This window comes from Rhinoderma darwinii, chromosome 13 (genome assembly GCF_050947455.1).
Source record: "Rhinoderma darwinii isolate aRhiDar2 chromosome 13, aRhiDar2.hap1, whole genome shotgun sequence".
In the NCBI taxonomy this organism is placed as follows: Eukaryota; Metazoa; Chordata; class Amphibia; order Anura; family Rhinodermatidae; genus Rhinoderma; species Rhinoderma darwinii.
The window spans coordinates 18,627,434-18,699,522 of record NC_134699.1 but is presented as its reverse complement, the minus strand read 5'-3'; the positions used below and the strand labels follow the sequence as shown (position 1 = coordinate 18,699,522).

General features: G+C 43.5%; 3 protein-coding genes and 1 long non-coding RNA gene across 5 annotated transcripts in view; 2 read left to right on the top strand and 2 right to left on the bottom strand.

The window, feature by feature from the left end:
- NAGS (N-acetylglutamate synthase) overlaps window positions 1–2,798 on the top strand; it is a 15,697-nt gene extending 12,899 nt beyond the window's left edge. The window contains exons 5-7 of the mRNA XM_075845986.1: window positions 669–840; window positions 1,133–1,315; window positions 2,435–2,798. Of these exons, the coding sequence (XP_075702101.1) occupies window positions 669–840; window positions 1,133–1,315; window positions 2,435–2,579 (500 nt within the window). The 3' untranslated portion in view covers window positions 2,580–2,798. The remainder of the gene's footprint in view (window positions 1–668; window positions 841–1,132; window positions 1,316–2,434) is intronic.
- A 670-nt stretch (window positions 2,799–3,468) lies between these two features.
- On the bottom strand, window positions 3,469–9,253 carry TMEM101 (transmembrane protein 101). The gene is made up of 4 exons (XM_075845987.1): window positions 9,040–9,253; window positions 8,294–8,474; window positions 7,990–8,136; window positions 3,469–6,591 (listed from the first exon to the last, which is right to left on the bottom strand). The coding sequence occupies exons 1-4, from the start codon at window positions 9,168–9,170 to the stop codon at window positions 6,283–6,285; spliced, it is 768 nt and encodes a 255-aa protein (XP_075702102.1). The 5' UTR covers window positions 9,171–9,253; the 3' UTR covers window positions 3,469–6,282.
- A 10,141-nt stretch (window positions 9,254–19,394) lies between these two features.
- Window positions 19,395–67,818, bottom strand: ITGA3 (integrin subunit alpha 3). 2 transcript variants are annotated; one of them, XM_075846285.1, is made up of 26 exons: window positions 67,149–67,818; window positions 53,532–53,659; window positions 50,923–51,002; window positions 48,145–48,388; window positions 47,971–48,054; window positions 44,378–44,582; window positions 43,625–43,818; window positions 43,458–43,546; window positions 41,673–41,803; window positions 38,938–39,024; window positions 36,724–36,791; window positions 35,677–35,813; window positions 34,536–34,682; window positions 33,811–33,908; window positions 27,504–27,669; window positions 27,357–27,422; window positions 27,188–27,267; window positions 26,343–26,420; window positions 24,712–24,814; window positions 24,443–24,619; window positions 23,264–23,356; window positions 22,886–22,999; window positions 22,418–22,516; window positions 22,189–22,314; window positions 20,860–21,009; window positions 20,231–20,321 (listed from the first exon to the last, which is right to left on the bottom strand). In XM_075846285.1, exons 1-25 carry the CDS (start codon window positions 67,316–67,318, stop codon window positions 20,899–20,901), a joined length of 3,075 nt encoding a protein of 1,024 aa, XP_075702400.1. In that variant the 5' UTR covers window positions 67,319–67,818; the 3' UTR covers window positions 20,231–20,321; window positions 20,860–20,898. The 2 variants fall into 2 exon arrangements, with proteins under 2 accessions (XP_075702399.1, XP_075702400.1); XM_075846284.1 differs by lacking the exon at window positions 20,860–21,009 and having other exon boundaries at window positions 19,395–20,321.
- LOC142666299 (uncharacterized) lies at window positions 26,019–27,788 on the top strand. Its single transcript, XR_012851657.1, has 3 exons — window positions 26,019–27,100; window positions 27,196–27,282; window positions 27,377–27,788. It is a non-coding gene; the product is annotated as an uncharacterized LOC142666299 (long non-coding RNA).
- Window positions 67,819–72,089: the final 4,271 nt, after the last annotated feature.

Genomic DNA, 72,089 nt, shown 5'->3' with positions numbered 1-72,089 from the left:
CGGAATTTAATATATGGATTATGGAAACGAAATTGGGGATAGCAACGAGTACTCTTGACCTAAAGGGGTTGTCCAGGATTAGAAGAACTTGGCTGCTTTTTTCCATAAACGGCGCCACACATGTTCACAGGTTCGGTGTGGTATTGCACCTCAGTCCCATTCACTTCCGTGGAGCTGAGCTGCAATACCAGACACAACCCAAAGACAGGTGTGGCACTGTTTTTGGAAGAAAGCAGCCATGTTCTTCTAATCCTGAACAACCCCTTTAAATAAATATGTAAGCAAGGTGCCCACTAATCTTAGTCCCAATTTGCCTTCCCCAGTGACCGACCCCCCCCCCCCCCCCAAATGTATGGTATGGGATTTAATAAAATAATATCCCCCTTCGACACCTTCACAGGGTCCATAGATTTCAATATCTGTGGGCTGTTGTTTATGGGAAGGGAATGACGTGATGGATGTGCTGAATAATGATCATGTTACCCCCGCCCGCCCTAAAGCGCCACCTTCATGTGCCCACCAAACGTACATAATAAGGTATAAGAGGCAGGATGGAAATTGTGTGATGTTTAGGGTGAGATATTTGGAACAGCGGCACTGGAGACTAGAACCAGATGACAAACTCACTCAAACATCTGTCTTGACCCCTCACCTTGTGTCCTGCATAGGTTCTGGGACCCTTTTTAAGAACGCAGAACGAATGCTGAGGTTTGATTCCCTGCAGGACGTAGACAGCGATCGCCTCATCTCCCTGGTGAACAGATCTTTCCAGAAAAAGCTGAAGGAAAATTATATCAGCAACGTGGCGAAGAGACTGCACTCTGTGTATCTATCGGAAGGGTAAAGCAATCTGTCCTGCTATAGAGACACCTTATCTAATGGTCATTATGGGGTTTCCAGCATTAGAAAAAAAGGGTATCCCCCCCCGAAACAGCGCCACCCTTTTATCCTTGGCTGTATCTGGTATTGCATCTCAGCATTTTTGTCGTGAATGAGGTTGATCGATAGCCATGGACAAGAGCGGCGATGTTTCAGAAAAAAAAAAAAGCAACCCCGTTTTGTCATCTCCAAATATTCAATGACGGACAGGATGTCGCGGCCGCAATGAGTAACCCTATAAATGTTCCTACAGGTATAATGCAGCTGCTATCATAACCACAGAGCCGGTGCTGGGAGGAACCCCTTATCTGGACAAGTTCGTGGTCAGTTCTGGGAGACAAGGGCAGGGATCCGGCCAGATGCTGTGGGAATGTGTGAGACAAGACCTGCAGACGCTGTTCTGGAGATCACGAGCTACTAATCCTATTAATTCCTGGTAAGAAGAGATCAGGCAGGAAAAGCACCATAGATCGATAATAGGTGGCACCCTTCATCTGTCCATAGTGTAAACAGAATGTCATTTTCTTAGAATATGCAGATGTTGCAAAGCGGAATTTGCTTTTTGGCAAAACTTATTGTGTTTTCTGTGGCTCATAAGTCTACAGGTAAAGCTAATGAATAAGCACTGTGTGCAACAGTTAAAGAACAAACACAGCTCTGCTTCATCTGTATGTTAAATTGTACACCCATCTTTGAGTAACTGTGAATACATTACATATCGTGTACAAATTCTGCGTTACATCCTGTGTTATACTCCAGAGCTGAACTCACTATTCTGCTGGTGGAGCCACTGTGCACATGCATTGCTTATCTTGTAGTGATCCTGAGTTATACTCCAGAGCTGCACTCACAATCCTGCTGGCTTCAGAGCTGAAATGTCCCAGCATTCATTGATGGCTCTATATCCGCACAGACATTGTTATGGTGATTTGCATTCTGGGACATGTAGTTTACAGTAATCTGATATAGGAAAATGTAAATGCCCATCCTGCATTATAGGAGCTCAGCTAACCTTTTAGTGGGCGTGTCTGACAACATCCTCGGTGACGGTTTCCAATAACAGAATTGTGAATGCAGCTCTGGAGCATAATACAGGCTGTAAATCAGGATCAGTACAAGACAAGTATTTGAATCAGATGTAAAGTGATGTTCAAAAGGGAACGTAAGCAGCAAAGCAAAAGTTTTTGTAAGGTATATAGTAGGGAAACGCATTGCAGAGACAATTTGGAAAAAGGGTAGAGTATGGGGTAGGTATGGGGAAACCAAACTCCCTGCAGCTGCTCTACACAGCGCTGGCAGCAGAATACAGGCCTGTATTCTGTCAAAGAGAAGAAGGGTGATGTGTTATGGTCAGTTCCATGTATCCATACTAAAAGAGTTGTATAAGGTTAGAAAAACATGGCTGCTTTCTTACAGAAACAGCGCCACATTTGTCCATAGGCTGTGTCAGGTATTGCAACTTCATTAAAGTGTATAAGATGGTGCCATATTTTAGTATAGACCTCATAGTCCTTACTCTTCCTATTCACTAATACACATGCTTATATTGATACAGGTATTTTAAGAACAGCGACGGCAGCTTTTCAAACAAGCAGTGGATATTTTTCTGGTTGGGTCTGGCAGATATCAGAGATTCATATGAACTGGTGAACCATGCAAAGAGTCTGCCCGATTCATTCTGCAAAAGCCTCATCACATGACAGAGACTGACGGCACCTGCTGGACAATCACCAGTACTACAACACACTGCCATACAGATGTATAGCTCGAATCCTAATGTACTGTATACACATGAGATTAAACAGGAGTCGGCGGGTAACAGATTTATGTTATTACAACTATGTATTTAAAGACTTATTGCTTCTCCATCTGATCTCGAGAATAATACGGTGCTGTAATAAATGGTCATCCCTTTAAAATGTCTTCTGTGACACGTAACAAATGCTGCAGTGTATACACTAATCTTACCTTCATATAACCCATTTATAGGGGCTGCAAGATTGTACAGATGGTCTTTTTTTTTTTTTTTTTTCCCCCCCATCAACAGCGCCACCCTTATCCATGGCTGTGTCTGGTATTGCAACTCTGCACCCTTCACTTAATTGGAGAGAAGTTGCAATACCAGACTAATTGAACTTAAAGAAGGCCACCCATCTCCCCTCCACACATCATACTTCCAGGGGTCAAGCAGATAAAGATCTAAGGTGCTGCTTGCAGAGAAAGATCAGTAGTGACCCCAAATTCCCCCATGTTAGTTCTGTAGGGGAACCTAAAACAGACTTTTAAATGGGGTGTCTCAACAGGGCCACCCCCTTTTTAAACAGATGTCGGCCCGCCCATAAGTTGATCACTGTGGGTAGCCACATTTCCTCTCCAGTGGCCACTGCAGGGGAAGCGCAGTATTACAGTCTAGTCATTCATATTAAAGGATGACAATATGCCCTATAGACAAAATAAACAGTTTAAGAACTGCGTTTCCTGAAACCAGCCCATGTAAAAGGGGGGTCTATAAGGAGATAATTCCTTTTAAGACAGTGGTGAAACCATACAGTCAATCATAAATAATTAACGCTGATATGTATCAATGAAAAAAAAAAAGATAATTTATTCCATTTTCCTACAAAGACTTGTGACATTATAAGAACAAACATATGAATGTACATACACATTCCCAGACTAAAAGGCACAAAAGGCATGCTAAACTGGGGCCCAATGACTGGTTACCCTGGATGTTCTCCGCTGAGACTGAAGGCTATAGAGAAGGTACAGTCAGTGTATGACATGTATAGTGGAGTCACTTTAATACATTACTTATCTTGTACTGGTCCGGAGTTACAGCCTGTATTATCTTCCAGAGCTGCACTCGCAATTCTGCGTGCTTCAGAGCATAAACCTCCCAGCATCCCTTTCTTGTTCAATGTCTGCACAGGAATTCTTCTGGTGACTTGCATTCTGGGAAGTGTAGTCTTTGCACCAGGCACTGTACAGTAACGTGAAGTAGTAAAAACTACCGTAAATGTCCCCCTGTATTATAGGAGCTTAGCTAAGCTGTAGGGGGTGTGTCTGACAACAAGCTTGGTGTCAACTTCCAATAGCAACCAGCAGAATTGTGAATGCAGCTCTGCGTTATACTTTAAGCATTAGTGCAACATAAGTCATGTATATACAAAGTGACTCAACAGGTTGTTTGTATTTCATATAAATCTAAACTATGAAATGATGTTCACAGGTGAATGTACAATGTAACGCAACTTTCCAGGTGCCAAAGCTATAAAACGTGAGTCGTGAAGTGCAAGGACTGACTAATCTGAGACTTTCCCCATAGACTCTGCTGTTGCCTAATAATGGACGTCAGTAGACTATGGTGAATGGCGCAGTTGTATGTAGCGTCCTTTACATGTCTCTACCCCCCCCCCCCCCCCTGCTCCTTACAGCCGGGATTATGGCAGGAGACAGGCGCTGGATCGGGAGGGTCATTTCCTATTGCAGTGCATGCTGGTTCTCCAGTCTAATACACTTTGTGTAATGTAGTATAAACACAATACTGTAGTCTAGTCCTATATATGACTTTTATAGGGTGTTGACATCTATAAATACACAATGAATGACATAGCACAAGACGACCCTTAGGCCTGATTCACATATCGTTTTTTCCTTCCGTCACAGACCTTTGATGGACGATGGCGATGTATCCCATTGTATAAACTTACAGTAGGATATGTTGCCCGAGCTCCCTGGGCGGAGTGCTACTTTAAGTGCTGTGCCTGGTGACACTCCTGACGTCACTGTGCATAGATGGACAGTGACGTTAGGAACTTAGAGATGCTGGACCCCCGTCCAGTGCATCAGGTAGCGCTCGGCCTGGGGATTCCAGTCATATATTGACAATGACTTTAGGGGCTCCTCCAGCCCCTGACATCACTACCCATATATAGACAGTGATGTCAGGTGCTTCCCCAGGCCGAGGACTTCGACCCTGGGGAAACAGCCCAACATGTACATGTAACGTATACCTCTGCCAGGTGCCATCCGTCACATAAAGGCTCCATGTTTTTTTTTTTTTTTTTAAAGTATACTTTTTTTGCGTAATCGCTCAGGATGGAATAGCTTAGTCTACTATGTTATTCCATCCTACAAAAAGAGGTATATCGACAAATACCAGCCCAACGCGACACTCTTTTGGCCTCTGTTGGGCTAATGAAGCCCTATAGACACTTTTAAAGGGAACCTGTCACCAGCATTTTAGCTATAAAGCCAGCAATACCTGGTGAAAAATCATTGTCATCTAAGCTATAAATATGTTCTAAGTAAGCTCTGTAGCTTTAGTATTCCATTTTTCAGTGGTCCCACGCCGTATGCAAATGAGCAGAAAAGAGTCAAATCTTCATCTGAAAAGAGTCAGGTTTTCATTCCTCCAGTGTCTCAGAGTGGACTCCACCTCCTTCTTTTTGATTGACCGCTCCTTAGCCAGTCAGGGCCGGACAGGTGGTGGCAGTGGGCGTGGTTAAGAAGCTGCATCCCAGAGGGAAAAATAATTACCATAAAAGGCGGGAAAAGTTTAAACGACGATATTTACCGACAGAGGAGGACTTCAGGAAAGAAGAGAACAGGAACGAACTCTGGACAGCTGCGGCCATTGAGCGGTCAGGCGAGTTTAACAGGTAAGATGTTGATGACAGGATCGCAGTGTGGACCGTGCCTTATAGGTGAGGGATGCAGATAAGTTGACACATAATAGACAGAACCAATCAATAACGATCACAGTGCTGCATTGCGTGACTATATCACATACAGAACTAGAACACGGGGATCCTGCAGCTTATGAACCAGTTTATAAGTCACTTTCCATTAAAGTGAATGAGAGATACGGAGACAGCCCAGAGTTTTCTCGACTATCCGTATCGCACGTGCAGAATCAGCGGTGAATGGTAACATCCAAATATTCTATTCCCTTTAAATATCTTTTTGCAGTGGTTCTCATGTCTTGGGGGAAATTGTCTTTCAAAATGGGTGTGGCCTAAGTATAGTGGGAGTGGCTTGTTAGGATTAACTGCGATACATCTATAATAATTCAAGAGTGTCTATAGCACCAAACCTGCTACATTGATATCTCTGCCCCTTAGTGTTCATATAGGTCTCTATGATGGAAGATATAAGAGAGCAGTGCAAGTGGCCCCAGGATTGTTCTAGGGATGTCCACATAGGCTTCCTGCATGTAATGTGGTATATGGGCATGATGTGATGTCCATGAAACCATGCTAGGCACGGAGGCCCCTGCCAGATGTTGTTATACCAATCTAGAGCGTAAACCTATCGGTCTGAGAATGGTTATCCGGAGTTCTGATGGTTGAGGGGACAAGAAACCCTTGAGCACCATTTTTTTTTTTTTTTTAGTGGTCCTGATCAGCCATCGGTGGCTAGAATGACTGCTGCCCCAAAAATGCCAACGTTCTGTCCGATCATACGCATCTGATTCCAGAACTCCACTCGCCGGTTATTGTGCCAGTAGCCCAGGTTTCCATCTACAAGGAGTAGGGAAAATGGCAGGAGGACCGCAAGAACTTGGGCTGAGAAGCGAACATAGTAGCCTGAGAGGAAGGATAACGCCAGCACTCCATACAGGACAAACAGGATCTGCAGAACTGGTTCTCCTCCTGGAAGGAAGTCCAAATGCGACAGGCGGTCCTCCTTACTGTGCTGTAGGGTGTACGCCTGGTGAGGGATAGAGACACAGGATAGATCCTCGAGTCACCGACATTAATATATGACAGGAAACATGACATGATATGGATATACAGTATATACACGACATACAGTGCCCGGGTGCGCCAACAGGCTACTCTGTTCCAGCCTAGGTATTTAGATACAGGGCGGTGGGAAAATGAAGTGAATCTAGAACTCTCGGTTATATTACATTGTCATACAAGTCTGATCAGTGGAGAGCGCTCGACCCCCAATGATCAGACTTTTATGATGTCTGAGCGACATATAAAAAAAAAAATCACTTTTAAGGCAAGAGCGCAGTCAAGGTGCTGTGTTTGTGGTTTATATAAAAAAGGAACAGGCACTTGGGAGTCTGCAAAGGAAACACTCAATCAGCTGCATAAGCAGCAGGATTATATCAACTGCAGACCCAGGGGCTTAAAGGGTTATTCCCATCACACAAAGCGATTTCATATCCCGGCTGGCGTGGGCACCTGCACTCTTGGCAATACCTGAATTTTCAGCTTTTGACTGTAGTATCACATTGAAGGGTTAATATACGCCATCACTTTGTGATCGGTGGGGTTCTGACTGCTGCGAACCCCACAGATGCCTAGAATGAAGGGGCAGCAGCCCTGGTTTAGGAATGCTGCCCCTTACTTAGGAATAAAGAGATACTCCGGTCAAAAGCTGAAAATACAGGTATCGCCCAAAGTGAAGGTGCCCATCCAAGCACCAAAGTCTCACCTATGAGCGTCTTTTTCTGTCTGCATGCTCAGACAGCGGTTGTCATGACCCGCCGGAAATGACTCCCTGTGGGTGAAGACTTCACCGTGAACCATTCCCAGCAGGTCACGACCACCGCTGCTTGGAACGAATACGCAGACTACAGGATCGGCCAGACAGAAGACACCTGTGGTCCCACAGAGCTGGGAGAATCATGCAAGGGAGACTTTCGGGCTGGGATTGGTCACATGAAGGGGGGGCCCGCCAGACAGCTAGGTCCCTTAGTCTCCTGTTGGACTATAGAAAGAAGAAATGACGGAGCTTGTACACGGCTCACCAAGGATAGATGACAAATGCCAACAAAAGCTAAAGGGACACAACACTTGTACCCCATTTGTTCGAGTGACCGGTGGGGCCTCAGCACATTGTGGTGCCCAAGTGATCAGAACTCTGGCAGTTGCTTATCTAATAATGAACGAAAGGATCGGACATGTTGAAATTCAACAGCCTGACCCTTCTCTCCCCCCCCCCCCCCGACATCTGCCATTGGGAGAAAGTTTGGACGCCACCAAACACATTAGATGTTCGGCCGGTACTGCAGAAACCAGCACTTGCAGCGGTTACACATCTAATGTGTATATGTTCAGTGCCCGGGATAAAGCAGGGTGCCCTGTTACTTACCAGGCAGATGAGGTAGATGCCCAGGAACACCTGACCGGTGGACTGCAAGGAGCGGCTGCGAGGCTTCTGCCGGTAAACCTCCCCTGCACCGCTGGCCAAGATTAAGAACCCTCCAATGACGGCAATGATACGAGAATACATGCGGACCTGAAACACACAGACAAGTCATATAAATACAATGTCACTAACATGGGAGAAAGATATTCTTATAATACACGTCAAGGCAGAGTCTACTCCATCTGCGTAAACTCTGCATAATGACATCAGAACGTGATTACTATATAGTGTCAATAATATCGCTCACCTTCAGCCAGTCACCATAGTGGACTTGTCCCCCAACATGTGCTGCGTAGGTGCTGATGGCCAGCTGCAGGGCAGAACCCAGTGCAAACCAACGCCGCTTTACCCCAAAGGACATAAAACTGGCGCAGAGCACAGCCACGCCCAGGTCGAAGTATAAGAACGGCACAGGGATGTCCGGCTTCCTAAGAAAACATTACAAGGGTTAATGAGTGACACTTATACACCATATATATATACGGAAAATAATTGCACACAACTCAAAAAAAGCACCAGACTCCTGGTGATCATGATCGGGGGTTCTCTCGGCCAATCAGATGTGAGGAGGACTCGGGCATCTTAGTGGTCACCATTTAATAGGAGCGACGTGTATATATAGAAATCTGAACGCTCTTTTATAGATGTATAACCTCGGTGATCAGCTATGGGGAAGCCGCATATACGACCATAGAGGTCTCATGCAGCGGCCACTACAGGTCAAGCGTAGTATTACATAGCGGCAATTCAAATGAATGTAATACATGGACAAGTCGGGTCCTCCAGGGCAAGAGTCAAAGTTTGTTTGGGGGGGCTCCGAGCAGGTAACCACCCTCCATGACATCCATACGCCCTAATAGGACATATGGAAAGAGGGAGGGGTCTTCAAGTGACAACCCATTTAAAGGGCAATCGTTCAAATTCTGGTAACATACATGACAACAAGCAGTGAAGTATCCAGTACACTGTATATATAATTGACACTCACTGTACCTTTTGGCCTCTGCTCGCTCCGCATATAACATAAGTTGACTGAAGCAAAACCAGAACGGGCAGCGGGTGAGAAGCAGCACCCCAAACCGGGTCACCAGCTGCAGAAGCTTCTTACGACCACTCACAGCCATTCTCCCCTCACACCCGGCTACTGACAACTAGCGCCGCGCCTCACTTCCGCTGGACAACTCACTTCTGCCAACCAAACCATTCATTTTCCTGCCGAGCAACCAAGTCAGCAACGTCATATCCGCCATCCAGCCTTAACTTCCGGGTCAGCGAAGCACTTCCGTCCTACACTCCGCAGAGACGTTTGCCAAGCACTTCTGCCAACCAGCTGTAAAGGGCTCTTCCGGTAGCTGCAAACCCACGCTACTCCAGTCACAGGGACGCTGAATGTACAGTTTGTCTCTATATGCTATGCAAACTGACTGGCTGTAGTGTGCTTCAAGGAGATTACTGGCAGGAAATTTAGAGAATGAATCCATGCCCCCATCACTAATGTGTCCAGGGCCGCCATCAGGAATTTCAGGGCCCCCTACAGCTACATTTTCTGGGCCCCCCTACCGTGGCACCGCCTGTTAACGGTACTCCGTCCAGTACTATATCATGGTACCCAGGGCCGCCATCAGGGGGGGTATTAGGGGTACTGATGTGAGAGGCCCGGCCAAACCTAATTGAAAGGGGGGCCCGGCAAACTGCCGCGACTTGCCTTTGGTAGAAAAAAAACAGGCCCCTGCAATGGGGCCCGTTTTTTTCACCAAAAGAATGTCATGAGCTGCGGGCCCCCCTTTCAATTAGGTTTGGCCGGGCTTCTCACATCAGTACCCCTAATACCCCCCCTGATGGCGGCCCTGGGTAGCATGGGGGCCGTCAAACACCGCCGCCCGTGCGACCGATCACGCGCACCACGCAAACTCCCGCGCATGCGCACCGGCGACCACCTGGAAGCGCGCACCGAATTTTGAGGCAGATTTTGACCTGCCCACACTATCTTGCCGCGTTTTTTGCCTGCGGCGATTGAGGACAGCAGACAGAAAACGCAGCGAAAAATGCATTTTCTGCCTCCCATTGATTTAGATGGCAGGTCAGAGGCAGAACCGCGGCAAGAAAGGACGTGCTGCTTTTTCTTTTTTCCGCGACTGGCTCCCATTGATTTCAGATTAAATCAATGGGAGGCGGTTTTGGAAGTTTTTTGGTGCTGATTCTGACGCAGTGTCCGAGTCAATATCAAGGCCCAAAAACGTTGAACTGGGCCTTATTGTTAGGGCTTATTCAGACGAACGTGTAATACGTCCGTGAAACGTGTGTGATTTTCACGCGCCTCGCACGGACCTATGTTAGTCTATGCGGTCGTGCAGACTGTCAGTGATTTTCACGCAGCGCGAGTCCGCTGCGTAAAACTCACGACATGTCCGATATTTGTGCATTGTTCGCGCATCACGCACCCATTGAAGTCAATGGGTGGGTGAAAATCACGCCCAGCACTTCCGCAGCCGTATAAACTATGAATGAAAACAGAAAAGCACCACGTGCTACAAACATACAAACAGAGTGTCATAATGATGGCGGCTGCGCGAAAATCACGCAGCCGCGCATCATACGCTGCTGACACACGGAGCTGTTATGGACCTTTTGCAAGCGCAAAACGCCACGTTTTTGCGCGCGCAAAAAGCACACGCTTGTGTAAATCCGGCCTTAGGGTAGGAACACACTAGGCATGAACACTGCGGATTTTATGCAACACATTTTATTGTGGAAAATCCGCAGCGTATCACAGTCGCAGCAGAGTGGATGAGATTAGAACAAATCTCCTTCACACGCTGTAAAAAAAAATGGACCTGCAGTGTGACTTTTTGGCTTTTTAAGTCGCATGTCAATGTATTCTGTGGAATCGCTGCTCCTCTGTTGCAGAAATGCTGCGGTTCTGCCGCAAAAATCACAAATGAGAAAAAAAAAAAAAGCCACTTTTTTAAATTTATAAAAAAGTTTAGACTTGCCCCGGCCGTAGTCCTGGTGACGCGATCCTCTATTCTTAGCGTAGCCCCGCCTCCTGTCATGACGTTTCATCCCATGTGACTGCTGCAGCGGTCACATGGTCTACAGCGTCATCCCAGGAGGCGGGGCTACGTTCAGAAGAGAGAGATGCGTCACCTAAACTACGGCCGGGGCAAGTCTAAACGTTTTTTTCCCTGCAGGATTCCCGCAGCGGACACGCCTCACGAAACCTGCGCCACTATTTGGTGCGGTTTTTCTGGCGGAATTCCCTGCGGCTCCCGGGATAAGCTGTGTAGTTTTACTCAGCATATCCGCCTAGTGTGTCCCTTATGATGTCGCTCCTGGAGCTGCTGCCGCTCTCTAAATAGGCAGTTGGTCCAGTAGAATTTGGAATTAATTTTTTTTGTGAACCAGCTTAAAAAAATACAAAACTTTTGTGTTAGGGCCTGTTCACATCACCGTTCGCTTCCGCTCCGGGGTTCCGTCTGAGGTTTCTGTCGGGTGAACCCCGCAACGGAAAGTGAAAGTGATAGCACAGCTTCCGTTTCCATCACCATTAGCGCAGTCGACTGCGCTATTAATTCCGTCCGAAAACCAGCCGGAATTGACCAGCTGGGATGACGCTGTAGACCATGTGACCGCTGCATCAGTCACATGGGATGAAACGTCATGACAGGAGGCCGGGCTGCGCTAAGAATAGAGGATCGCGTCACCAGGACTACGGCCGGGGCAAGTCTAAACTTTATCAATTTAAAAAAGTACCTTTTTTTTCTTCTCTTGTGTGCTTTTTGCGGCAGAACCGCAGCATTTCCACAACAGAGGAGCAGCGATTCCACAGAATACATTGACATGCGACTTAAAAAGCCAAAGCCACACGGCAGGTACATTATTTTTGCAGCGTGTGGATGAGATTTGTTCATATCTGACCCACTCTGCTGCGACTGTGATACGCTGCGGATTTTCCACAATAAAATGTGTTGCATAAAATCTGCAGTGTTCATGCCTAGTGTGTTCCTACCCTAAGGCCGGATTTACACAAGCGTGTGCTTTTTGCACGCGCAAAAAACGTGGCGTTTTGCGCATGCAAAAGGTCCATAACAGCTCCGTGTGTCAGCAGCGTATGATGCGCGGCTGCGTGGTTTTCGCGCAGCCGCCATCATTATGACACTCTGTTTGTATCACGTGGTGCTTTTCTGTTTTCATTCATAGCTTATACGGCTGCGGAAGCGCTGGGCGTGATTTTCACACACCCATTGACTTCAATGGGTGCGTGATGCGCGAACAATGCACAAATATCGGACATGTCGTGAGTTTTACGCAGCGGACACACGGACACACGCTGCGTGAAAATCACTGACAGTCTGCACGACCCCATAGAGTAACATAGATCCGTGCGAGGCGCGTGAAAATCACGCACGTTGCACGGACGTATTACACGTTCATCTGAATAAGCCCTAACAATAAGGCCCAGTTCACAGAGTTTTTGGGCCTTGATATTGACTCGGACACTGCGTCAGAATCAGCACCAAAAAACTTCCAAAACCGCCTCCCATTGATTTAATCTGAAATCAATGGGAGCCAGTCGCGGAAAAAAGAAAAAGCAGCACGTCCTTTCTTGTCGCGGTTCTGCCTCTGACCTCCCATCTAAATCAATGGGAGGCAGAAAATGCATTTTTCGCTGCGTTTTTTGTCTGCTGTCCTCAATCGCCGCGAGCAAAAAACGCAGCAAAAAAACGCAGCAAGATAGTGTGCGCAGGTCAAAATCTGCCTCAAAATTCTTTAAGGAATTTTGAGGCAGATTTTTTTTTGCCTGCAAAATACTGTGTGAACAGGGCCATACATAAACAGCACTTTGAGATAATTTACTCACTGTCAGAAGAGCTGCTCCCACTCCAGTCCTCTTCCGGCGATGTCTTCCAGGGGAGGTCTTCGGTCCAGACGTCCAGTCCTTCACCTCCAGCCAGGCTCCAGGTAAGTTTTGTCCATGTGTGTCCGCGGCTGCGCGCGCTTCGTTCGCGGGTGCGCGCGCGGCCGGTCGCGGGTGCGCGCGCTTCGTTTGCGGGTGCGCGCGCGGTCGATCGCGGGTGCGCGCGCGGTCGATCGCGGGTGCGCGCGCGGTCGATCGCGGGTGCGCGCGCGGGCGGTCTCCAGTGCGGGCGTTCGTGGATGCGCTCGCGAGTGCGCACGCGCGGCAGTTTCATTGTGCGCGCGATCGGGTGCGCGCGCGGGCGGACGGTTTGACGGCCCCCCATGACGAGGGGAGGGGGCCCGCAGCAGCAGCAGCAGCAGCAGCTCACGACATTCTTATGGTGAAAAAAACGGGCCCCATTGCAGGGGCCCGTTTTTTCCTACCAAAAGAATGTCGAGGCAGTTGCCGGGCCCCCCTTTCAATTAGTTTTGGCCGGGCCCCTCACACCACTACCCCTAATACCCCCCTGATGGCGGCCCTGAATGTGTCCATACCTTCCGAAATAGAAATAATAGGTACAAACATAGTGCATTTTGCACCAGTTTTCGCTCCTCAGTACAGCCCTCAATGCTAAAGACCCACAATTCCCTGTAAGGAATCGTACACGTGTTATGGATCCGTAATACATTTCCTAGGTAATCTGTGATACAAAAAAAAATGGTGGCACTGGGGTAGAATACAGTATACGGCGGCACACAGAGCACCTGCGGCGCTGTAATACAGATCTGTAGGATCATCGTGCCGCCATACAGACTCCGCACATGGCTTTTCCATACGTAGGAGGCCTTATGCTACAATAAAACGAAGCACAAATCCACAGTAAGCGTGTACGGCGACTTTGACCACGACAGTTTGCGCTGCCAAAGATCACTGTCGCACTGCCTGGATCGCAAGTAGTGAATGTGGCCGCGTTGCGATTTAACCGCGACACAATAGTGGCAAGAAATTCAGCAGGTTTTGGATTTCTTGCGACTGCGGTGTCGCGGTTGCTGTACATTGTGGGGCACGAGGCGGCCACGTTCTCGTTTTGATTACTTGCGCTGCAGGCAGCTCCACACAGCGTTCCGTGGCAGTGTGGCCTGTGTCACGGCCAAAGCCCCAGCCTAAATCTGCAGTGAAAATGTAAAACTTGACAAAATTCCGCAACGCATTGGCGTGCCGTGGATTAGAAAATCTGCAAAAAAAAACTAAAATCACACACGTTTTTCCACCACGTGTAAATGGAAATTTTGCATGTAATAAAGGTACCACTTGATTTTTGAGGTGCTGTTCCTCCCAAATAGGAGCACTTGAAGGCCTAGTTCACACTGAGTTTTTTGCAGGCAGAAAAACCGCCTCCATTAAAATCAATGAGAGGCGTTTTTGGACATTTTTTGACACCGTTTCCGCATAAAAAAAACAGCACCATAAACCTCAATGTGAACATACCCTCTTGAAGGCTCGACTATATCTCATATATATCCAGTTCTTACCATCTCTAGATACATTTTCCCACATACACCGTGTGCACAATTATTAGGCAAGTGGGAATTTTAACCATATCATCATTTTTATGCATATTTTCCAACTCCGAGCTGTATAAACTAGACTGCTTATTGGATGAAGCATATCAGGTGATGTGTACTGGTGTAATGAGGGAGGGTGAGGCCTAAGGAGATGAAGACCCTATATCAAGGTGGGCAGGATTATTAGGCAACTTGTTTTCCTCGGGTAAAATGGGCCAAAAAAGAGATTTAACTGACTCTGAAAAGTCAAAAATTGTTAAAAGTCTTTCAGGGGGATGCAGCACCGTTGAAATTACTAAGATTTTGGGGCGGGATCACAGAACCATCAAACGTTTTGTTGTAAATAGTCAACAGGGTCGCAAGAAACGTGTTGAGAAAAAACAATTCAAATTAACTGCCAAAGATTTGAGAAGAAGCGACCAGGAAACCATTATCCTCCAGTGCTTCATATTCCAGAACGCCAACCTCCCTGGAGCGCCCAGAAGTACAAGGTGTTCAGTGCTCAGAGACACGGCCGAGGTAAGGAAGCCCGAAACCCGACCACCACGTCAAGACGGGGTCAAGAAATATCTGAGGACAGATTTATCACAGGTTTTCTGGACTGATGAGATGAGAGGGACACTTGACGGACCAGATGGATGGGCTGTGGCGGGATCAGTACCTGGCACAGAGCTCCACTTCGCCAGCCAGGTGGAGGTGGGGCACTGCTATGGGCCGGTATTATTAAAGATGAGCTGGTTGGACCTTTTCGTGTTGAAGATGGACTAAAAATAAACTCCCAAACCTACTGCCAGTTTTTAGAAGACACTTTTCTTCAGGCTGCGGTACAGGACAAAGTCTCATCGTTCAAGAAAACCAGGATGTTTCAGCAGGACGATGCGCCACCGCACGCACCGAGGTCTCCACTGCACGGCCAGCCGGTAAAGGCCTTACAGATGGAAGAATAATGACATGGCCCCTTCCTCACCTGACCTAAACCCTATTGAGAACTTGTGGGACCTTCTTAACCAGCAGGTTTACGGTGAAGGAAAACAGTCCACCTCTCTGAACAGTGTCTGGGCGGCTGTGGTTGCTGCTACACAATAAGTTGATCGTCAACAGATTAAGAAACTGACAGACTCCATGGACGGAAGGCTTATGACTGTTATTGAAAAGGAGGGGAGCTATATTGGTTACTGATTTTTTTTTTTTTGGGAAATGTCAGAAATGTTTATTTGTAAATTTTGAGTTTGAATATTATTCTCACTTTAAGGCCCCATTCAGACGACATTTTTCTACGCCCCGTCACACGGCTGCATTGAAATCAATGCATGTCTAAGGAGCTATTCACACGGCCGTTATTTTAAAGGCCCCTATGAACGGCCCTATTTTTGCCACTTTTCCCGGATCCCTCAATAGACTCAAGTCTATGCAAAGACGATTTTCACGGCCGATTTGACACCCGGTCATCTGAATAAAGCCTAACAGATGAAAACAAACAAGTGAGATTTGAAAATGTTCCTTTTTCATTTAGTTACATAATAATTCTGCACACGTAGATATTCTCCTAAGAAAGCCAAAACCTCCCTTTTACTTTCTTAAATATTCAGGTTTGATGTTTATTAACATTTTGGATTGACTGACAGCACTGTAGTTGTTCAATAATACAATTAATCCTGAAAAATACAACTTGCCTGATAATTGTGTATGTAATAATGCTCGTCGTATCGCCTGTGCTTTTATAACGTAACCTCCAATATTAGAACATCAAAAAGAAGTACCGTACATCCCTCTTATCACTGACATGAAGATGGGATCCCGTTTTGCCTCTCACCTAGCAAAGGTTATATGTACCCTAATAATAGTGCCATACAGCCTACAAACAGTAGCACCACATCAGTGCCCATATACTAGAGCCTCCCATATCAGTACCTGCAAAGTGCCCCTATAATAGTGTCTGCCATGGGGCTCTGTAAAGAGATGTCAGTTCTTGGAGCTCGGAGTCTTTACTATGAGCATTGGGCACCGATCAGTCAACGGCATCTTCATGTCACAATTTCAAAAAGTTTGGTAAAGGGGGTCCATCATCCTCTTTAGTATTATAAGTGGTACAATATGATTTATGTGGTACAGAGGATAACGTGTCTGTTTTAGAAACACATTTTCAAAGATCCTATTAGGAAATAGAGTTAACAGAGGAAAGGCCCCTCCTTTAGGACCTCCGTGAATTAGCTGGCAGAAGAGAGGCTGGAGGACCCAGCACATCCGTGCATTGCATGGACAGTCTATTGATTTGAATGGTCACTACACCGTGTTCCAAATTATTATGCAAATGTTATTTTTCGCTGATTTTCCTAAATAGTCCATGCAAATGACAGTCAGTATAATCTTCAAGCCGTCAACCGTTGGAGTATAATGCAAATTTTATTGAACAAATCTAATGATAACAGATTTTTTTTTAGAAGTAAAAAACTCAAAATGCTTCACATTATTATGCACAACAGAGATCAAAACATTTTAAAGGTTGTAAAGAGAACTAAAATGGTAATTTGTTGAATTTGCATCATCAGGAGGTCATATTTACAGAAATCAAAAGATCTTTCAATATAAAAAACTTAACAGGCCAAGTTACATGTTCACATAGGGCCCCTTCTTTGATATCACCTCCACAATTCTTGCATCCATTGAATTTCTGAGTATTTGGACAGTTTCTGCTTGAATATCTTTGCAGGATGTAAGAATAACCTCCCAGAGCTTCTGTTTTGATGTGAACTGCCTCCCACCCTCATAGATATTTTGCATGAGGATGCTCCAAAGGTTCTCAATAGGGTTGAGGTCAGGGGAACATGTGGGCCACACCATGAGTTTCTCTCCTTTTATGCCCATAGCAGCCAATGACACAGAGGTATTCTTTGCAGCATGAGATTGTGCATTGTCATGCATGAAGATAATTTTGCTACGGAAGGCACGGTTCTTCTTTTTGTACCACGGAAGAAAGTGGTCAGTCATAAAATCTACGTACTTTGCAGAGGTCATTTTCATACCATCAGGGACCCTAAAGGGGCCTACCAGCTCTCTCCCCATGATTCCAGCCCAAAACATGACTCCGCCACCTCCTTGCTGACGTCACAGCCTATTTGGGACATGGTGGCCATTCACCAACCATCCACTACTCCATCCATCTGGACCATCCAGGGTTGCACGGCACTCATTAGTAAACGACATGGTTTGAAAATTAATCTTCATGTATTTCTGAGCCCACTGCAACCGTTTCTGCTTGTGAGCATTGTTTAGGGGTGGCCGAATAATAGCTTTATGTACACTTGCAAACCTCTGGGGGATCCTACACCTTGAGGTTCGTGGGACTCCAGAGGCACCAGCGGCTTCAAATACCTGTTTGCTGCTTTGCAATGGCATTTTAGCAGCTGCTCTCCTAATCCTATTGATTTGTCTGGCAGAAACCTTCCTCATTATGCCTTTATCTGAACAAACCCGTCTGTGCTCTGAATCAGCCACAAATCTTTTCACAGTACGATGATCACGCTTACGTTTTCTTGAAATATCCAATGTTTTCATACCTTGTCCAAGGTATTGCACGATTTCACGCTTTTCGGCAGCAGAGAGATCCTTTTTCTTTCCCATATTGCTTGAAACCTGTGGCCTGCTTAATAATGTGGAACGTCCTTCTTAAAGAGGCTCTGTCACCAGATTTTGCAGCCCCTATCTGCTATTGCAGCAGATCGGCGCTGCAATGTAGATTACAGTAACGTTTTTATTTTTAAAAAACGAGCATTTTTGGCCAAGTTATGACCATTTTCGTATTTATGCAAATGAGGCTTGCAAAAGTACAACTGGGCGTGTTGAAAAGTAAAAGTACAAGTGGGCGTGTATTATGTGTGTTACATCGGGGCGTGTTTACTTCTTTTACTAGCTGGGCTTTCTGATGAGAAGTATCATCCACTTCTCTTCAGAACGCCCAGCTTCTGGCAGTGCAGATCTGTGACGTCACTCACAGGTCCTGCATCGTGTCGGCACCAGAGGCTACAGTTGATTCTGCAGCAGCATCAGCATTTGTAGGTAAGTAGCTACATCGACTTACCTGCAAACGCCGATGCTGCTGCAGAATCATCTGTAGCCTCTGGTGCCGGTGTCCTCGCTCGTCTGACACGATGCAGGACCTGTGAGTGACGACACAGCGTGATCTCTTGAGAACACGGCTGTGTCTGCACTGCCAGAAGCTGGGCGTTGTGAAGAGAAGTGGATGATACTTCTCGTCAGAACGCCCAGCTAGTAAAAGAAGTAAACACGCCCCGATGTACGCACATAATACACGCCCAGTTGTACTTTTACTTTTCAACACGCCCAGTTGTACTTTTGCAAGCCTCATTTGCATAAATACGAAAATGGTCATAACTTGGCCAAAAATGCTCGTTTTTTAAAAATAAAAACGTTACTGTAATCTACATTGCAGCGCCGATCTGCTGCAATAGGAGATAGGGGTTGCAAAATCTGGTGACAGAGCCTCTTTAAGTAGTTTTCCTTTTTTTTGGGCACACCTGGCAAACTAATTATCACAGGTGTCTGAGATTGAATACAATGATCCAAAGAGCCCTAAGACACAATACCATCCATGTGTTTAATTGAAAAACTAATAATTAAAGGTTTATGACACTTAAATCCAATGTGCATAATAATTTGTAACACAGTGTATGTAATGCTCCATTTTTCCTGTAGTGGCTCTGCAGGCACTTGCTGCCAGGTTCCTACACAGATCACATCTGATCACTGTAGATCCTAGCAGCGGTACTTCCTGTGGTCAGCTCATCGTCTAGGAAGCCTTCTAACCAAAAGAGATTAACCAAAGAGGACAACCCTTTTTAAAGTACAACAAACAAAAACCACTGTGAAAATTTAGACATCCAGATATTTATTTCATGATTCTATTTTATTTACATCTCAGAGTGGAATGAACATAATGGAAAGCTTGGACGTGTATGATATCTCCATTGTTATGGAGTGAATTCATTGTTTTCTTTTGCCTTATCTGAAATACGATGAACTTTTTAATAATCTCATTCATTTTAACTGTCCAAGGTACATATGGTCCATAAACATCCGCCATATCTATGACAGTGTAAAACATACGGGTTTATTATGTGCAATACATGTGAGCTGCCATCTCCGCGAGTTTATAGCTTCATCCAGTGTCACCCAAAAGTTTTCCAGTGATTCCTCCAGAGCTTCAGATCTGGACGTTCTTGCTCAAATATACAATAAAACATGTTCTATAATGGAATTTTTCCAGTGTCTTTTATCCAAAGTCACAAAAAGCATAGGAAGAGTCCAGGTCTCCCATGTTCTACTTGATAAATACGTCTTTAGTGTCTGTAATTCCAGTGCTTCAGGATAGTCTATCAATATTCCAGTGTCAGGCCCCCCCCCCCCTATTCCATGGCACCAAAGTCAAATAGAAATCTGCCGCCCATATTCAAGTGCCAGCGTCTTTTTCTATTCCAGCATAGTAAAATAATAAAATTCCTATATAAAGTCATTCATAAAATAATCTATAGCTGACCACCCCCCCCCCCTTTTTTTGCAATGTCCCCATTGTCATTGAGAAGCCAATATCACAGGAGATAGTCCAGCTCCCGATGAGTCTTGGCAGTAGAACGTTCTCAGTAGTATTTGGCCGTTTCTTTCCAGGTGGTGACCCAATGTCTTTGGCTGTTAGGTAGCCTGCCGCACAGCTCCTGTCTTTCTTCTTGACGGACACACACAGCATAGTGAGTTTGACCCAGGCTGTAATGTCTGACACGATGGAAAAATCCAACCTGTAGAATTGTGAGAAGCAAATGGAGATATGTAGGGAGGGTCAACATGGATATTGTGGTTAGAATATGTTGAGGTGGAAAGGTCATAAAAGAGTCAACAGTTCAGGTAGAGATATGAAATGTGGAAGGAAAACACCAACGAGAAGAGACACAATAATGAGAGAGTTGGTATGGAAAGTCCAGGAGACAGTGGGGGGGGTTTGAAAAATAACAGGTTAATATGGTGGTAGTAATGAGGATGAGGAAGATGGCATATAGACAGAGGAGATGAGGTGAGTTGTAGTTAAAATTTAGAGATGACATTTGGATATGGTTAGGATTGAAATAAACATAAAGGTAGATAAATGTAAGAATTTTTGTACAATAATTCTAGACAGAATAAATAGAGTGAAGATAGACCTAGACATTTTACAAGAGACATTAGCTTTAAGATTGTACAGTAGATTATTAAGTACCACGGAGACCAACAGATAAAGACACAAGTAGTGGGTGGAGGTGGGAAAGGTTTGCAAGCGCTTGGCTGAGATTGTCTGGTTACCCGAGGGGCAGGGTTGGGGTCAGTGGTCAGAGATCGGACTCAGGAATCCTGTGTTAATCTCTCGGTCTCCGATGGTTGCACCTTCATTTCAGCCTTCTGACCTCTGACCTCATACTTGGCGCGGGTGTTGGCCCTCCGGAAGAATCCACACTATAAGGCAGGAGAGTGGTGAGGGCCAAGCAGGAAAGTCATAGGGCAATGTCACAGGTTATTACACATCAAAAGTCTGAGAGACCAGAGAGCTTTGGTTATCAGGTTGAAAGACTGTAAAAATGTTGAAGGTGTCTGCACAGGATGAGGGGTGGGAATAATTAGCTCAATATATAGGCAAGCGAGGAACAACAGGTCAAGCAGGGTTAAAAACTGTATAATTTCCATGCATAAAACTGAGATATACTTGTAACCTTGTAGCACATCTCTTGCAACCAGGGTTGGACTGGCCCACCAGAGTATTGCTGGATCCTCCTGTGGGCACAGGCTCTGATATAACAGTAGGCCCCTCATATAACATGGTCCTAAAGGTCTAGCAGAAGACAATCCCATTTGGCACCGACTTGACTTGCCACTTGGATCTATTTCTGATAGGTTAATTCTCTGGTGGACCCATGAAACCCAAGTCCAACACTGCTTGCAACTGAATTTGATCTTCATAAAAACCCATTTAGAGGGTACAACATAATTACATAGTAAAAATTCCACCTATAAAAATAGTTTTAAAAAGGAATTATCTGTTAAGCGTATCAAACCCCTCAGAAGTCCTCCACCCGGCAAAACTGTGATTCCACATCAGAAGATATGACCAATAGGACGGACTACTGTTTAACATGACGTAAATCCAGCCTTTACCTCAACATTCTGCGAATTAAATCTATATTATAATTTAATGTACAGGCTCATCAGTGTCATAGGGTAGGACAAGTGGCACACCCAAGGGGTGGACCGATCGATGGATCCGGTTCGCCTCCCAGACGTTCTTATAAAAAAATGTTTCCCCCAGTCTCTGGTTCTTCGATGTTCTCCTCTGTGTTTTGTACTTGTCCCCTGGTGTGCTCCCCTCCTGTGTCTCCCTGTGTGCGATGCACAGAGTCTGTGACTTTTTAAAGCCAGTGTCCAACCATTGGACACCCAACATTATGTCATGATCTTATTATATATCAAAGTCTTCTTTGTGGTGGAGAGATCCTAATAGGTGGCCAACTGCTCCGAATAAGGTGGTTCTTTACAACCAAGCACTGCTATGTAGGGAGGTGAGGTTATATTTTTAATGATTAGTGAGTGGTCTACAGAGGTAGGTAAAGGGGCCGTATCTGGGGGGATTTCATCTCTTACCTTCCACAGGATGATAATGATAAGTCCTAAAAGCAAAATTCCAGATACCACTGAAACAATGATCAGCCAAAGCGGAAGTTCAGCCGGAGGTGCTTCTACCAATTCAGAGTCTATGGTGACTGCAAACTGATTTGAGGAATAGAAAGTATGGATGATTCATGTGGAAAATACATCTTCATAAACATTAATATGGTATTACAGAAAACCGGTGATCTGACGTTAGACCTACTGATATATGGTGGCTCGGCATTTTTATGGAGTCAATATTGGTTTTCAGATAAAGTTCTGCTGCTCCTTCCACCCAAATTCTGTCGGCATATCTATAATCCTGAGAAAACAAAGAAAAGAGATGGAGTTCAGGTACAAGAGGAAAATATGGCATTTCAAGTATGACTATGTCACGGATCCATGTGGTCCTGATCCATAATATGGCGTCCATAACGTGCTATTGGCCCTTTCCATCCCTTTGTGTGATTCCATGCAAGCCACAATTCATTTCCCTAGAGGTATTGCTTCTAGGGGAGAACATGGTTCATCAAGAAGGCATGATACAGCAGAACACGGAGTGCTTATAGGTCCATAATACTGATGTGTACCCACTCCATGTCCTGCCGTACTGGGTCAGTACACATGGAATTGGGCCTATTGTGAAGCTAAAAGAAGTTCTCTTCGGGATTAAATTGGAAATAATTCTCACCTCTAAGAAGGTGCTGCTCCAAACTCTTGCATGCACAGTAATATTGGCTTCCGTCTCCATGTCATTCAAAGGGCAATGAAAACGCACACAGTTGGCACCACCACCTTTACAGCTCTGTGAACACAATGCACTATATTAGAATACAGGTGAAGGCAGTGGAAATGCATGCTATATAACGGAGTTCTTACAATCCAAATGGTAAGTGGTCTTTTCCAGCAAAGTCAAGAAGAACATAAGAGAACATGACTGGTATGGAGTCTAGAGGTTTCCACCAAGAAGAAATGCTAATGTTCAAGGCCATCAAGTAAAAAATATGGATTATACCTAATGTTTGAGGGTCCCTTAATGCAAAAACGATTAACAAGTCCTGATTCTTACCAGTACTGTATTTGGTCTCTTAACAGCCGGCAGAACCAGGATATCTGGCAATTCCAACTTTTCCGTACCTCTTCTTCTTCTACCCCCAGACAGCTGCAGAAAATAAAAAAACAAGTCGCTAAGATGGAGGAGGACTGTGGCCATCAGCTTGGTTGTGAATAGAAATAGATAAAAAATCATTGATGTCTAGTCAAGCAAACAGAGTATATACTGCAGTCTACAATATTTTTTTTGCCAGTGTCTAAAAACGCAACAAAAACCCAATAAAAAAAAAAAACACAAAGCATAGTCTAGAAATATAAAATTACATGCATCAAAAATCTAATGTACATTTATGTCATACTGCGTCCTGTGATGTCCATCAACTACTGACCATGGAGCCCTAGACATCGACCGATTAGTATATGATGGATTCAAGAAATATGCAACAATGAACAAGTTTGTCTCCTTTCTGTTAATTTATCTTTGCTATCATCTGTGAGCTTGTTTAAAAAAACTAGTTTTCAAATGGGGAATTAGTTAATAATGAGGGTCGCCCATTCAAGACCCTCATTTATTAGTGGGGAGCGGGAAACGGCTACAAACAGTGTCTCTTGCTCTGAAGGACCCAGCATGTCTATGTTTTATTGATTTCAATGTAGATGTAATGTGTGTAATGCCTCATTTCCCCTGTGGTGGCACTGCAGGAGAATTGAACACTCACTTCCAGGTTCCTCCACAGATTATAGCTGATCGCTGGGATTCCTGTGATCAGCTTAATATTGAAGACACTTCTAACAAAAAGGAATTGTTGAAAGTGGACCACCACTTCAACTATGTTTTGCCACATCATGTTGCTTTTTACTGCTGTTCTAGGGCCCAAGTTGTCCAAATATGCTTTTGACTTTCCGTATTGTTACCATGTGCCATCACCATGGCTTATCCTGACTTTATTAGTGGGAATTTTTTTTTCTGCTAATGGATCTTGCCATCTGCACTTTACCCTCTCCTTTCTCTTTTGCCTTAGATGTCACTACTGGGTCAAACCGGAGGACCACGACTTAGACGTGTCTGACAACTGGTTGAGGCAAATGGTCTGTTTCGATTTTGTGAATCCATGTCTACAATAGACAGTCCATGACAGCAAGGGGTCTGCTTATTAGTCTTTCATTTTGCAAAGGATGTAGAATATGGGCTTACTGTGAGGTTTAAAGGGTTAATGACGTCTCCGGTTGGCTGGCACTGTGTCTCATTCTTTGTCTTCACCAGCACTTCTGTAAGGTATAATAGCCACTTCCCATTGGTCACTTCATACGGCCATTCCACGGCTAGGTTCAGGGTCACCAGATTGTCCAGAGGTTCACCCTCTTTTTTAACCTACAACAAAAAGCTGACACATGTTAGAGCAATGTCTCAGGCTATTAACTGCCAATTTGGGATACTTTGTCTACACCCCAACCATCTCTCACCATAAATACAAACTTCACAGGGTTACCCACATCATGCACGGTCTTCATGGCCGATTCCCCCATCACTTGGCCACTGAAATAGGTCTGTAGGTTCTGTGGTGTCCTGTGTTTCCCATCATACAGAGTAAAGAAGGAGACAGTGACTTAACATAAAACAACATTACTATTACATCCTCTGGTCGAATTTAAAGGGTAACTCCACTCCAAATAGTTAATCTAATTTGGCTGCCTGGCACTCCCCCGTTATAACAGTTGGTCACCAGGGGTTAGAGAAGCCGGACCTGTAACCATCACTTTATCGGCAGGCCGGCTTCTTTCTTGGAAGTTGTCCACGTGGAACAACCCCATTGATCTTGCTTAGTCTTAATATATGTTGAGTTAAAAGATCCCATAAGTACGCCAAACCTATTATCAAAGTTCCTTGACGACAGGTTTATCAGGGGAGAAGGATTGACTCATCTATTGAGACTCTTCCGTTGTCACCCAAGACCATTTGGATCAAGTGAAGTTTATGTCCCGCTGATTGAATAGTTGTTAACACAAATGAAGTATATGTCCCCGTCAATATTTTTAGTGATAACAATTTATTTATAAACATAAGCTTACACATCAACTATGGTGCGTTCCCATATTCCAGTCAGTTGTGCAGCTTGTTTTTCAGAGGTTTCCAAACACCAGAGGGCATTAATGCGTAGCGATGTGTGACTTTTCAAAGAAAAAGCCCTTTCTGATGGATCCCCATGATGACGCACAGTTCTTGTAAATACACTGCCAAGAATATCCATCACGACATTGGCGATGAGCGAACCAACGCAGAGGTTGATGGCAGTTTTCGCAGTCCAGATTGTTTGCGAGTAAAAAGCGCTTTTTCATGAATTCGATGACCGGTTTTATTCATACCAGCTACAATAGGGTGAAGTGTCTTCTCAAAGAAATGTCCATCCATTTTAATTTAAGTTCAGCAAAAAATTGCAATTAACGGGGGACATTTATCAAGCTGTCTTAAGAATGTTCTTTGTTGCCCATAACAACCAATCAGAACTCAGTTTTCATTTTACCTCAGCTCATCAATACAGTATATGAAAGCTGTGGGGTTGCTATGGGCAACAAAGGACGTTCTTACTAGAAGGCAGCACTGAGGAAGCAGGGGCACATAATCTTCACTTGATCCGACCATTTATAGGGTGGTAGTCTGCCTCTAACCCCCTTTGACACTGGTTTTTTTCACATAGGGTGTATCTAAATAAAATACATTGTGAAACATCTAAATTTTTGCAGTGACCACTAGAGAACACACAAGCGGCGGACACGTCTCGTTTTGTACATCTCTCTTTTCTGCTGTGCAGTGCAGACTGAATTTTTATCAGCCAATAAAATGACTGAATGACAGATCTGTTGTCCTGCTGGAGACAAGATAGGCAGGACTGCAATATATCGTGTCTCTATTTAACTGTCTGCTGCTAATAGGAGCTATTGCTGCAGCCATAAAGCACACACTTCCTGCTGCTCTATACTCCAATATGGCAGCTCCCGGTTACACATGGAATACATATTAATAATCCCTGCTGCTGCGGTTCTTTCCTCCTTCCACTGTCTCTATAATTGAGTATATATTTTAAGGGAGTACTTACACGGATAATGAAGTCTTTATTGTGTACTCTACCAAGAAGTCAGCATATTCCTCCTCAAGATCGATCTGTTTACTCAATCTAAAAGGAAAACACAGAGGAGCTTAGCTGCATCTATCCCACATGGACGGACTGGATGAAAAATGTTGTATTGTAACATATCATCATGGACCAGCGCTGTAAATTATCCAAGTCAACAATGTCAAAGTTCATAGATTTTAAGGGGTTGTCTGTTATGTATAATTCTTTTTTGTTATATGGATACTCTGAAAATAAGTTGATCCCAGGTTGTCCCGCTATTGGAAACCTTAGCGATCGGCTGTAATCAGCAGGGGAACCTGGCAGCAAGGGCTCCATTTCCCTCCAGCACCACCACTGGATAAATGAAGCATTACATGGTGCCCATTAAAATCAATAGACTATCCTTGTAATGCAAGGACATGTTGGTTCCTCCAAAGTAAGTGGCGTTCTTTGCAGCAACTCTGGTTGATGGATGAAGGACCTGAAGGGGGAACCCTGTGTATTAACTCAATTTTTTTTTAAATAGGGTTTTCTAAAACTGATAACTCCTTTAAGGTATACAGACGTGTATACAACGGATGCATAAAGTGGAAGCAACTCTCCGTGTCCTGAGACCTCCACTACAGCTAGAGTCTGTGGCTCCTGAGAGCAAATCGGTGGGCCATCTTCACCTCCCCTGAAAAAAAGCCAACAGAAGAGGACTAGGGGGTCATAGCTTAAGGAGTTCCACTAATGAGAAGGTAAACTTGGAGGTACACTTTAATTTAGAAACTCTACTCAGGTGTCCTTCACATAGGTTCCTCTAAAATTCTGTTGCTATTTCTTACGTTGACAGCTGGAGTCCAGCGACCACCTCTCTGGTCTTCAAGTCAATTCCAGATGCTTGAAAAGAGATGACAATCTCAGCCTACAGAAAAGAGTGGTAAGATTACCACATGAACAGCAGATAATACTTGATGATAATGTATTTGTTGTAGACCCTAATAGCTTACTTACCCTCTGGTTCCTTCGGAAAGGGTTCCCAAGATGACACAAGACAGTTCCTTCAAAGACACAGGATCCCTGATATCAAAATGACAATAACATGTTGTTAGTCTAGAGATCTGATCTGGCCGTACATCGTAACATCTTCCTGCCACTTACTGGTCGTACTGAAGAGAAGAGAAGTTCATCTGGAATAGTGACATTTAACATGGCTTCATGGGCATCATCAGCTGTGGAGGTTGCAGTTGGGGAATTGGTCACAACTATTCGAAGTAATACCTTGTTCTCATTAACATCATAATAAAGAATCTGCGTTCCATTAACTCTGTGGGACAGAATACAAAGGAATAAGAAGAGTAACTGATGGCAGTAGATAGCGTTGTGTAATGTATTGTACTGACCAGAAGAAGGAATCGGACAGCAGTCTACATTTCTATATGGAGTAATAGGAGGAGATATAGGGGAGGTTATATGGAGTAATAGGAGGAGATATAGGAGAGGTTATATGGAGTAATAGGAGGAGATATAGGCGAGGTTATATGTAGTAATAGGATCTGATATAGGGGAGGATATATGGAGTAATAGGAGGAGATATAGGGAGAGGTTATATGGAGTAATAGGAGGAGATATAGGGAGAGGTTATATGGAGTAATAGGAGGAGATATAGGAGAGGTTATATGGAGTAATAGGAGGAGATATAGGGGAGGTTATATGGAGTAATAGGAGGAGATATAGGGAGATGTTATATGGAGTAATAGGAGGAGATATAGGGAGAGGTTATATGGAGTAATAGGAGGAGATATAGGGAGAGGTTATATGGAGTATTAGGAGGAGATATAGGAGAGGTTATATGGAGCAATAGGAGGAGATATAGAGGGGTTATATGGAGTAATAGGAGATATAGGAGAGGTTATATGGAGTAATAGGAGGAGATATAGGGAGAGGTTATATGGAGTAATAGGAGGAGATATAGGGAGAGATTATATGGAGTAATAGGAGGAGATATAGGGGAGGTTATATGGAGTAATAGGAGGAGATATAGGGAGGGGTTATATGGAGTAATAGGAGGAGATATAGGGAGAGGTTATATGGAGTAATAGGAGGAGATATAGGAGAGGTTATATGGAGTAATAGGAGGAGATATAGGGATAGGTTATATGGAGTAATAGGAGGAGATATAGGGAGAGGTTATATGGAGTAATAGGAGGAGATATAGGGAGAGGTTATATGGAGTATTAGGAGGAGATATAGGAGAGGTTATATGGAGCAATAGGAGGAGATATAGAGGGGTTATATGGAGTAATAGGAGGAGATATAGGAGAGGTTATATGGAGTAATAGGAGGAGATATAGGGAGAGGTTATATGGAGTAATAGGAGGAGATATAGGGAGAGATTATATGGAGTAATAGGAGGAGATATAGGGGAGGTTATATGGAGTAATAGGAGGAGATATAGGGAGGGGTTATATGGAGTAATAGGAGGAGATATAGGGAGAGGTTATATGGAGTAATAGGAGGAGATATAGGGAGAGGTTATATGGAGTAATAGGAGGAGATATAGGGAGAGGTTATATGTAGTAATAGGAGGAGATATAGGGAGAGGTTATATGGAGTAATAGGAGTAGATATAGGGAGAGATTATATGGAGTAATAGGAGGAGATATAGGGGAGGTTATATGGAGTAATAGGTGGAGATATAGGGAGAGGTTATATGGAGTAATAGCAGGAGATATAGGGAGGTTATATGGAGTAATAGTAGGAGATATAGGGGAGGTTATATGGAGTAATAGGAGGAGATATAGGAGGAGGTTATATGGAGTAATAGGAGGAGATATAGGAGAGTTTATATGGTGTAATAGGAGGAGATATAGGAGAGGTTATATGGAGTAATAGGAGGAGATATAGGGAGAGGTTATATGGAGTAATAGGAGGAGATATAGGGAGAGGTTATATGGAGTAATAGGAGGAGATATAGGGAGGTTATATGGAGTAATAGTAGGAGATATAGGGGAGGTTATATGGAGTAATAGGAGGAGATATAGGAGGAGGTTATATGGAGTAATAGGAGGAGATATAGGAGAGTTTATATGGTGTAATAGGAGGAGATATAGGAGAGGTTATATGGAGTAATAGGAGGAGATATAGGGAGAGGTTATATGGAGTAATAGGAGGAGATATAGGAGAGGTTATATGGAGTAATAGGGAGAGGTTATATGGAGTAATAGGAGGATATATAGGGGAGGTTATATGGAGTAATAAGAGGATATATAGGGGAGGTTATATGGAGTAATAGTAGGAGATATAGGGAGAGGTTATCTGGAGTAATAGGAGGAGATATAGGAGAGGGTATATGGAGTAATAGGAGGAGATATAGGGAGAGGTTATATGGAGTAATAGGAGGAGATATAGGGAGAGGTTATATGGAGTAATAGGAGGAGATATAGAGGAGGTTATATGGAGTAATAGGAGGAGATATAGAGACAGGTTATATGGAGAAATAGGAGGAGATATAGGGAGAGGTTATATGGAGTAATAGGAGGAGATATAGGGAGAGGTTATATGGAGTAATAGGAGGAGATATAGGGGAGGTTATATGGAGTAATAGGAAGAGATATAGGGAGATGTTATATGGAGTAATATGAGGAGATATAGGAGAGGTTATATGGAGTAACAGGAGGAGATATAGGGAGAGGTTATATGGAGTAATAGGAGGAGATATAGGGAGAGGTTATATGGAGTAATGGGAGGAGATATAGGGAGAGGTTATATGGAGTAATAGGAGGAGATATAGGGAGAGGTTATATGGAGTAATAGGAGGAGATATAGAGGAGGTTATATGGAGTAATAGGAGGAGATATAGAGACAGGTTATATGGAGAAATAGGAGGAGATATAGGGAGAGGTTATATGGAGTAATAGGAGGAGATATAGGGAGAGGTTATATGGAGTAATAGGAGGAGATATAGAGGAGGTTATATGGAGTAATAGGAGGAGATATAGGGAGAGGTTATATGGAGTAATAGGAGGAGATATAGAGGAGGTTATATGGAGTAATAGGAGGAGATATAGGAGAGGTTATATGGAGTAATTGGAGGAGATATAGAGGAGGTTATATGGAGTAATAGGAGGAGATATAGGGGAGGTTATATGGAGTAATAGGAGGAGATATAGGAGGAGGTTATATGGAGTAATAGGAGGAGATATAGGAGAGTTTATATGGCGTAATAGGAGAAGATATAGGAGAGGTTATATGGAGTAATAGGAGGAGATATAGGGAGAGGTTATATGGAGTAATAGGAGGAGATATAGGAGAGGTTATATGGAGTAATAGGGAGAGGTTATATGGAGTAATAGGAGGATATATAGGGGAGGTTATATGGAGTAATAGGAGGATATATAGGGGAGGTTATATGGAGTAATAGTAGGAGATATAGGGAGAGGTTATCTGGAGTAATAGGAAGAGATATAGGAGAGGTTATATGGAGTAATAGGAGGAGATATAGGAGAGGGTATATGGAGTAATAGGAGGAGATATAGGGAGAGGTTATATGGAGTAATAGGGGGAGATATAGGGAGAGGATATATGGAGTAATAGGAGGAGATATAGGAGAGGGTATATGGAGTAATATGAGGAGATATAGGAGAGGTTATATGGAGTAATATGAGGAGATATAGGAGAGGTTATATGGAGTAACAGGAGGAGATATAGGGAGAGGTTATATGGAGTAATGGGAGGAGATATAGGGAGAGGTTATATGGAGTAATAGGAGGAGATATAGGGAGAGGTTATATGGAGTAATAGGAGGAGATATAGGGAGAGGTTATATGGAGTAATGGGAGGAGATATAGGGAGAGGTTATATGGAGTAATAGGAGGAGATATAGGGAGAGGTTATATGGAGTAATAAGAGGAGATATAGAGGAGGTTATATGGAGTAATAGGAGGATATATAGGGAGAGGTTATATGGAGTAATAGGGGGAGATATAGTGAGATGTTATATGGAGTAATAGGAGGAGATATAGGGAGAGGTTATATGGAGTAATAGGAGGAGATATAGGGAGAGGTTATATGGAGTGATAGGAGATATAGGGAGAGGTTATATAGAGTAATAGGAGGAGATATAGGGACAGGTTATATGGAGAAATAGGAGGAGATATAGAGGAGGTTATATGGAGTGATAGGAGGAGATATAGGGAGAGGTTATATAGAGTAATAGGAGGAGATATAGGGACAGGTTATATGGAGAAATAGGAGGAGATATAGGGAGAGGTTATATGGAGTAATAGGAGGAGATATAGAGGAGGTTATATGGAGTAATAGGAGGAGATATAGGGAGAAGTTATATGGAGTAATAGGAGGAGATATAGGAGAGGTTATATGGAGTAATAGGAGGAGATATAGGAGAGGTTATATGGAGTAATAGGAGGAGATATAGGGAGAGGTTATATGGAGTAATAGGAGGAGACATAGGAGAGGTTATATGGAGTAATAGGAGGAGATATAGGGAGAGGTTATATGGAGTAATAGGAGGAGATATAGGGAGATGTTATATGGAGTAATAGGAGGAGATATAGGGAGATGCTATATGGAGTAATAGGAGGAGATATATGGAGAGGTTATATGAAGTGATAGGAGGAGATATAGGGAGAGGTTATATAGAGTAATAGGAGGAGATATAGGGACAGGTTATATGGAGAAATAGGAGGAGATATAGGGAGAGGTTATATGGAGTAATAGGAGGAGATATAGAGGAGGTTATATGGAGTAATAGGAGGAGATATAGGGAGAAGTTATATGGAGTAATAGGAGGAGATATAGGAGAGGTTATATGGAGTAATAGGAGGAGATATAGGAGAGGTTATATGGAGTAATAGGAGGAGATATAGGGAGAGGTTATATGGAGTAATAGGAGGAGATATAGGAGAGGTTATATGGAGTAATAGGAGGAGATATAGGGAGAGGTTATATGGAGTAATAGGAGGAGATATAGGGAGATGTTATATGGAGTAATAGGAGGAGATATAGGGAGATGTTATATGGAGTAATAGGAGGAGATATATGGAGAGGTTATATGAAGTAATAGGAGGAGATATAGGGAGAGGTTATATGGAGTAATAGGAGGAGATATAGGAGAGGTTATATGGAGTAATAGGAGGAGAAATAGGGGAGGTTATATGTGGTAATAGGAGGATATATAAGGAGAGGTTATATGGAGTAATAGGAGGAGATATAGGCAGAGGTTATATGGAATAATAGGAGGAGATATAGGAGAGGTTATATGGAGTAATAGGAGGAGATATAGGGAGAGGTTATATGGAGTAATAGGTGGAGATATAGGGAGAGGTTATATGGAGTAATAGGAGGAGATATAGGAGAGGTTATATGGAGTAATAGGAGGAGATATAGGAGGGGTTATATGTAGTAATAGGAGGAGATATAGGGAGAGGTTATATGGAGTAATAGGAGGAGATATAGGGAGAGGTTATATGGAGTAATAGGAGGAGATATAGGAGAGGTTATATGGAGTAATAGGAGGAGATATAGGAGGGGTTATATGTAGTAATAGGAGGAGATATAGGGAGAGGTTATATGGAGTAATAGGAGGAGATATAGGGAGAGGTTATATGGAGTAATAGGAGGAGATATAGGGAGATGTTATATGGAGTAATAGGAGGAGATATAGGGAGAGGTTATATGGAGTAATAGGAGGAGATATAGGAGAGGTTATATGGAGTAATAGGAAGAGATATAGGGAGAGGTTATATGGAGTAATAGGAGGAGATATAGGAGATGTTATATGGAGTAATAGGAGGAGATATAGCGGAGGTTATATGGAGTAATAGGAGGAGATATAGGAGAGGTTATATGGAGTAAAAGAGTTATATATAGGGAGAGGTTATGTGGAGTAAAAGAGTTATATATAGGGAGAGGTTATATAGAGAAATAGGAGAAGATATAGGGAGATGTTATATGGAGTAATAGGAGGAGATATAGGGAGAGGTTACATGGAGTAATAGTAGGAGATATAGGAGAGGTTATATGGAGTAATATGAGGAGATATAGGGAGAGGTTATATGGAGTAATATGAGGAGATATAGGGAGAGGTTATATGGAGTAAAAGAGTTATATATAGGGAGAGGTTATGTGGAGTAAGATCACGGTGTGTACGGTCCGTGATTACGGCATGGACGGGCCGCGGACTGTCACCTGCATTTGCGGGCCATGCTCACATTATAAAGTATAGGAGCACAATCCGTAAATGCTAAAAATAGGACATGGGAATATACTGTACGGGAAGATGTCCAAGGCCCATAGATATGAATGGATTAGTATTTTTATCCGAAATTATGGATCTATAATTGCAGATAAAAATTACGGTCGTGAGGCCTAAAAGATCAGAAGAAAACATGATATGGATGAGCAGCAGACTAGACATTAGGTCACACGTAACGGTTAGTGCTCTGACCTTGGCAGTGGCTCCAAGTTTTCCCTCAGGTACTCATACTGCATCTGTAAGTTACTTCTACATACATTATCTGCTCCGCACTCTTTCTGAAAGTGGATCTGAAAAACAATAGTGCACAGTTTGATGGTGTTATTAGCTTTTCGATTACAAAGCGTGTCTTGTACAATAACATGTGTGCACTTGGATTTGCTTTTGTGGTTGGTTGATGCCAGATAGAAAACATCCAGTCCATGGCCAATAATTTTATTCAGTCAGTCAGTGATAACTACTATTAGCCATAGATGTAAACCTAGTGATATTAACATTAGCAATGTACTAGGAATAGATAACTTAAAGGGGTTGCATCCAGAAGACAACGCCTTTCAGATGGAAGCTGCTTCGGCGATCATCTGATCGCTTCTACTCTGTCCTCTCACATCCCCGATCATTTTATCAACTAAGTTTTACTGTAAATTTACTCTGCAGCGGCCACTAGAGGGGAAATGTAATATTACATGCATCTATTCAAACAAAACGGCTGGAGTCCGCCATAGTGAGAGTCATGGTTTCTCTAGCTCATAGAGTGGGCTCCTGAGCAGGTGATCCCCCTATATGATATCCATAAACTCTAACAGAACTTTGGCTTCGTGAGACAACCCTGTCAACCAATTGTACAGATCTTGTCATAACTTACATCAGTCGCTGTTGCTATTGGGGCTACATACATATAATGTTGATACTCTTACCTCCAGAGTTTGTTCTGTGCTCTGATCTTGGTTAAGGATGGGAAAATTGTCCAGTTCAACAATCGTTTTGGGAATTTTCTGTTCACGCTCCAGAATATTATACTTTAGTGAAACGTGTATGGGGTGAAGCTTATCTCGGGTATTATTCTGGGGTGAATAAAAATCAGAGTAAGATATAGAACTGGAGATCTGTGTACAGGGTGAAATATAGGTAGGAAAAAAAGCATAAAGCATTGCGAGAAAATGTTTCTCCTTATGCCCCGCCCATTTATATAGGACACACCCCAACCCAAAATAAATACAGACCCCCTAAGCTATTACAGACACCAAACCTCCTAAACAAATATAGATCTCAGACCAGGCCCCATAAATACAGACCCCCACACCAGACCCCTAAATAAACAGATGCTCCAGAGACCCTGAGCTAATACAGACAACAGACCAAGGCCCCTAAATATAGACCCTAGACCGGACTATCCCCTTAATACAGACCCCAGTCCAGACTCCCATTATACAGACCACAGACCAGACTATCCCCTAAATACAGACCCCAGACCAGAATATATTTTTATACAGACCCCAGACTATACTACAACTAAATACAGAGCCAAGACCAGACGTAGATACTCATCTCTCCCTGTTCTTTACTCCTCATCACTCCCGGTCGCCTCCCATAACAATGTCCTGACACTAGGGCCAGCACCGGGAAGTTCTTTGCGGCAGTGCCCGGTAGTGAAGAGGAGTGCAGAACGGAGAGAGTATATATTTTTTTCCATCTCTCATGTGAGTACAGGAGCTCTCACTTTTTTCCAGGAGTCTCCTGGACATTCAAGGAGAGTTGGAAAGTAGGATTTAAGTAAAGTACATATAGATATCTCACCAACCATTGATATCCGACTGTCTATGGTTGTCCTTATTCACCCCCACTTCCACTAGGATATGCTCCCATAGGAGCATTGCTAAGACACATGTATATTCAGTAATGGTAGAAAGATCCTCCACCACCTGAAGCATCAGGAGGACCCCTACTACTTAGCCTACCCATCTTATTAACATACCATGATACCAGTCCAAGCACATAGAATATGTGTATATGGGTACATCTCGGTGCACATAGAATATAAGGTTATTAATTCCTCACCAGTAACTTAAGCTGTAGGTTTTCACATTTGGTATCCGGCATTGAGAAAAATCCCTTGTAAACACCTCCGGCAGTCCCTAAGAACTTTACTCGAGATGGACGTCTATCATAGTCGGCTTCCACTGTGTACTGGAGAGCTTCAAGGGGGGGAAGATACATAATTGTTATAAACTTCTTAACATTTCTTATTCATAAATTACATGAATCCCCCGCACAGAAATGATAAACTACTTGCTGCTTGAAGCCACCAGTAGAGGGAGCTTAGGAGCTTACAGCATACCGGTTTATTACTGAGTTCAATGTATGGACAGTATCCACTAAGCTCCTAAGCTCCCCCCAGTGGCGGCTGCAGGCAGCAAGAATAGTATCATTTAACTATGGGTTTTCAGGAGATTTAGAGCTCTGTAACAAAAAAAAAACCAAAAAAACAGAGCTCCGTCAGCTATAAATATAGATTAGGAAATTCATCCGCACAGAATGCTGGACCTAGTGTTAAAAGGTGGACATTCACTTTAAGGAATCAGAGATTTTGTGGATTCCAATCCCAGAAACTATGACCAATGGGTTCAGGCACTGTATAGAGCACCACAGCTCCTTCAATCACGGAACTGGCAGGGATTCAGGCTTACGGACCTCCACCACATCATCGGCCATGTCATCTTGAAGATTTTATGCTGGATTTCTCCTTCAAGATTCCCCATTACTAAATCTTCACACATGTGAACAGCATAAGGGTCCTCTTGCACATGGGCCGTGTAAACGAGCGCCAATCAAAGTGATCGGCGCTCGTTTACTCCTGTCACAAGGAGCTATGTATGGGGACGAGCGCTCGTTACTCTGATCGCTCGTCCACATACATTTTCATCATGTCGGCAGCACTTCTCTCTGTTTACTCAGGGAGATGTGCTGCCGACTATGATAATATTTTGGGCTGCATAAACAATACAATCAGATGATGAACGAGTGTTTGCCCGATAATTGTCTCGTGTAAAAGGGCCCTCACACTCACACAGTATTCTCCGGGACTTTATACAGCAAAATACTTACTAATGTTCTGTTTGTATCTGGCGTCACCTGTACTTAGCATGTACGAGAAGCAGAGACGAATATCCATACTGTAACACAGGAGGGCACATATTAAAGAAAGAGGTCAGTACTATAGGCCTAAAAATATATTTGCTATAGATATATATTTGATTTGCTTTTTAACATTATGTAAACTTCCATTGATCCCTTTGCTATCCTAAAAGTCATATCAACTGGCAGAGTTCAAGTGTGTGACAATCCAATATCGGGTGGAGTAATTCCTTCACTATACCAGAAGTTGTGGACAGGATCTGCTGTTAGGGGACATGGAGTGAACGAGAGGGGGTTGTAAAGGCCCTATTACACCAGCCAGTTTTGGCCGGTGCAACGAGCGCCGTTCAACGAGACAGATCGGCGCTCGTTTGCTCCTGTCACACGGAGCTATGGATGGGGACGAGCGGTCATTGCTCTGATCGCTCGTCCCCATACATTTCCATCATGTCTCCCTGTTTACACATGTGCTGCCGACAACGATAATATTTTACTATTTTAAAACGATAAGACCAGCAGATGATCGAGCTTTTGCTCGTTAATCTGCTGATCGTTTCCCTGTTTACACAGGGCAATTATTGGTTACCGAGCGTTCTATGAACCCTTGTCTGCCCGATAATTGCCCAGTGTAAAAGGGCCTTAAAGGGAACCTGTCACCAGCGTTTCACCTATTAAGCCAGCAATACCTGGTGGTAGTGGGTGAAAAATCATTTTCATGTAACCTATAATTATCTTCTAAGTCGGCTCTGTACAAATCTTCACTCCTCAAGCCTTTCCGAGTTAACCCCGCCTCGTTACTTTGATTGACAGCTCCTCGCCTTCCCCCAGCACACTCAAAATCCTGTGCTTGTGCATCGATGTCATGTTCTGGTGCATACGCTCAGCGGGGCATGTGCAGTAACTAGATTTGAGGCCCGGATGAAGCAGGGACGGGTGTAGGACCATACATGGCGGGGGCATGCGCGCTATCTCAGAAAACATTTTGGCATTCAGGATGGTTCAGTTTTCGGTGGTGGGCGGGCATGAGAAGAGGAATGAACAAGACTGCCAGATGATTACCATAAAATGCGCAGAATGTTTGCAGACCGTTATTTAGGGTCAGAGGAGGAGTTTCGGAGCGGGTATAACGGCAATGAACTTTAGACAGCAGCGGCCAGCGAGGGGTGAGGAGAGTTCTATAGGTGAAAAGCTGGTGGCAGGTTCCCTTTAACCTCTAAGGTTGTTCAGGAATACGACAAAATATCACAAAACAATGCACCACAAGTAAACAATAGGGATCAGCGCCACAGACAATGATTATCATTAAAGGAGCCTTCCCTTTTCAACATCTGTTTGCTGTCAGTGAATGGGAATATTTTGATTAACTTCCAGACCCTACCAACCTGCCCATGACCTGATATTTCTCACAGCTGAGTGTTTGCAACAATTGTATCCAGTCTGGGCAATCCTCTGTCAGCTTAACATATCATCAGCACAAATCGCTATCCTGTTCCGTTTGTCTGTTACAATGGATTAGTGCAGGTAAAATGTGTCAGTCTGCAATCAAGGCTGTTTACTTCACAGATGATTGCCTACACACCAGATACAATTGTAGCAAACCCTCAGGTGTAAGGTGTGTATTGGTTACCATGCCTATTGATGTAAATAAGAATGTGTCCGTTCACTGACAGCAAATAGAGATCTTGAAAATGGTGAGGAAAGGAAATACAAAGTATGTAAGAAAATCGCAGAACTTTGCATTATACGATTATTATGTTTTTAAAGGGGTTGCCCACTATGGACAATCTCTTATTGTTAGATGGGTTTCCTGACGATAAGCTGGCAACAAGGTGTCCCGCAACGATCAGCTGTGATTTGTGGGGAACGTGGCAACAAGTGTTCAATTCACTTACAGCAATACTGCAGGGAAAGTCAAGTATTACACAGTTCCTATCGAAATCAATGTGCTGTCCACGTAATGAATAGACATGCCAGGACCTCAAGATCCCACTGCTCTGTTTAATAGATTAGGGTACTGAACGTAGGACCACCCTTTATTAACCCCAAAAAATTGGTATTCTAAAAGAAACAACCCCTTTAAGTCAAAAGGTTGTTACCATAGTATATACCTTAACTGAAGGGATACAAAGAGCTACAGAGAACAAAAAGGAGAATAAATGAGTAGGGGTATAAGGGGACTCTCACCAGGAAGGAGAAGATAAACATTTATTGGGGTCCAGAAGTGTTGGTGTTACAGAGAACTCCTTTATGATATTGATAACAGGTCGAGATCTACAAAATAATAAAAAAAAATGAGGTCAAATATATAACTTTAGATATAGAGTCCATCACTTTCAGTGTATTATCCCAAACAGAGAAGAAAGTAGAGGCCAGAACCATGGCCCATAGCAAGTGAGTGCTAGACGAAAACGACAGGAAATTCCTGCCTGGGGTATCATGGCAAGTTGTATAAGGGTAGGCTGTGATAGAGTCCAAGGGCTCCATATGACAACACTAAAGTCCTAGTCTACTGTATTATAGCCCTAGTTTACTGTATTATACTCCTAATCTACTGTATCATAGTCTGAATCTACTGTATCATAGTCCTAATCTACTGTATCATAGTCTGAATCTACTGTATCATAGCCCTAGTCTACTGTATCATAGTCCTAGTTTACTGTATCATAGGCCTAGTCTACTGTATCATAGTCCTAGTTTACTGTATCATAGTCATAGTCTACTGTATCATAGTCCTAGTTTACTGTATCATTGTTCTAGTTTACTGTATCATAGTCCTAGTCTACTGTATCATAGTCCTAGTCTACTGTATCATAGTTTGAATCTACTGTATCATAGTCCTAGTCTACTGTATCATAGTCCTAGTTTACTGTATCATAGTCCTAGTCTACTGTATCATAGTCCTAGTTTACTGTATCATAGTCATAGTCTACTGTATCATAGTCCTAGTTTACTGTATCATTGTTCTAGTCTACTGTATCATAGTCCTAATCTACTGTATCATAGTCCTAATCTACTGTATCATAGTCTGAATCTACTGTATCATAGCCCTAGTCTACTGTATCATAGTCCTAGTTTACTGTATCATAGTCCTAGTCTACTGTATCATAGTCCTAGTTTACTGTATCATAGTCATAGTCTACTGTATCATAGTCCTAGTTTACTGTATCATTGTTCTAGTCTACTGTATCATAGTCCTAATCTACTGTATCAGTCCTAGTCTACTGTATCATAGTCCTAATCTACTGTATCATAGTCCTAGTCTACTGAAAAATAGTCCTAATCTACTGTATCATAGTCCTAATCTGCTGTATCATAGTCCTAATCTGCTGTATCATAGTCCTAGTCTACTGTAGCAGTTTGAATCTACTGTATCATAGCCCTAGTCTACTGAAAAATAGTCCTAATCTACTGTATCATAGTCCTAATCTGCTGTATCATAGTCCGAGTCTACTGTAGCAGTTTGAATCTACTGTATCATAGACCTAGTTTACTGCATTATATCCCTAGTCTACTGTACCATAGCCCTAGTCTACTGTATCATAGTCCTAGTCTACTGTATCATAGTCCTAGTATCATAGTCCTATTTTTCTGTATCATAGTCCTAGTCTACTGTATTATAGTCCGAGTCTACTGTATCATAGTCCTAGGTTACTGTATCATAGCCCTTATCTATTGTATCATTTTCCTATCTTACTGTATCACAGCCTTAGTCTACTGTAACATTGTCCTACTTTACTGAATCATAGTCCTAGTGTACTCTATTATAACCCTAGTCTACTATATCATAGCTCTAATCTACTGTATTATAGCCCTAACCTACTGTATCATAGCCTTAGTCTATTGCACACATGTCAAACATAAGGCCCACAGGCCGAATCTGGCCCGACACATCATTTTACGTGGCCTGCGATGTAATCTGCATGTAAAAACCTGAATCAGGTTTTTACATTCAGCGCCACAACAGCAGGACTTCTAAGTTGGACAGGAGTCCCCGCGCGGCAGCACAGTCTTCTCCAGAGCCTAGTGAGTAAGTCTGAGTGAGGTCGATGCCAGGAGTGGATCACTCCAGTCACCTGACCTCACGTCAGTGACGTGAGGTCAGGTAACTGACTCACGTCAGGTAAGGTAACTGGACTAGTTCATTCCCGGGCCGACACCGACCTCACTCAGACCGCCGCCGCGTAACCTGCTGCTAAATGTGAGTCATGTCAGGCAGAGTGGTAGCGGTAAACTAATGCTCTTCGCTCTGGGGCCTGGAGCATTCTGTACAAGGGGGGGGGGCTGTGTGGCACTATCTACAGGAGGGGGGGTGGCGGGGGGCTGTGTGTATGGTGCTATATACAGGGGGCTAGACTGGGGAATTAATACTGTGTGGGTGCACGGTTACTGAGGGGGTACTTTTATTGTGTCAAGCACTGAGGGATAATTATTACCAAGGGTTAGCTGAGTCGTCCAGAAATTAATGAAGTGGAGGTTGGCAACCCTGGTTTACTCCCACATCGAGATTTTGTCTTGGCTGTGCATAAATCCTTAACAGTTTAGCGAGCGGTTACATTTATACAGTCTTACAATTACAATCGGTCCTTTGAAGGCAATCATACGGCCCTCAGTGAAAATGAGTTTGACACCCCTGGTGTACTGTGTCCTAGTCTACTGTATCATAGCCTTAGTCTACTATATTATAGTTCTAGTCTATTATAGTATAGCCCTAGTCTACTGTATCACAGCCCTAGTCTACTGTATTATAGTTCTAGTCTATTATAGTATAGCCCTAGTCTACTGTATCACAGCCCTAGTCTACTGTATCACAGCCCTAGTCTACTGTATCATAGACCTATACTTAGACAATGGACCCAAGCTTCGGCAACACGTCCCCAATATGACCCTATCTAGTCACAAAGGATATACAGAAGTAGTACCTGAGTAGAGCAATGTGATCAGATAAACTGCCCACGAGCAGATCCGGGTAAGAATTTCCATCAACATCCATGTTCCCATTGAGTGAATATCCAAACATTTGTATCCCGCCAACCTGAGACCCATCGATTATCTGCAAGAGCGCAAATGATATTCACATCTAAGCATTTTAATTTAGATAATTGCAAGTGGCTCAAAATAAATGTATCCTTCTGTGCCACCGGTCAAATCTCGTTTAGTGCCACATGATCGCAGCGCCCATTGGTTAGCCACTGCTTTGACTTCGCTATTGGCAACACGTCACCGCTGCGGCCATCAATTAACTGCCACGGTCATGTCATGCTGGGAAAAAAATCATTGCTCTGCAATGACAACAGAAAGGAGACAAGTGTTTTTTTTCAGCTGTTGTAAACAACTTAAAGAGTCTCTGTCACCACATTATAAGTGCCCTTTCTCCTATATAAGGAGATCAGCGCTATAATCTAGGTGACAGTAATGCTTTTTATTCAATAAAACCATCTGTTTTCACTTTATTAGCGATTTTAGATTTATGCTAATGAGTTTCTTAATGCCCAAGTGGGTGTATTTTTACTTTAAACCAAGTGGGCGTTGTACAGGGGAGTGTATGACGCTGACCAATCAGTGACCAATCAGCGTCATACACTTCTCTCCATTCATTTAGGCAGCGCATAGGGATCCTTTTAGATCAGTATGTGCTGTCTTATACTGACACATTAACGTTACTGAAGTGTTTAGACAGTGAATAGACATTCCACGGGATGTCTATTCACAATCTCTGCACTTCATTACTGTTTTTGTGGTAGTTACAGCAGAGCAAAGCGTAATCTCGCTGTAACCTGTCATTTACCGCGTAATCTCGCGAGATTGCGCTTCCTCTGCTGTATCTACCACAGACAGAGTAACTAAGTGCAGAGATTGTGAATAGACATCCCGTGGAATGTCTATTCACGGTCTAAACTCTTCAGTATTGCTAATGTGTTAGTATAAGACAGCACATAGTGATCCAAAAGGATCCCTATGCACTGACTAAATGAATGGAGAGGAGTGCATGACGCTGATTGGTCACTGATTGGTCAGCGTCATACACTCCCCTGTACAACGCCCACTTGGTCTAAAGTAAAACACGCCCACTTGGGCATTAAGCAACTCATTAGCATAAATCTAAAATCGCTAATAAAGTGGTGAAAATAGATCGTTTTATTAAATAAAAAGCATTACTGTCTTATACATTACAGCGCCGATCTCCTTATGTATGAAATAGGGCACTTATAATGTGGTGACAGAGACTCTTTAAAAAGAAATGTCCATCTTTGCAACCATTTTTTTTCTAAATGCATCTAAAATGAAAATTGAAGCAACTTAGGAATTTCATTAAAAATCTATTTTTTTGTATCTACAGCTCCTATGCAGACCTGTGTGTCTCCATAGTTACAGACTACAAACAAACTCTGTGTAGTCTGATCTGCTTCTTGCTTTTACCAAATGTAAGTTAGTAAGAATTATGTGACTGATAGAAGTGAGCATGACTGCAGGATCAGACTACAAATGGTTTGTTTGTAGACTGTTACCATGGAGACACATAGGTCTACAGAGGAGCTGTAGACACAAAACTATCGGAGATTCTTAATGTTGCTTTAATTTTCATTTTAAATGCATAGGAACCATAAAAAATAGTTTGGGAGGTGGACATAGCTTGTAATGTTTTAATCATGCAATTTATCTGTGACTAATAAGGGCGAGTGAACAGGGACTATGCAATGTGTTACCTGGCTGGGTTTGGACTGCAGACCGTTGGACTTGCTGAGGTAGATGTAAACTTTGCCCATTTCTTCAAAAGGGGCCCCCACTGCCAGGTCTGTACAGAGAAGACTTTCTATTACACATCATTCGCTGAGACTACAATAGGTTAATTTATATGGCACCTGCTACTCACCAGTGAATCCATCCTGGTTAATATCACCAATGTTCGCCAGTGCAAAACCGAAACCAGAGTCCGTAGGACCTTGCAACACCAAAGACGGCTTATCATTAAAACTCCCAACTTCGTTGGTATAAATGTAAACCGCTCCACCAACTTCCTTCCTCTGGTCAAAATAATACGGAGCGCCAACTGCTATGTCCTGCCACCTGCGGGTGGATCAAGGTAATGAAGTCTCAGTGTGCACAATACAAATCATAGAATAAGGCCCCATCACACAACCGTATTTTTATCTATCCGTAAATACTGTCCGTAAATAGTCATCCATAATTTATCTGTATATATGGAACGGTATCCTCAAATACAGTCCGTACAAAAAAGAGGGAGGCTACAAATGATATCACCAACATGTTGCATAGCAACGCTTCCGTAAATACGAACGGTTTACAGATGTACATCCGTAGCTGTCCGTATTTACGGAAGCGCCCATATGCTTCTATGGGAGAGTTCTTGCCATAATTATGGACAAGAATAGGACAAGTTCTATCATTTTTCCAGCACGGACACCCATCCGTAAAATACTGAAAGGTGTCCATGGCCAATAAAAATGAATGGGTCCGTAATTACGGATGAAATATAATGGTCGTGTGCCTGGGGCCTAACAAGTACATAGAAGATATAGAGAAATCCAAGGTCGAATTCTACAAGTATGGAGGGGCATGTAGTGGGCATGGTTCCCATTACATTAACTGTACTTCTACTACTTACCCATCATTGTTAAAATCAGCCAGGGCAATGATGTTGCCAAAGTAGGAGCCCACCTGGTCCCCACTTAGCACCTGTTTGAGTTTCAAGGCTTTCTCCTCCATTTCCATCAGGTACACAGCACCCTTATGGTTCCAGCGAGGAGCCCCAGAGACAACGGTGATTTTATTTTTTAGCAGTAAATCCGTGCCAACCTGTATAGAGTAACCTGTAGGAGAGGAGAATAAAAATCAAAGTATCATAGGATGAAAAGTCCTGAGTGCTTCTCCAACCAAGTTTATAGCACCATGTTCTTCCCCCCTTGGGGGGACACCAGACAACCGCTTTGACCCACTCAAATGGTCATTCTACTTATTACAGCACCACTTTGGTTATAAAAGTGCGAACCAACCATTGTATTCCCATGGTTTATAGATATAGGACTTGTTTAGCTATTTGCTAAATGGTGAACGGAGGCGAAACCTAAAGCTCCTGGGCCCCAACACAAAATCTGTAATAGGGCCGCCACCTAGGTCAGGCACCAGGTCCTAGGTGCGACTGCTACTTCTGCACCCCTATAACTACACCCCTGAAGGGACAGACTTCCATTAGATGAGGTATTAAATGTCCAATCATTTGGCACAAAGAGGACGGTAGGGCGACTGTCGACGTTCTGGTTTTCCGGATCATGTGGATTTTGACCCTCATTGTACAATGTCCTCTTGTATTGTAATAACACGGTGAGTTAAAACATATTTTGTTATCTGCTCTTCCTGTCTGGCGGCAAGTTCATGGTTCCCTTGGTTTGTGCTTGTAAATCTGCCATTAAAATATATGGGTTTACCAATAATAAAGCAGTTTAGTAAGATATACTTGGTCTAAAGTTTTCCCTATTGATTCATTTAGTTCTAGCCATTGTGGCTGCCGCAATGTTACATTATGAAGCCGTCACTGTCCCTGGCGGTATCGCAGGTAATGTAGTTGAGCATATAAGCATGTAACCGCATCATCAGAAGAATCTCAGTGGACCCTGGCACATAAACTTTCTTATCGTTCTGTCAAAATTAAGGAGATAACTTAATGGGAACATAGGAAGTGTGGTCCAGAAAGTCACGTTGTCTGCGGACCCACCCCAAATCAACACATATAATAATGCACACAGTAAAGGACTTAAAGGAGCGGAGACAGGACTGAGCAAAACGTATTAGTAAGATGGTTATTAATCAGAGAAGCCCCTTAATGGCTATCGGCCTATTCCCGGCCCCCATATAATATGAAGTCCAAAAACATGTGGGTGTCATTTAGTAAATAGTTGCATAAGGTATTTTTTTAGACTTTCGTCTATCAAGTTAAGAACCTGGTCTCACTTGGATGTGTCCTACATCCATATATTAGAAATACAGGACTGAGGACATGCTCCTAAATTTGGATGTATCCATGCAGAACACAAGGGGAGGAAAATAGAGGCAAAAAATTTAAAACCCTTTTAATAGAGAAATCTTGACTATGCTGTAGTTCCCCTTTAAGAAAACACACCTAGAAATCGAGAGCGAAAAAACAAACCGTTCTGTATAAATCAAATGACTCACGGTGACAAGCGGAGCGCTCCTTATATAACAAGTCCTGACTAAATCTCTGGCATTCCATACAGCTTAGCGTGATCCTCCCCCCAAAATAATATAAACTTAAACCACAGGGAATAATACTTAATATGTGGATATTGGGTGTAGTGGTGATGATACACACGTCAAGTGTCTACTGATAATAGGGGTTATCTCATGAAGACAACTTCTGTCCATATGCCCTATTAGGTCACACGGACATCATAGCGAGGGGTCCCCTACTCAACACCCTTACTATGAGACCCACTCTGTCAGAGCCGCTTCCAACCTGGGAGACCTGGCGCATCTATGCCTCCTGTGCAGCCAGACGCGACTACCCCCATCAATAACCATGATATTTCCATATCCCCAAAAAATGTAGTTCTATCTGTTCCTGGGTAAGTTGGGTGACAACCATTATGCGGCCATTAAACTTCCATTAGGGCTTGTCACTATTTTTTATTATTTCATTAAGACTGATCCCTTGGCATTACAATGTAAGATGCCCTTATCAAAGCTAAGCTAGTGGGCACAATTAGACCCATTAAAGTAAAGCAAATAGTAGCGTTCGTTGGTTACCCCCTCCTCCACGAGCCTCCTCAGTAATCCAAGGGATATTATGACTGCTCTGACTGTTGCCGATTCCTAACTAGTGGCCATCGCTGACCGGTGGACATTCCTGCCTGGTGGCCATTGCTGACTGCTGGACATCTTTTACTGCTGGAAATCTCTGACTGCTGTACATCCCTGACTGCTGGCCCTCCTGACTACTGGACATCACTGACTACTAGACATCCCTGACTACTAGACATCCCTGACTACTAGACATCCCTGACTACTGGACATCCCTGACTGACTGCTGGCCCCCGTGACTGCTCGCCCTCCTGACTGCTCGCCCTCCTGACTGCTGGGCACCCTGGACTACTGGACATCCCTGATTTCTGGACATCCCTGACTGCTGGACATCCCTGACTGCTGGACAACCCTGACTGCTAGACATCACTGACTGCTGGCCCCCCTGACTACTGGACATCACTGACTGCTGGCCCCCCTGTCTACTGGACATCACTGACTGCTTGACCCGACTGCTGGACATCCCTGACTGCTGGACATCACTGACTGCTGGCCCCCCTGACTACTGGACATCACTGACTGCTGGCCCCTCTGACAACTGGACATCACTGACTGCTGGCCCCCCTGACTACTGGACATCACTGACTGCTGGCCCCCTGACTACTGGACATCACTGACTGCTGGCCCTCCTGACTACTGGACATCACTGACTGCTGGCCCCTCTGACTACTGGACATCACTGACTGCTGACCCCCCTGACTACTGGACATCACTGACTGCTGGCCCCCCTGACTACTGGATATCACTGACTGCTGGCCCCCCTGACTACTGGATATCACTGACTGCTGGCCCCCCTGACTACTGGACATCACTGACTGCTGGCCCCCCTGACTACTGGACATCACTGACTGCTGGCCCCCTTGACTACTGGACATCACTGACTGCTGGCCCCCCTGACTACTGGACATCACTGACTGAAGGCTATCATCACTGAGTTCCCCATAAACATTCTCGTTTGGCTTGGCCAAATGGGCATGTCATTCCTAGGGATGGATGAGGATTATCTCAGGGAAAACACGACGACCAGATAGGTTGAAACCCAACCAATTCGGTAACTGCTTCTCTGACCGGAGGCATCAGGGGACAGACACCATATGAGATTTTAGGTCGTTTTTCCAAAGTCAGGATCTGCTGACAAAAATGTCATGCTTTGGCCAGCTTAAAAATTTGCCATAGCCCCGCTTCTTATACCAACATTCATGAATAGCAATTTGATAATGGTCGCTACGTCACTGCACTCGAACCAAGACCTTGCATGTTACCAAAACTGAAGCTATCCCACCTCTGTTCAGTGGTGGTACAATGTTTATCCATCAGGTGGCAAAGTATGGGCAAACATAAAAAAAATGGTATCTCCAGAATGGACAATGAAGGAATATTTACCCAAGTAGATGTTGGATGGACCTTCCTTTGGGTAGGAGGTCTCTATTAAATCCCAGTTATCCCTCTGTAGAACATAGTCTGTGCCTGAAATACATGCCAAAACCAAAAATATATTTTTAGGCTTTTTTTTTTTCCACACTTACCTCTATCATATGTTATTAATGGAAGTCCTACCTTGCCAGTTGTAGGCACCTGGAGCTCCAAAGTACAGCATATTTTCAGTGATGCCTCCGCTGATGCCCATTTGGCACAAGCCAGTATTCGTGTGGTCACTGCCAGCATCACACATCTCATAATGATAGGTCTGCCAGTCATCAATATCACTGAATTCTAAGTTGTTTCCTCGTACGTAGCACTTGCCTATCATCTTGAGTTGTTCTCCAGACTTCACGGCCACAGAGTACCTATGGGCGCACATCTGGCAAAGAAACAAGAAGGAGAGGAATAAATGTTATATATCTCTAGCCTATAGGTTCTTACGCTTAGCTAATATGTAATAGTTTAATGTTTTATAGTTATTAACAAAATTATCCGCTCTAATGGTCTAGATAAATGGGTTGTATGACCTTCGAAAAACATGGCTGCTTCATTTCTGAAATAGCGCTACTCGTGTCCATTGGCCGTGTCAGGTATTGCACTACAGTCCGTTCACTTCAATGGGGTTGTGCTGCAGTACCAGGCACAACCTATGGCCAAGAATGGCGCTGTTTCTGGAAGAAAGCAGTCATGGTGCTTTTTATGCCAATGTATAATTCCATTAAATTAATGATATACAGTTTTAAATAAAATATAAGAGAAAACCCTGAATTTACAGTATGTTAATTATACAGCGAGTATTGCCTACGTCCACAATTTCTACTCCAGCATTGAACATAAAGGATAATTTGTGTTTTGTCTGGATAGCTATTTCTGATGATCTAAACGACGGTAATTCTATGTTGGAGGGATGTTTTGCTAAATGTTTTTTGATTGGTAAAAACTGTAGCAAGTTCATTCCAAAATCAGCCACTAGAGGCACCAAAGCATGTACTACAGATGTTCCTTCAACTCTATGGTGCCTCGATCCCAAGATCAGCTCTTCAAGAAGTTGTTTAGTGGACAGAAATTGTACTCCACTGTTCAGATTATTTTTGGTCCTCTTGCAAATTTATTTGAGACTGACCTGTTGATTTATTTCCTTTAGATAAGGGCATTGTAAGAGCTAGTGAGCACAAGAGTGCCAGCTAAACAATCTATCATGCTCCTTAGCTCACTCCGTGTGCCAGTCAACTATGGGGGGCCTGTAAGATGCCCTTTGAAACAAGAACTAGTGAGAACATCTTTTATAGGGCATCCTACAGGCACCTACGAAAGCCCCCCCATTCCCAAAGTGCCAATCTTTAATTGTCCTTGTAACAGGATCCCTCGGGCATTTGTAAGATGTTCCCACTTATGCCTTCACTATGAAAGGACAGTGAAAAGAGGGGGGATTCACCTTTCTTCACTCATTCCCCCCATTTCTTTTTAATGTTTCAGAATTATCTATACACTGTATTATGGGTAATTTAAAGGGACATATAAATAAAAGAGGAGTAAAATCATTAAGCAAATACATACAAGTATGACCAATATGACATTTTTGCAAGCTCCTAGAAACTGGCAGAGAAAACAGGGGCCTATCTCCACCTATTCTTTTCCATTTGGGCAAGGGATCAATTAACAGGGTGGTGCTTCACTAAAGGGGAAGGGCTTAGCTTTCCATACAAAGCAGTGGTGGGAGGTTTCTGCAGCAGCAAGCTGCCTCCTGGCTAGAGACAAAGGAGCCAATGCTTATCTCTTATTGTGCCCCAAGCACTTTAAGGAGCTGCTAAGAATTAGAAAAATACATACATGGCTGCTTTCTTGGGTTGTCCATGGGTTGTCTGGTATTGCAGCTCAGCCCTATGGAAGATAATAGGGCTGAGCTGCAATACCACACACAACCTGTAGACAAGATGGTGCTGTTCTTTTTTTAAAACAGCAGCCATGTTTTTCTAATCCTTGACAATCCCTTTAAGGGGTCCTAGAGGTGACAAATGCATTTCTCCTTGGATATGTATAAACTATTTTTCTTATGCTATGGAAGAGAATTGTTTCGCTCTTGTGTTCCTTTAAACAAGGTACAAAAAATTATTATTTGAATGATCTTGGTATCTTAAATACATTTAGAATGATCAATGCTACAAACATTAAGACAGCCGCACAGGTCTTATTGATCTGGAGTCGCTGGCTGTAGATCAATTGCGTCTCTACATGAGAAATAGCAGTTGTGTTCTATGCATAAGGGCTGTATATATAGCTGTATCGGTGGCCATACTGGTCGTCACCCTGCTTTCCCTGACTCAGATATTTTTTCATCTCTATTTGTTATTATATAAACCATATTATATTTTGGGTCTGCTGTTCCTTTAAAGCCATGTGACCTACACAGAGATTTTAAGATCGAGCACCCAGCACAGATCTAGTGGCACCGGTCTCACAATGACATTGCACCAAGATAATTGTATCAGACGTCCTCCTAAAAGGCAATGACAATTATGATGCATTGCAGATGCGAGGCCGCCTGTAATATGCGGGAGTGGCAGAGCCGAGTTTGGGATGATGCCATAGTGAAAAACAAATGCACATTATAATTACCATCCCGACCAATGCAAAATCTGTACTAGGACCCCCACCTACCATGTGCCACTTATAATACTGGTGTCTTACTATGGTGCAGAGGGGCTTCTGGGCCTCCTCAGGCACCAGGGCTGAGGTGCGACTGCTACTTCTGCACCCCCTATTACTACACCCCTGATCCTGACACCTAACAGAGGGCATATTCTGCAAATTATAAATTATGCATGTAAGGAGCTTTGGAAATGTTTTAGCTTTTTAATTGTTCTGGTGCTTTTAACTAACACATCTCAGACCCTCACCCATTGTCCCACTTACCAGGACCCGACCGCCAGGTCCCTGTGATGCCAGTGTAACTCCCAGCCACATGTCCTCAATTGCGTTGGTGCCAGGAAGATCTGTGTAGAGAATAATCAGAATCTTAAAAATATATAATAAAGCCTTTTCTCCACGTATCAGGTGGAGTTTCCCTTTAAGGAGATTGTAATTGATTTGAAAAACAGCGCCACTCTGGACCACTGCCCATGTCTGGTATTGCAGCTCAGCTCATTCAAGTTAATTAGACAGAGCTGCAATACCAGCCACAGCCCATGTACAAGAGTGGCGCTGTTTTTGGAAAAAATAGCAGACCCATTTTTCTAATTCCGAACAACCCACTTAAAGGGAAACTCCACCTGATACACACAAGTTTCTTTAGCTTCTGTTTGCAGCTGTTCTAAATTGACGATACCCCTCATGCATTGTACCATCTCATTTTTTTCATATTCATGTTTTGGGGGTTAAGTTCAGGAATTTATTATTAAAGTAAAATCTGTTCTTATGGTTTAGATTCCTTCATATATAGATATAAAGTTAGTATGATGGAAACATATGCCCATCAGTTTAACCAGGGCAATGGCGGGCAGTGGGGGAAGAGGGGTGGCATAGTTTGCCTTTCTTAAACCAGATGGTACAGGGTCTATCAAAAGTACTCTTAAATGTAAAATACAGTCAACTATAAGGGAACAATCCAATAACCCTTTACATTCGGCACTAACAAAACGCCTGATTATCAAAAATTCTGGACCATTGGAAGTTTCCTCAGTGCATTATTTAGGGGTAAAGCAGTTCAAGGGCAGGGACTGGAGATTGAGCAGATTAAAGGGATCATCAGGTCTCAGGACAAAATTATAAATATGATGGTGTATATGAAGTAATATTAACCGGTGCCCTCCAGTTGAGCCCCTCTACCGCGGATCCGCCCTTTTAGCGTCCCCTCTGTGTTGTCTCAAACTGGCCTCAGAGCTTCCCAGACTAAGTCTGAGTCTAAAACACTTCCTCTGTTCACGGATTGGACGGAACTGCTCACGTGAGTATCCCTGTCCAATCCGAGAACAGTGGGAGTGTCTCAGACTCAAAGTCTAAGAAGCACTGCAGATACTTCGGGAGAGCACAGAGGGGACCCTAGAAGGGCAGATCCATAGCAGAGGGGCACAACTGTAGGGCACCAGGTTATGTTACTCCATATACACCATCATATTTATAATGTTATCCCAGGACCTGAGGGTCACTTAAAGACTAGAATAAAAAAGTAAAGGAGGGAAATTGGCAAAGAGTCCGGCTTTGCAGCATCTTTAGAATCTGGACTTGTGGTCCAATGTGCTGAACTGGTTGACTTTTGGGATGGTGACCACCCAGTGTCTGCAACAAGATCAATAAAGACGATCAAGCAATCAGGATTAATTTGATGGATTACCGGGAATTCCAGACCCATGAGTTACAGATTAACAGACTAATGTAGTTGCACTGGACTCGTCCATTAAATAAGACCCAATATTTTCACCGTACATGCACAGATTATTGGTAAAACTTTCGTCTTCATCTTAATTTTTCATGTCGGTGTAGTCACACGCGGCAGACTTGTCGCAAAAACGTATGCGACTGTCCCGTGCATCTGAATGGGTCTTGCAGGAATCCATGCACATGCTGCGGAAACAACCCCTTTCAGGTGTATGAGATGCATTTTTTCTTCTACTAATTTGTCGCATGTGAATATACCCTTATAAAGGATCCAGTTGCTAGGGCATGCTGGGGGTTATCATTTTGCTGGAGAGCCACAGGTTGGAGACTACAGTAGTGTAGGATCGGACCTGCTGTTCATTTAGCTGTCAGACCATACCTCCCATCATCCTGCGCCTCCCACGGACCTGGAGACATGCGGGAGTTGTACCAGCAGACGAGAAACATCAGGTTTGTATAGCCCTGACACATGAAATTCCAGGCACAGCAATAATACTGGACAATATAATAAATCAGTGTAATATAGCGATATAATGACACCCTCTAAGAGCTCTGCTATGACCCCATCAACTTCCAGGAGAGTAACGTGGTCCCATAATATAAACCCATGCCCAATTACCAATTACCATATTCACCACAAATATGTGGGCACTGATCATTTCAAAAGAATGACAACCAACATGGCAACCAGTGCAGCTTCCACATGGGTCGTTACCCATCTTTCCTAGAGTTCAGAATGGCAAATCTGTCTAGTTTTACAGCACCATAACTGGATAGATTTGCCCTTCTAGAATGTTGGAAAGCTGGGTAACGATTTCTGTGGAAATGAAATAACGCCTTTTCTTAGAACTCTAAATTATATAATTCCTCTGTTATTCCTCCTGGAAATTTATGAATCATATGACAGCTGGGTGGTATTATTCTCCTTGTCAATGGGGAGTGTCCCTACACACTCTGGCAATGTCACACACACACACACACACACACACACACACACACACACACACACACACTTCTTTATATATTTCCAGGAGGAATAGCAGAGGAAAGGCAGAGTTCTAACAAAAGATCCGCTTGGTACTCCCGAAATGATTGATGGGTAATAAGATAGCAGAACACATGGCTAAACAGGGAATACCCAAACTCACTTTCCTGATCGATGGAGACTCTGAAACAGTCGGATTTGGAGAGGCTGATGGGACAGGCATAGACGGCCCCTGTTCTATTAGCGTTCACATTGGGGGGCGCTGCATCTTGTGGAGCTCCTGACAGCAAACTGCAAAAGGGAAAGATGCTTGGGTTATTATATTAACACGAATATACAATCATCAGTTACATGTTACACATTTGTATTATTACGTTGGGTTCCATTACGGCCGGTCCTACAGTAGAGTATCCCATAACTGGAGCCAAATGACCTGACTTGAGTCCGCATGAGTACAATGGCTTCGTATTTAGTACTGTAGCGTTGTAGAACTGGGGTCCTGAGACCAAACCCAACCAAGGTCAACATCTACATGGGGCTTGTATGTTCTCCTGGTGGACACGGAATGATGAGTGGATATCACAGGGGATGGCGTTGCAGATGTGGTTAAGGCCTGCTGCACACGGGCGTGTTTGGTACGTGAGATATGGGCCGTATGTCGGCCGTATTTCCCCGGACCGAACTCAGTTCAGAGAGCCGGACTCCTAGCATCATAGTCATCCATAACGCTGTGTGTCACTGCCTACCAGTGGGACTACTGTCCCGTATTGGAAACATGATTTCAGCATGGGACAGTATACCCACGGGGAGGCAGTGACACACAGCGTTATGGATGACTATGATGCAAGGAGTCCGGCTCTCTGAACGGAGTTCGGTCCGGGAAATACGGCCGACATACGGTCCATATCTCACGTACCAAACACGGTCGTGTGCAGCAGGCCTAAGGATACATGCACACGGATAGCACACTGACCCATTCACTTTTATGGCCCCATGCACTCTACCGTGTTTTTCACGGATCCGTGTGCGGGCCGTTGGATCGGGCTGCAAAACTCAGAGCAGGTCCTATTCCGGTCCAAGTTTGCGCTCAGTCTCGCCCATTTAAGACTTTGGTGTAGTGAAAACCATGAACTGTTCACGGATGCCCTCCGTATTGCCGTCCGTGTTTTGCGGATCCGTAATTTACAAGTTGCAAAATACAAACGGTCGTGTGCGTGTAGCCTAGGGTGAAGGATCGGTACATTGATTTTTTTTTTATTGTCCCATTATTGTGCCGCCACACTTGGGCAGCTCTTGCGTTGCATGGCACACCTCATGAGCACCCCAATATATCTCAAGCCTCTTGCACCTAATCCTGTAGCACATAATCTCGGCTTCAAGGGAGTTCCCAATTTAATGAAAATCCACTGGCGAGCCGCGCGGCGTCTCCCACTCACGCACTGTATGTCTATGCCCCTATTTACAACAAACTATGCCAATTATGTATTAATGCCCCATACCCCTGCCCTATAATATCCAAATAGCAATGACAAATGGCGTTTCTTCAGTCCTGCTAGATAACCCTATAATTTATGCCCTCTATGTCTATACTCCCCTCCATCCGCAGCGGTCACCCCCAGTATCCTGAGACTGTGTTTAGACTAAGGTTCGCTGGTTAAAATCACAAAACTGGGAATGTGTCTAAGTAACAAACCTGAATACGAAAAGTGTATTAACTCTCGAGCGTCTGGGCACATTTGGACTTGTATTTGCGAAGAAATAAGCTACAAATGGCCTATCTGCAGATTAACTATAAGTATATATTAAAAAACAAATATATTGAGCTTCAAGGACTTACGTTTGGTGAGCTGTGATATCGGTATTTCAAAGCAGGATCCCCCACTTGAGACTCTCATCTATTTAGCCAGACAAAAGAGCAGCTACATAGAGCGTCTGTCTCCCTCTCGGGAGTACATGCATGTATTACACACATAGCCATTGATTTCAATTAGGACTGTGTAATGCTTTATTCTCCCTGTGGAGGCGCTGCAGAAAAATGTAACACCTGCTGTCGGGTTCCACAACAGATTACGACTGATCGCTGAGGGTCTCAGCAGTAGGACAACATGTGTTCACCTTACCTTCTAACGAAAAGGGATATATATATATCTCAACCTGGCTTTTTGCTCCCTTCTTTGCTAACATAGCATTGTCTATAAAAGCGGTTTTCAACCTGTAGCGCTCCAGCTGTGGGTGAACTGCAACTTCCAGCATGCCCTGAGCATGGTGGGAGTTGTAGTACAGGTTGCAGACCTCTGATCCATAGAGAGGAAGAGTCTTTTGAATAGGCATGGAGCCAACAGAAGCTGGGGCCCCTCTGCATAGGGCCCATAGCAGCTGCGCAGTGGATTGTGATTCTCTGTAAAAAGCACCATAGGGTTAAAGCCTAGTGGGCCTTTGGCTGGTTGGTAAAGCATGCTGGGATGTATAGTACCAGCTAACGTACTCTATAGAATAACTTTGAAGTTGTTAGGATCTGCCCGAAATAGTACTAAGAAATGATCTGTGCATCCTGGCAATCAAGGCATCCTGGGATTTGTAGTGCCACAACAGCTGGACAGCCACAGGGTGATGACATGCTTTCTGTGATCTACCAGATGATGGGAGTTGTGGCTGACCTGAGGGAATTAACGTCTGGAGAGCTGAACAGACGCGGGATTGTTATATCTTGTTTTGTAGTAGAATTAATTCAATGTTTGCCTTGTAGCACCTGTAAGTGTTGTGTAAGTGATATACTGAAGGGCAGGGGAGGGCGAGTTATGATGGATATACCCCCCCCCCCCTGGGAATAATTATATGAATGTCTGCTCCACAAAGGGTTAATGAGGTGAATGATCCCCCTGGTGGCTAACGGTAACAGATTTGTCAGTGACTAACCGGAGGCTACCTGCATTTCTGGAATGATTGCGGTGAATCAGAGGAAGCTGGAGACAACACTTATCACACCACACCCTGAGTGACACACAGCGGGCAGTGCCAGCCTCCATTCACGTACGTACACACACTGCAGCATAATGACGAGCATAGGCAGATCACGTCGGTGCTGTGCCAAGCTTCACTGACATACAATAGTACACCAGGCCAGAGCTGTGCCAACACACACTTGCTGCCTGCTCTACTATGACAGGCGGGTACACAAAGAATGAATGCAGCAATGTCTACAGACCATAAGTGCCAAATCACATATGTAATAATACCACAAAGTGACATCAATGCACAAATCACAGCAACATAGACTATAGTACCCATGCATATAACTGAGGGTGGGCACCATATGCCACAGAAGGAACAGAAATGATAGATCACAGACACTCTACAGTAGGACACTATACAGTAGCTTGGCACTAGGAAAATCATGGACTGGCAGAGACTCAAACCTCAATTTACATTACTGAAAGTCTATTCTGCAACGCCAAGAGGGTGCCAATGTATTGGCGACCTCTATGGCTGGTTTCTGAGGGGGTATTTTTCACTAAGCAGATGGATTTGCATAGGCAATAGAGCGGCGATGAAGATAAATGCTGTGTGTTCCCTACGCTGGTACAAATGTACTGGGCAGACAAGGACAAGGGAAAATTATTTCGGCATGACCGTGCACTGTACACTGGGCAGAGAAGGTGCCAACCTCTGCCTCATGTAATGTATACAAAGCACTGAATCTGGGCAGACAAGACCTGTAGCCACCACTTACGTTGCTGATATACGGATATATCTGTGAGTAGCTCTCCAGTAGAAATACTTCTGTAAGTCTATTCCCAAAAGTTACAGGTGCCAATGTCCTTACCCAGTGTATGGTCTATACATAAAGGGGTCATCTGAGAGGTGAAGTCTCCCCTTCCCGTTGTTCTGCAAGCGAAGTGAATTTGTATACACAGCTATTTCCATAAGTACCATAGACTGCAATGGAGGGAGGTCTTCTCTTTAATGTCACCTCTCCTGACATGTCTGTTTTATCAAACAATTGTATTCCCCATGAAATAACATTTCTGGAACATCTTTTCTTAGAACTCTACGTTGTGCCGTTCCTCTGTTATTCCTCTTAGAGATTTATGAATAACTTGACAACTGGGTGGTACCAATAGGAGGCGTGTCCCTACACAGTCTGACGCTGTCCAATCGGTGCTGACAGAGTGAGACTGTGTAAGGACACGCCCATTTGACAAGGGAAATGGTAACAGCCAGTTATCCACTTATTCATACATTTCCAGGGGGAATAACAGAGGAACGGCACAATGCAGAGTTATAAGAAAATATGTTTCAGAATTGTTACTTCATAGGGAATACAAGTATTTACTAAAACAGACATGTCGGGAGAGGTGACAGGTACGCTTTAACGTCACTCAAAACAGGAACGACTGCCGGTGACCTCAATATCAAATGTTCCCCCTACCCATGTCACATTCCACAACTAGGGAAGCGGAGATGAGGGTAGTTATTTATTGGGGTCCTTACACTGTGGAGCTGCTTATTTGGCCCTATGCCTTCCTCTGACATGGTGAGATAAAGGTGGTCACCAGTGACCTTGGACGATCGAAGCATACCTGTTTTTTATGGATCCATAACCTTGAAAATGTGCTCCTTTATTAATCAAAGAAAGAAGTCGCACCTAAATCACTTTGTAGGCTCCATGTCATAGGGATAGGTAATATAAGTCTCCTAGGCAAACACCCTGCAAACAACACTCCATATCTCAGCTCCCTGGACCCCTGTGAGTCTAACTAGACTATAGTGTTATACTGGGTATATCTGTAGTCGCTTGACTTATTGGGTTTTGGGTGGAGTTAAACCTTAAAATGGATCAACATACATATATATAAAAAAGCATAACCATAATATAACAGGTAAGAGCAGACAGTAATAACTGCAATATACTATGTCCCATGAACAAAGTCAGCATGCCGCACAATGCACAACGATATGTCTACAGCGCTCAATAGGAACTCACATTGACCCCTGACTTGAGATAAGGGAGCTGAGTGAAGTCTACAATGTCTCCTGAGACAACTCCCCCCTCCCGGACATGAGCTGTGGACTATAGAGACAGATATAAGTCTAGGGAGGAAGGGCTGCTATACATATACATATATATATATACACATGTTTGTTTTTTTAGTCTATAACCATGGAGACACATAGGTATGCGAGGAGCTGTACACACAAAACAGTAAGATATTTTCAATAAAAAAGTTTATATATGTTGCAAATGCCGGCTCTAAAGGACTACTGGCTTCCATGCATTAAGAAAACCTGGAACAAAATTCCGAAAATGTATAATAGAAAATCTATGGCGATTTTAAGAGCGCACCATTGCTATGGTTACATCGGTGTTGTGCCGATCACAAGTGATGCTTTACAGCCTTATAATCTGGTCTGTAGAACGCCGCCTATATATATGGCTGTCATTCAAAAATGAAGCACATAATGTCCAAAGGTCACATTGATATCCTATACAGAAGAATGTTGAACCAGGGAATCATACAGAGCGATGGTTAATAATCTTTTTTTAATAACTGGACGAACAAAGAGAGATAATCAATAGGATCACAGCAGGAGATGTCAGCTATGAATAGGTTTACCGACTTGGTCTATTAAAGGGACTCAACTTTTTGTTAATTCTGTGTTAGTAAAAATTGTTGCTCTTCGAGGTCCTTCACCCAAGACACTGTGTTGGTTCACCAGAGTAGGTCTGGATCACCAGGAAAATACATTAAACCAATGGTTTACCACTGAAAAAAACAATAAATCATGGCCTAAACCTACTGGTCACTACATCACTGGACAGGTAAGTAACTACTGGGCCAACAGGGATATGAGATATAAAAACACGGGGCCAACAGGGAGATGAGATAAAAAAAAACACAGGGCCAACAGGGAGAGGAGATAAAAATACAACGGGCCATCAGGGAGAGGAGATAAAAATACACCGGGCCACCAGGGAGAGGAGATAAGAATACACCGGGCCACCAGGGAGAGGAGAAAAAAATACACTGGGCCACCAGGGAGAGGATATATAAATACAATGGGGCACGAGGGAGAGGGGATAAAAATACAACGGGCCACCAGGGAGAGGAGATATAAATACACCGGGCCACCAGGGAGAGGAAATAAACATACACCGGGCCACCAGGGAGAGGAGATAAAAAAAAACATGGGGCCAACAGGGAGAGGAGATAAAAATACACCGGACCACCAGGGAGAGGAGATAAAAATACACCGGGGTACCAGGGAGAGGAGATAAAAATACACCGGGCTACCAGGGAGAGGAGATAAAAATACACCGGGCTACCAGGGAGAGGAGATAAAAATACACCGGGCCACCAGGGAGAGGAAAAAAATACACTGGGCCACTAGGGAGAGGAGATATAAGTACACCGGACCACCAGGGAGATGAGATAAAAATATACATTGCCACTAGCAAAGGGAGATACAAATAAACTGAGTCAATAGGGAAAGAGACTAAACCACTAGATCAACATGGCTTGATATTAATCAAGTAGATAACCATGGATGGGCAATAAGCAAAATGATCATGAGCAAAAGGAACTAATCCACGGTGTTACAAAGCCAGTGGACCACAAGGAAAGGACTCTAAACCAGAGGATTATAAAAGTTGGCCACTGAACTACCAGGTCATCGGAACTAAACACTGGTCTATGGGAGGACATTAAACTGCAGGCTCTCCCGGGACAGCTGACCATGACATCATAGGTCACCATGAATGAATACTAAACCTATGGGTCGCACAGAAAGAAGATAAAACCACTAGCTCTGTAAGGTTTTGGAGCTATGCCAATTGGTCTTATGGAATGTGACAAAACGCAACTCTATCACAGAGAGACGTACATGGTGCCCCAGAGACCTCACGGAACAACTAATGTGCCACTAGTGTTCTACGGATAAGGTTTGCTAATGATATCTTACATGCCACCTAGAACACATTGGCTGGTGGAGTATCATGAAGTATCCATTGTAGTTTTGAACTCCAACTTGGGTCTTAAAGGGCTTGTTCGCTTTGGACATTTCCTACTTGTTAGAAGGGTCCTTTGACAATAAGCTGATCACAAAGTGTCCCCCTGCTGGAAACCCCAGTGATCTGCTGTTATCTGTGGGGAAACCTAAAAGTAAATCTTCTATTTCCCTGCAGCGCCACCACAGGGGATATTAAGCATTACACAGTGCCTATTCAAATCGATGTGTTATCTGTGTAATGTAGGACAGGAAAGGTCCTCCAGAGAGTAGGATGCTCTTTATAGCAGTTGTCCACTTTGGCCAAGAGATGAGGATCCTGAACTGAGGACCCCTCTGAATTCCTTAATATGGTATATGAAAATGGGCCTCGTAAACTAGACAACCTCTTTAAGTGAAGCTATGTCCCATTTATCATGGATGTGCAGTGTAAAGGGATGACCTGATAACAGAATGAAGATGCCACCTCATCAGCACGGCAGCACACTTGACACCTAGGGTTGATATAAGCTTCAGAGTATGGAGGGATGAAAAGTAGCGGTTCCCCCGACTATTCACTGGACCCCTATTATGTCTATGTGAGAATCCCTATAAAAGCTTTTACTGTCTCCACAATAATGGTGGATATTCTCTTCTTTTAACCTTCTGTCTATATCAGCAGCTGAGTAAGAACAGTCTTTGTCCACAGAATACAAGAATGGGGAGGATGTGGGTCTCTTTAACATGGGTGTGAGTAATTTAACACTTTGGCCTAACAGAGATTGCGGGTTGTCTACAAACAGTCCATACACTAGGTGAATGAGAGTCACAAGTTGGAATTTACTTGTCATTCCAATTTACACATTCATTTCTGCGCAGGTTCTTACTCGTCTTCTGGAATTCTTGAGTCGACTGAAACCACCGGACTCATTGCAAGAGTTACAGATAATGGTTCCCTCAGTTGATGGTGGGACCCCCACCATGGACATTGTCTGTTGATTTCTATGGACATGATTGTTTTCTATAGTCAAGATCCTCACTTGAAAGGGCTCTCAGCTCTCACTAATAGAAGGGGTCCAACTGGGGTACCCCACTGTATCAGCTTAACATGCAAGTGGTTACCTAATCCAACTGTGGTCTATGATGAAATTCTTGATACATGCTCTTCTACGAAGCTATACCTGCTTCTGGGAAAGTTGACTGGCAACTGACAGGCCAGTGGTTATATCAGGAACCCACACTGGCAGCCATAATAAACATTTTCTTATTGGTGGGGGGGATAAGGGCCAGGGTACAAGCGGTAGCCAGACTAGGACACCTTTGAGAGGGGGCCAGGGTATGATGAGGGGCTTCCCTTTGGTATGACAAAATAGGACCTATCATGAGAACTAGAGTTGGGCTAAAGTGTAGCAGGGTGGTCTTGGGCACCAAGAGAGCTTGGGCATACATCTATGTTCATTTTCTGTCTATATGGGCAGATATATTTAAAGAGGACCTACCTACTTTCCTAACATGTCTGTTTTAGTAAATACTTGTATTCCCTATGAATTAACAATTCTGGAATATATTTTCTTATAAATCTGCCCCGTACCGTTCCCCTGTTATTCCTCCTAGAAAGGTATGAATAAATTTACTACTGGGTGTTAACATTTCCCTTGTTAAAGGGGCGTGTCCCTATAAAAACTCACTCTGCCAGCACTGATTGGACATGGTCAGTCTGCGTAGGGACACCCCCCCCCAACTGGTAACACCCAGTTGTCAAATTATTCATACATTTCTAGGAGGAGTAACAGAGGAACGGCACAATGTTGAGTTCTGAGAAAAAAATGCTCCAGAATCGTTCATTTATGGGAACTACAAGTATTTGCTAAAGCAGACGTGTCAGGAGAGGTGACAGGTCTTTTTAAAACAAACAATGCGCTCTCAAATGCTCGGAAAGATAATTTGATCTGCTCCTCTCCTTTATTAAATCACACATGAGCCCTTTAAGCCAATAGATTCCATTTTTTTAGTCTGACTTAGGAAAAAAAATTCAGACGCAGAGTTATTGTATTTTTTCTAAAGGATTATGGGATTTCAGTCCTATTGTTCCCAGGTACAGCAGACGCTGCCAGGAGTGTGATCCGCACCCGGGTATAGCTTCAGCAGCATTACTTTCTTTTGCTAAAGGGTGAATGAATGAATGAATGAATTCTGCCCCCACAGGGCACAGATTTTCTAAGAAATGTGGTATGTACAGAAGGGAGGTGCTGAGCGGACACTCCAAGAATCCATGGAATGCGTGGCAGGAAATGAGACCTAAACACACACACACCTATATACTCACTGCTACTATACACAGGTAAATACAAAGTGCTAAGTATTGCACCACAACTATGTAACTACCACTGTTAATTATATATATATATTTATATTTAGACTCTTTATCCCCAATAAACATACTAAAAGTAAGCAACAAAAAAATTCTCATCATGATGAAATAAATAAAATGTTGGGGTATAATATATTTAGTAAAATTAGGCCTTAAAGGGACTGTCCAATCAGGACGTACCCTTTCCATATGTACTTTTGCCCTATTTAGGCATATAGAGGTCGTAGCAATGAGCAGCTCCGGCTCTGCCAGAATCAACGCTACCATGTATTTTACGGTAGTCCATTTACTTGAACTGGAGCAATGTAATTGCCGGTGACTACCAACTCTCCAGTGTGAGAACCCGGCCAAACTAATTCCAATTTTTCAGCTTGCTGTAAGTGTGACATGAGTGGGGAGAGAAACATTAGAATTAAAGTGGCTTTACCAGAACAGAAAGTGATGTCATATCAGTAAGTAATAGCTTTTCCTAGAGACATGTCATCCCTTTTTGTGATGGGAAAACCCCTTTAACTGTAGTTATACCTGAATTTAACCTTGAGTGGAGTTAGGCTTTAAAATACCACTCCCCCTGTGGGGGCGGAGCTTGACACAAGTATTCTCTGTTTGGTCATTGTCATTTGAGCACAGTCAGTTGCACTGTTTAAAGGGTATGTGCATCTTTGTGTATACTTTTCTACCTTTCGGCATGTCATAGAGATATGGTCGTGGTCCTGGTGCTCAAAAAAAGGGAAAGACAGATGCAGGAAATTTCAAATTTCCCTACAAATTTGCATATTTAAAAATAAAAAAAAATTACAAATGTTACAATTACAAATGGCTACTTATGACAGCCTGATTTCCATGTAAGAAGATCCGACTATAGATCAGTGATCTCCAATATGTGACTCAATACTACGACTCTGAGTATTCCCTTCCAGCTTCAGTCTGTCTGGGCATGTTGGGAGTTGTAGTTATGCAACAGCTGGAGTGTCACAGGTTGGAGATCACCGCTATAGACAGTCCATAGTCTGTTCTCTAATGTATACGGTGAAAATCAAAGGTCCACTTTAATACTCCTCAACAAAACGTTCTCCTCAGACCTGCACAGTACTAAATATTCAAAGTACCAAATCTTTGGAATGTATAGAAAAAAATTTGACATTCAAATTTCCAGAGAAACCAGGAACTTGGTTACTTGGGAACTTACATAATTTACATATTCCTCAAAATAGAAAGACTGGCGGTCATTTTGCTCTTCTTTGTGAGGTTAACTAGCACAAAAATGGGTGGCATACGTAGCACCAAAGATCATAGACTGGCATAGGTTAATAGTCAGGAATGTAAATATGGATTTTGTAATGGGGTAATATTGTTTGGGGGAGGGGGTTGGGATTGTTTATTCTTTTTAGTATTGGAAAAAAAAAAAGAAATAAAATATTTATAATGAAAAGTATCAGATATTCCGGTGGCATCCTGGCAAAAAGGGCACACCGGAAGACAAGAACGTCCTCAGGAAGCCAGGAGGGCATCACCCATTATCATGTGTAAGACAGAAGGACTGGGGTCAGAGACCAGGAACTTGCTAATAAACCACAACAGTCAAAACAACATACACATGGTACAATACAATCTAATGACATAATAGAATAATTACAAAATCCGTCTCAGAATGGTCAAGTATGAGAAAACTGAGTTCTCTTTAATTAAATCTGTCTGGCATGTTACTTGGCGCACCGTCATGATCACATCCGACATATTTAAAGGGACAATGCAGGCGAAACACTGTGCTATGCCTAGTAGAAGTGGGTGGAGCATGACACAAGGATTATGTATTTGGTGTTATGGAATCCCTGTTTCATGCTCCGCCCCCTCAGGCTCTGCTTTAGGCATAACACACTGTATATATTTGGCCTGAAGTGACTCTTTAAAGGGGGTTCTTTAAATGATACCGTTTATTTCTCTCACTAGTCTAAAGGCCCTATGACATGGGCCAAGGATCTGGCAAATCAGCATTTATTGATCGGCACTCGTTTTCACGGCCCATACCGAGCCGTGTAATGGGAACTTTAGATATTAGAAACCAGCCCCACCGTCACTTCTACAGAATAGTCGGTGACTACGATGGTCTATCCAGGAGGATGGAAATAAAAGGTAGTCACCCACTGATTACTGCTACTGTTGCTAGGTAAGAGCCTAAATGACTTGATGGCTTAGTGGTGAACTTAAATCACTATGGCAGATTGTAGCAACCCCTGTTCATATGGCCAACTGGGGCATAGAGACGTCATGGGGCGGTCCCTATACTCTATAAGAGCGGCCCCGTTTTGCTGCAAGGTAAACGTCTGGCCAGAGAAGGCGTCCCACAGAAAAATGATCAATCAGATGATCGCCGTGGTGTCTGCAATCTCTAAGGGGTTCTTTGTGATCATACAACCCTTTAAATAAAACCTGCCACCGTTGCAGGTAGTCACCATTCACATAATGGCTTTTTTTACTCATATTTGATTTTCCAATGGGCAGTGATTTTTTTAGTAGAGTGATTTAGTTTTGGGACCAATATCATATTACTATTGTGCAATTTTATTTTGAGAATAGTGGTTTTCTCTACTGCACCACTATGGCCCCATGATGGCCCGTGTGAATGTGGCCTTAGGGTTCATGTATAAGGCTGTATTACTGACTTGATTTATTTGCTATGGAAATCTATGGGCCCATACTGCACCTCCATGTGCCTCTGATTTTACACACTGAGAGTCCGCATTTGCTTCTAGGGTTGAATATGGCGCCTATTGCGGTCACCATTCAGCGGTAAACGGACTTGTATTGACTCAAGACCCCGAAACCTGGGGTTCTACTGAACTGAACTTAGATCACACAGTTACATGGGGTTCTATGGGGATCTAAGTTCATTTCAGTAGATCTGTGGGGGTCCCGTATACTCTGCTTTGTACTGACTTTGCCGCCACATACTACCCCCGGTGTGACTAGTCTGTGCACTGCTGTGCCCGCGTGCGCCATTGGTCTGTACATAGTTATTTGCACACCCCGCCCTGCAGGCGGTAAAAAACTTTCTTATCTGCAGGTGAGATGAACAAAGGAGGAAGAAGAAAGTAAAGGAAGGTCTTTCAGTTACATGTTCGGCAGAACATGGCTCCCAGCACCCCTCCCATGTTAACTCCTTCCATGCCAGTCGGAAAAGCATTGCATATTAACCCCTTTCAGGGGTCCCGCACCTCCAGCCTATTAGTTACCTGTTCTTAACCCTTTCACTGCAACCTGAGAGGTAAGAATGCAGAAGTTAATCCCCAAGGCTGCCAAAAGTAATATATTCTGGCGGAGTTAACCCTTTTGCGACCTTGGGAAAAGCATGTAGAGTGTTTAACAATGGCACGCATGGACTCCATGTTTACAAAGGCTTACACCTTCTAATACCACTTTATTGGTATTTGCAATGCCTATCGCCTCTAAGTATAATATCTCCAACAGAGTGTTCCCCAACCTGCGGATCCCCAGCTGTTGGAAAACCACAACTCCCATGCGGCTGTGTAGGCATGAGGAGAGCCACAGGTTAAAAAAAAAACTGCTCAGACAGTATTCATAGGTACGAACAATATAATAAGCCCTATATATCCTGTAGTACAAGTCATAGGAGTCTCCAGTAAGTAGAAGTACCAGCCCCCACCATACACCGCCATGGCCCTTTATACACAGACATAATCTATACTCATATACGTTTATGTTCTCATCCATCACGGGTCATTATACAATATTTGATATCAATACAGGAGCATCCCATAAATGAACCAATTTATCATCACAAGGAAAGCAGTCCCTGAACTGAAGGGACAATGAATTAAAAACATTACACACAACTGATACATTTGTGTAAAGACTTTCAGTCGTATTTAATCAAGCTGGCAGCAAAAATGTTACAAATATCAGCAGCAGGGCGCAATATCAGTTGCAGTGTACAAAAAACAGTTGTGGATAGCTATTATTAGACAGAGATAGATAGATAGATAGATAGATAGATAGATAGATAGATAGATATGAGATAGATAGATAGATAGATAGATAGATAGATAGATAGATAGATAGATATGAGATAGATAGATAGATAGATAGATAAAAACATCCTTGTGCTTGTCTTTAGAGAATATTATACTGTATATTAATATCACACATAATAATATTCTGCATTAGGTGCGTATATACTCATGGGTTCTCCTGACGTAGACATGCCCCATGCCCTGCACACCTTACCCCCCTGAGCCCATAGTCAGAGGTTCTTCTGTACAGACACCACTGCCCCAGAGATGCCCTCATACACTTCTTTAGTCGAGGATTCCCTTTTTTTTTGCCCTCCCCAACCAGAACCCCTGCGGGATACCCCAGTCCCAGAGATGCCCACATGCACCCCATTTGTCCCTCGGTTATACTTACAGGTAGCGCTGCTGCCCCTCACTTTGCTTGTGTAATGACACTGAGAACCCGAACAGCCCCCCTGGCACACCCGCCTGCTTTATAACCGGGAACTGGGTGTCCACATTGAAGGCAGAGCATGCCAGGCACAGTCCTAGGAGCAGGTAGACCGGAGCTGGACCCATCCTCATCCCTTCAGAGCTCAGACCCAGGTCGTGTTCTGCTGGTTCTGTCCCTGGTGCTGATCAGAGGAGCTGGATCTTGGACCAATGAATGTCTATGAGGGTGCTGCCTGTGCCCCCAGGTGCACCATACATCCCAGGGCTGGCTGCACCTATGATCCTCTGCAGATTACACTTGTTCCCAAACGAATCTTGAAGATCCCATGAGTGCAGATCGCTTCCTAGTACAGATCCTGTGTCACCTCCTGCAGAGTGAGACCTGAGTACTTGCCCAGATCCTGCCTCCCTGTGTCAGACCCTCCTCCAGCCCATGCACCCTGTGCCAGGCCCTCCCTTTGCTCTGGCTGCTGCTGCCCTTTTCCCTCTCTCCTTCATTTCCACCTTCCCAGTCTCTCTTTGTGCTGCCCCTTCCCTCTACACCCTCTTTTCTTCCGGTGAACTTCTCCCTTACACCCGGTACAGATCCCAGGCACGTTCCCTTAAAGGGGCCGCCTCCCCTGCACCTGCCTGTGCTGGGACTGACTGCAGGGAAGGGTGGAGACTGGGAGGAGGAGGGTTACAGCTTTCTCACACTGCACTAAGAAAAGTAGCAGAGCACAAATACAAGTCACAAACTTCAGGACATCCACACTGTGTACACAGGGACAAGGACTACTACCCCCATGGACACTATCACTCTCATTCTCATCATATGGCATGCATATAAGGTTAATTCATATACAGGTCATTTAAACCCCTTGAGGACCTAGACAAGTTTTCTTTATTTTTCCTCTTTTCCATAACTTTTTATTTACTGTATGAGGCTTTGTTTTTTGTGGGATAAGTTGCACTTTATGCAGATGCCAATGTTTTAACCCCTTCCCGCTTTGGCCACTTTTGACCTTCAGGACAGCCTCATTTTTCAAATCTGACGTGTCACTTTATGTGGGAATAACTTGGGAATGCTTTTACCTATCCAAGCGATTCTGAGATTGTTTTCTCGTGACACATTGTAATTTATGTTACTGGCAAAATTTGCTCTATACATTCAGTATTTAATTGTGGAAAAACACAAAAATTTAGCGCAAAATTTCAAAAATGTATCTGCTTGTAAGACAGGCAGTTATAGCACACATAATAGTAGCTAATTAACATCCCCCCATATGTCTACATTAGATTGATATCGTTTTTTGAACGTCCTTTTATTTTTCTAGGACGTTACAAGGCTTAGAACTTTAGCTGCAATTTCTCACATTTTCAAGAAAATGTCAAAAGGCTATTTTTACAGGGACCTGTTCAGTTGCGAAGAGGCTTTGAGGACCTGATATATTAGAAACCCCCTATAAAACACCCCATTTTAAAAACGTCACCCCTCAAAGTATTCAAAACAGCATTTAGAAAGTTTTTTAACCTGTTGCCGACACAGGACGAGAATGCTCATCCAGAGCGGCGGGTACTTCGCGCATTAGGACGAGTATTCTCGTCCTGTGTGACAGCCGTCTCTGCGCGCGATAGAGAGCGGGGCAACGTGTAATGATGGGGGTAGGGAAACAGACAAGTGAGCCCTAATCTACCCGCCACTCAGTCCCTGCCTACTTGCAACGACCCGCCCTAGGCGACGGGGTACAACTGGGCGACGGTCCCTACACTCAATAAGTGCCAGACAGACAAACAGACAAGGGTACACAAAGCTAAGGGAAATGGGGCAGTTGCCCACGGCAACACCGTGAGCAACAAGAGTGGTGAACGAGCCGAGTCAAACCAGGAGTGTACGAGGTACCAAACGCAGAGCAGGAGAGTAGTCAGTAAGCCAGGGTCAGTATGAAGCAGGGTCAAATAGTTCAGAAGCTGCAGCAGGGCCAGGAAACCACACGAGAAGAATCACAAACAGGAAAGGCAGGTATAAATAGACAGAGGGCGGGAGCTAGCTCTGTCTGGCCAGGCTGTGATAGGCTCTCCCACTCCTAAGCCTACCATCCTGAGTGGTGGAAGATGGAGTCAGTCTCACAGACATAGAAGCAGGTGCAGACTGATTACCTATGGGCGTATACACAGAAGCTGTGCCTGGCAGATCCTTTACACAACGGCTGTAATACACAGCCACGGCCCCGCTCTGACAGCGGAGAGGAGAGAAACCTCCTCTCTTCGCCGTTAACCCTTTGAATGCCGCAATGAAAGCTGATCGCGGCGTTCAAGGAGAGGGGACTGCACTTTGATGGCATCACATAAAATAACTGTGACGCGATCAAAGCCCATAACTTGTATGGCCAGACAGCCAAGGGTCCATTGAAGGACCCCAGGGCTGTCTGAACATATTTCTTGTTGTTAGGGCATAGTGAGGAATCCGCTAACAACTGCCTCTGTATAATCAGTAACAGGCTAATGTACTGGCATATAGATCTATGCCAGTACATTACAGTTCCAAAATAAAATGAATGTCAATTTTTTTTATGATAAATAAATAAAAAGTAAAAAAATACACAGAACACAATTTTTTTTATAATAAATGGACTTTTTAAAATAGAAGTCCCAAAACATGAAATAATATAGACATATTTGGTATCGCCACGACCGTAACAACAAATGTATAACATTATTTATGATGATCGGTGTATGGTGTAAAAACAAAAATATTAAAACTGCAGCAGAACTGCTTTTTTTCTGCATTTTCACCAAAATAAAAATTTAGATCAATTAAACGATAATATATTTGTACCAAAAAATGGTACCTACATAAAGTACAACTCGTCCCGCAAAAAATAACGTCTCATACAACTACGTCGTACAAAAAATAAAAAAGTTATGAGCGTCGGGATGCAAAGAGGGAAATATAACAAAATTGTTCTGTCCTCAAGGCCAAAATTGGCCGTGTCCTTAACCCCTTCCCGCTCCTGGACGTACTATTAGGTCATGGTAACTATAGCGTTCGCGCTCCATGACCTAATAGTACGTCTCGGGAGTAACGGCCGTTTCGGCCGTCCTCCTGACACATACAGGAGCTGTGACGCTGATGTCTCGTACAGCAGCTGTCACAGCTCCTACAGCGGGGACCGATCGCTGTGTCCCCGCTAATTAACCCCTGAAAAGCCACGTTCTATAGAGATCGCGGCTTTTTAGGGGTTAAGCTGCCATCGCCGGCCTGCTACACGATAGCGGCCGGCGATGGTCACTATGGCAACCGGACACCAAACAATGGCGTCCGGCTATGCCATAGACGGAAGCCTAGTGGGTCCTGACAACGTCAGGACCCACTATGCTTGCTGTCAGTGAGTAGCTGACAGTTCTAATACACTGCACTACGCATGTAGTGCAGTGTATTAGAATAGCGATCAGGGCCTCCTGCCCTCAAGTCCCCTAGTGGGACAAAGTAATAAAGTTAAAAAAAAGTTAAAAAAAGATGTGTAAAAATAAGAAAATAAAAGTTTTAAAAGTAATAAAAGTAAAAATCCCCCCTTTCCCTTATCAGTCCTTTATTATTAATAAAAATATATAAACCAACAAATAAACTATACATAATTGGTATCGCCGCGTCCGTAACGGCCTGAACTACAAAATTATTTAGTTATTTATCCCGCACGGTGAATGCCGTAACAGAAAATAATAATAAACCGAACCACAATTGTTTGGTCACTTCACCTCCCAAAAAATGGAATAAAAAGAGATCAAAAAGTCGCATGTACCTAAAAATGGTACTGATCGAAACTACAGTTCGTTACGCAAAAAATAAGTCCTCGCACGACTTTATTGATAGAAAAATAAAAACGTTCTGGCTCTTAGAATAAGGTAACACAAAAAGTAAATGATTGTTTACAAAACGTATTTTATTGTGCAAACGCCATAAGACATAAAAAAACTATAAACATCTGGTATCGCCGTAATCGTATCGCCCCGCAGAATAAAGTGAATATGTCATTTATAGCGCACGGTGAACACTGTAAAAAAAAAAGAATAAAAAAACAATAGTAGAATTGATGTTTTTTAGTCACCACGCCACCTAAAAATAGAATAAAAACTGAACAAAAAGCTGCATGCACCCCAAGAAAACTACAATGGATTCCTCAAGGGGTCTAGTTTCCAAATTGGGGTCACTTTTGGGGGGTTTCCAATGTTTTGGCACCACAAGACCTCTTCAAACCGGACATGGTGCCTAATAAAAAAGAGGCCTCAAAATCCACTAGGTGCTCCTTTGCTTCGGAGGCCGGTGCTTCAGTCCATTACCGCCCGAGGGCCACGTGTTGGATATTTCTCTAAACTGCAGAATCTGGGCAATAAGTATTAAGTTGAGTTTCTCTGATAAATCCAATTGTGTTGTAAAAAAAATGGTATAAAGAGGATTTTCTGACAAAAAAAAAATGTAAACTTCACCTCTACTTTGCTCTAAATTCCTGTGAAACACCTAAAGGGTTCATAAACTTTCTAAATGCTGTTGTGAATACTTTTAGGGGTCTAGTTTCTAGAATGGGGTATTTGATAGGGGTTTCTAATATATGGGCCCCTCAAAGCAACTTCAGAACTGAACTGTAACCTAAAAAAATAAATAAATGAGGCAATACTTGGCTTCTTACATTATACTGATAATGAGCCGTGCCCACCCCGAGATGACCCCAGTTTTGACCGTTTGTATAAACGGAGACCCCTATTAGACCGTTTCAGTGCCCGGTTTTCCCAAGCATACGACCGCGAGAAGTGTATTTCTATTGATGAGTCCCTGGTACATTTTAAAGGGAGGGTTCAATTCCGCGAGTACCTGCCGGGTAAGAGGGCAAGGTATGGCGTGAAGATGTATAAGCTGCGAGAGGGC

Excerpts from the sequence above, each read along its gene's own strand:
- TMEM101 (XM_075845987.1), bottom strand. The coding sequence starts at position 9,170 with ATGGCTGTGAGTGGTCGTAAGAAGCTTCTGCAGCTGGTGACCCGGTTT. Across the intron at positions 8,475-9,039 it reads GAGCGAGCAGAGGCCAAAAG|GAAGCCGGACATCCCTGTGC; the intron begins GTACAGTGAGTG and ends ATGTTTTCTTAG. Across the intron at positions 6,592-7,989 it reads GCATCTACCTCATCTGCCTG|GCGTACACCCTACAGCACAG; the intron begins GTAAGTAACAGG and ends ATCCCTCACCAG.
- ITGA3 (XM_075846284.1), bottom strand. The coding sequence starts at position 67,318 with ATGAGGATGGGTCCAGCTCCGGTCTACCTGCTCCTAGGACTGTGCCTG. Across the intron at positions 34,683-35,676 it reads ACCTACAGCTTAAGTTACTG|AATAATACCCGAGATAAGCT; the intron begins GTGAGGAATTAA and ends TATTCACCCCAG. Across the intron at positions 27,423-27,503 it reads TCTTCTCTTCAGTACGACCA|GGATCCTGTGTCTTTGAAGG; the intron begins GTAAGTGGCAGG and ends TTTTGATATCAG.